This window comes from Apium graveolens, chromosome 4 (genome assembly GCF_009905375.1).
Source record: "Apium graveolens cultivar Ventura chromosome 4, ASM990537v1, whole genome shotgun sequence".
In the NCBI taxonomy this organism is placed as follows: Eukaryota; Viridiplantae; Streptophyta; class Magnoliopsida; order Apiales; family Apiaceae; genus Apium; species Apium graveolens.
The window spans coordinates 314,917,169-314,989,257 of NC_133650.1; the positions used below are offsets into that span (position 1 = coordinate 314,917,169).

Consider the following 72,089-nt stretch of genomic DNA (forward strand, 5'->3'; position numbering starts at 1 on the left):
AATAGTTAAATTTATTTGACTATATGCTAATTATGTGTTTTGAATTTATTCAAAATAATTTCTTATCAGTATTTGTTTTGATGAGTTAGCTAGTGAAATATTTTGCTGATAGGAAGGGTTACTTTGTGTGTAGGGAGTACTTGTTTATTTGCATGAGGAATAGTTAACCTAGAAAGTGAACTAAGATTCTTGAGTACTTGCATGGGGAATAGTAACTAGTCACTTCTAACTGTCTAGATACTCGTAAAGTATGTCTGTGTGATTATTACACTTAACCGGGCAACTCAATAGCCTCTTGGTTTCTTTCTTTTCTCCTTCTATTAATTCAAACCCTTAGTCCTTCATTATTCATCACTACTTTCTTTCTCATCAAATATCCTAACCTCAAAACTCACTTATTGTTCATCTTTCACCAATGGATGCCCCTGTTTTCCACACACTCAACAACGGTGTTTATCTTCCAGCCCATCATTTGGCTCAATAGGGTCTATTATGACCTTTTTGGGCTTCAAGTTCGCATCAAAAGGATTGTATGCAGCCCTTTTAATGTTCCACTCGACGTTTTTGACAAACTCTCGTGGGACGATCAGATAAACTTCCTATTCTTTGAAGGAGAAGTCTCTCTAGAGCAGGAGAGACGTGCCATGGTGGCTGAGCAGCTTCGCCTTGCTGCTCTGGAGTTACAGGAGAGAATCATCTCTCTTGCACACTCCATGTCCAGAGTTTACCAGCGCCGAGCAAGGAGGATGGAGGCCAAAAAGAAGAAAAAGCAGAAACTAGAGTAGTTAGGATTAGGATTGACTTGTTGAAATCTTTATCTTAATATACTTTGTTTCAATTATTAGTGAAAATTCTACTTCTTCCCTATCATTCTTTTGTTTATGTAATGATTGCTATGTGTTTATATCTGAATTGATTATTATCTTTTCTGCAATAATGCTTGCAACTAAATATCTTACAATGCATTTGTCTAATCAAACTCCAAAAAGATACATATGTTCAATGCATTACATGTCCAACACAATCTATTCAGACAACAACAGGAAATTCAGATAATTAATCCACATGTATTAGTGCTAAAACTCCAGCTAAAACATTTCAAAATCAAACTGCAGTTCACCCAGACACAGCAACGCAAACACAAACTCAAACACAATCCCACTCAGGTGACTCTCAAAAGAAACCTGTTTTACAAAAGATCAGAAATTTCAAAATGTTCTTCAGTTGTTTTGTTGTTTGAGAAAAGAACCACCATAAACATGGGGAATCCATCAATTTTCACTAAAGATCCCATGAATATCTCTAATGCACCTTCATGTGCAAAACAGTCTTCACAAACTGAAACGTTTGAGGGTAGTACTCCTGAGGGGGAGTTATCTGAATCCTCTCCAATTCAATTGGAGGTTCCTCAAGAAGGGACAACTCCCCTTACAACTCTAGCAGAAGCTGCCTTAGCAGTCAAAACTAGAAGTACAATGGCCTATGATAATGTCATGAGGAAGGCAAGTATAGCACACTTAAGTGCCAGTGTGTTGCAAGACACACAAGGGTTTGAGGCTGGTGTACATGAAAGTAACCCAGTCAAATCCCCTCCAATTCAATTGGAGGTTCCCACTATAAGTGGAGGACAACACACTGTCAGAACCACAGTGTAATCTGTGAGTTAAACTGTGATCCTAATCACAGGTGTTTCTGATGGACCATCCATCTCACAACCTCAAACTGGTATTCACTCTACTGATGAAATGAGTATGATTAGACCTATATGGTTTACCCCTAATCATATGATCACAGACAACTCTTCTCAGCCACCTCTTATTTCTGTAAGTCTAACAACAAATGAGCTTTTCATGTGAGGATGAGAGAAAAGATTTAGAGAAAAACAGAAAATAAGAGAGGCAGGATCCTTCCTGGCAAAAGGAGAGTTAGATGAGTGTATAGATTTAGTAATCCTTGTGAGGAAACTCTGACTCTTAAAAGTCATGAGACTAGTGCAGTGAGAAGTAGTGAGACTACTTATTCAAAAGAATAGAGAGCTTAGGACTTTTGTTACTGACAGTTTTCTTCTGCAGATCTAAGTAAAAGTCCTATTCTACTTGATGGACTCATCACTAAAGATATCACTGAAGCTTGAAGCTGTAGATATTGTTCTAAATGGACAATGACAAAAGCTTGAACAATGTGCATCTATCTGGATCTTTCTTCCTCGAGATAATGTCAAAAAGGGGGAGAATATATCACTATGCAGAAATAGAGAGACAGTTGGATGGATGTTGAGAGAAGAGTAAGTCTAAATATAACTCACAAAAGAAGACAAGATGGGGAGATTACTTCTGTATTTAGTTAGAGTTTTGACATCATCTATCAAAACTTGTGCATAATTTCATAATGAACAAGCTGGGGAAGATTGTAATATATAAGTGATGATGTCAAAGATCACTGAAGATAACAATATCATTAGTGTCCCTGATCAAAGTATGAAGCAAGATAAATGGACATCTGATCTAAGGAGGAGATTAATGAACTGTTATTTTTGGTAATTAGCTAAGCTTAAGGCCACCCCTAAGTAAGTTGTGTTGTTATCTTAATCTGTATTTTGTAGTTATAACACTTAAAGTCTGTAAAAATGCAAAGGAGCAGACTGGAGTCTTTTTTCCTGAAACAGTATCAAGCCTAAGGATTCTATCTGGAAGAAGATCAAGAAGATCATGCCTCAGAAGAATTTTGAAGAAGCTTGGAGTTGAATAAATCTGTTTGGAGAAAAATACTCTAAGTCAAGATCTCTACAAGTCATATATTTAATGTTATAGAAAAGTCATTCGAGAACTCCAGAATGGCTTATCGAGAAGTCAGGAAAGCTACTAGAGAACTCCGAAAGATATCGACAAGCCAAATTGAAGACATGAAGATTGGAGATATCGACAAGTCATTTCTTCACTAGAGAACTAAGAGTTATCAACAAGTCTACATTCATTATAGAACTCTGAGTTATCGATAAGTCAAGTTCCACTAGAGAACTCAGAGATATTGATAAGTCAAAATTCAATAGAGAATTCAGAGATATCGACAAGTTAAAATTCACTAGAGGACTCGGAGATTTCGACAAGCTAATATGATAAGTCAAAGTGAAATCGACAAGTCAAGAAGCCACTAGAGAACTCAGAGTTATCGATAAGTCAAAGTGAAGATGTGAAGACTAGAGATCTCGAAAAGCCAAAACACTCTTATAGAGAACTGAAACCTCTACAAGCCAAACTAAATATAGAGTACTAGAGATCTCGATAAGCCAATATACTTATCGAGTTGTCAAGTGTTCTATAGACCTAAACTGGAGATCTCGATGTACAATCTCAAAGTACAAGGTTGCAGATCAGTTCAATATCCAAGATAAACAATCAACAAACAATCCAACAGCTGGATTGACAAGTCTACAAAAAGCAGCTTGAAGAATGTGCAAGATCAATGGTAAAGATTAACTAACAAAGGAAGATTAAAGTGAACACGGGATGCTAAAGGTATGTTAAGCCAGAAATGGAAGATTTGCTTTTCTATAAATAGAAATGACAAGTGATAGTTTAGAAAAGCTAATAACATGTCTTGTTACACACTGTGTAAACCAACAGTTAACCGAGTTATAAAGTTAACACTGGTCCTTAGTCAGTTGTAACAATTTAGATCAAAATTCTTGTAACACTCTCAAGGAGAAGCTAAGCTCTTTATCAACAAAGAGCCTAGAAATTTTGTAACAAAATAGTCTTAATTTTATTATAAAATTATGTGAATTTTGAAGATCTGTGTTCTTTATTTTTCTGTAAGTTTAAATTCTGCATGAACACATTTCACTACAAGAATTAATTTACTTTCTTCAACCATAAACATTCAAGAAAAGCTCAAAAACAGTAAAACACATCCACCCCCTGTGTGTTATTCATTTCCTAACACTAGGGGTATGAAGGAAAATAATTTGGCTATTCATCAGAGATTCCTCAAAACATGATTTTTGTTTTTGGGTTTTTGTTAAGTTAATTCGTCCAAAGTCGGTTGAAAATAATAATCAACCAAAACCAGTCGAAATTGATTTTATACCGAAAGCAGTCAAAATTTAATCTAAACCAAAATGGGTCGAATTTGATAAATGAGTAAAGTATTTTGGGCGGGATTTTTGAATGTCTACGAAAATTTTATTTTTTTGGGCCGGATTTTCAAATTTCAAACGAAAATTTGAAATTTTAAGTATAAAAATGGCAAATTTAAATTCAACTACGTCCGGTCGAAATAAGCGTACTAAATTTGACTCGACCGAATACGACGGGCCCAAAAACCGAAAACTTTTGTATTTAACTAAATACTACCGTTTTTGTGCCCATCGTATTTACCCTTTTTTGTAGTGATTAGAATACTTATATATAAGATCCTGGAAATGGTCTCTTGTAACACCTTGTGGTTTCAACACCTCGAGATTTAGAGTGACTGATTCGTGCTTGATGTCTCCTTGTTCATTTATCCGTCCAATGGGCTGGAACCCCAAGCAATCTTCTCCCATACACTCTCCATTCGTCCCATAACATAGTGAGACAATAAAATTTTGGAGACTTTCTCCACCCGATGGCCAGTTTACGCAACTCGTGCCTTTTGTTTTTAAGCATCTAACTTTTTAGTTATTTTGAATGCACATTTATTTTGATCTCTTCTAAAATATTGGCATCCACTAAAGGGTTTTCCAAAAGAAGCCAAAAAATAACCTCTGCAAATCATATACCGTTGAATTCGAATTATTACTTCATAATCAAAATGTTTAGTTTTTGGCTGGTATTATTTTTTGTTGTTTTCTTAAGATTGGTCAGGAGAGATCTGAGGTGGCCAACCGTGCGGGTCGTGCGGTCCGGGCCGGGTTGGAAGCGGGTTGGAACCGGAAAAACTGAATACTGAACCGACATTTGAAGTGAGGGAATCAGGTCGGGCTGTGCTTGAACTTAAATAAAGTAACTCGGATTCGGCACTGAATTCGTGTGCGTGCCAGGCGGTTCATGGGTTGCTGCGGGTTGGCGGGTTACTCGGTTCACGGGCTGAAGGATCACGGGTTCACGGGCTTGCAACTTGAATTGATCAAATAAAATGTATATGTGCTAACAAGTGACATCTGTCCATGTGCATGTATAATCTCATGTTTAGTATTTATTAATTATTACATACCCTTTGTATTATTTGTCATTTTGTGTCATCATCTCCCCCCTGCCCCCATCCATCCTCCCCACTTCCCTAGTAGACGTATACATTTATTGCCAGCTTCAACAATCATTTAATCAAATAATATTGTTGCCTTTATTATGTCACATAATCTTTTTTTTAATTAAATGTGTGAGAAAACTCGAAATTATTTACATAATTTATTGAAAATATTATAATTTATTTTTAAATTCATGTAATGAAGATGTATAATAAATATTATTTACTATTTAAAATTCAAAATTAGTATATCAATATTTATTAAAATATAAGCTCACAATATAATTAATAAAATGTAACACTTAATAATTTTATTATTTTAAGTTTTTGGTTAAAAAGAGGACGGTACCTCTTATAAATTTTATTAATTAAAAAAATTACAAATGATGTGAGAGGACTCCTCTCTAAAAAAACGGAACAAACCGCATCAAACATTAAAAAAATTACAAATCAAATAATATTAAAACATTAAAAAAAATTACATTAAATATTTGTTCTAGAGTTGTTGTTCGCTAGTTGAGGTTCCTGATTCAGATGAAGTATACATTGTCATCCATGGCTCGTCGTCATCGTCGGAGTCTTTTTTTCTTCCTTGTTGTCTTTTAGCGGCTTGATCCCAATCTTTTTTACAAACTAAAATCTTTACAACGTCTGGCGCAAGACTGGATCTCTTCTCGTCTAACACTCTTCTGTTTGCACTAAAAGCGGCCTTGGACGCAATTATAGAAGCCGGGACAACTAAAATATCCTTTGTAATTTTTGCTAAAATCGGAAATTGTAACTCATGATTCTTCCACCATGTTAGTATATCAAAATCATCATTTAACTCATAACTATATGAAAAAAATTCGTGAACAATACAAATGGCAGAAGCCGGTACGGTAGATGACTCGGAAATTCTACATTTTTGTTTTTTGGTTAGTATAGATGAAATGGTACTACTAAACCTACTAGAAGTATTACTACTCTTCGGCGGTATAGTACTTTGAGTTTTTGGAACATACATATCTATAAGACGAAACAACAAATTTAAACAATTATTTACATATAAAACATGATTATATGAAACTCCTAACACTGCATAATAATGTTCTAACATATTTTCTAAACCTTCCTTCCTAACACCGGGATCAAGAAGATATGCAATACCATAAATATAAGAAAATTCGGTAAAGTATTCGATCCATTTAATTTTCATATCCTTAATAATATCACTAAAATTATCATTTTCTTCGTATTCCTTTAAAGTAGTAACAATACTAACATATTCAATGATACAACGGTGTACATTTGGTTCATAAACATAAGAAAAAACTTTAGTACCATGCGCAAAACAATAAAGTATGTCACGTACAGTGGATGCTAATTCCCAATCTTCCTCGATAATAATTCCTTCTTCGTATTGGTGAATTGGATCGTCGTTATATAAGATGGTAATAATGGGTTTATATTTAATTGCTTCAACAAGTAATTTATATGTCAAACTCCATCTTGTAGGACAATCGATACCCCATTTTTTTGGCCTTAGTCCATTTTCTTTACACAATTTCTTGTACCTAGACCTATATTTACCCGCCAAATGTAGATACTTAATTACCTTCCTAATAGGTTCTAATAAATTAGTTATTTGTTGAATTCCTACTTGAGCCGTTAAGTTAACTATGTGAGCACAACATCTAATGTGTAAAAATACTTCATCTAAAACTAAAGGAATTTTAGTCCTAATATAATTAATACATTTGTTGTTATTAGCAGCATTATCTAAGGAAATTGTGAATACCTTGTTATTGTGTGCTGTTTTAGTGTGTTTCTAGGAATTTTTCTAAATGCCGGATTTATCATAGTTTTCATCATATATTCTAAATTATCACTCTCACCGTGAGAAAATGGTAACTCGTCTAGTGTAACAAAAGTAGTAAAACTTTCTATCATTCTATCTCTACTATAGGAAAAAGTCATACCTCCACCTCCCGTTGATGTCATAAAGCCACCGAGTTATGATTGTTGTGGACCTCTTCGTGCTTCTCCGCTTTCATGACTCGCCTTCGTAATAGAGTGAATATTCTCCAAATGCCGGTTTAGTGTTCCCGTTCCGGTCCCTCGAGCGTAACTAAATGGTGGTTGTGGTCTACCATTTTGTACACAAATCAAACAATGTACTTTAAATCTATTCGGATTATTCGGCACAGCTTCTTTCGAAAAATATGTCCACACGTGCGATGATTGTCTCGAACTCGTAGCACCTACAGAAATTTACAAAACGAATAAAATTAGTAAACGAATTTACAATCATTAATTAAAATTTAAAGTCAAATTACAAATCGAATAAAATTTGTAAACTGAAATTTACAAAAATGAATTTACAAAATAAACTGAATTTGTAAACTGAAATTTACAAAAATGAATCAACAATAAAAACAATCAACAATATATTATAATAAACAATATACTATAATAAACTATACCGAATAAACCTAGAAGCCCAGAACAATACACAAATTAAACTAACCCCTTCTTCCCTACTTCCATTTCTCGAAAAACAATCAATCAATTACACGGTTTTTAGAGATGGGGAGGGGTCTGTAACAACTGTTTGCTAACAACAGTTTGTTAACAAACAGTTTATCAGCCGTTGGATGAGGGATAAACGGGTAAGATCATAGCAGGACAGTGGAAATTTTCAGCGGTTGGTCAGGACGGACCGCGGAAAATTTCCGCGGTTGGGTACTGTCTCCTTATCCCCAGCATCCCAACAGCAGGTTATTTCACCACACAAAAATACCAAAATTTCCAAGAAAAAATCTACTCTCTCCAAGTTTACATTTTAGGCAATTTTGGGGCATTTTTATCAAGCAATTCAAGTAGTTTTGTCAATTCAAGGTATATTTCTTGTCTTAAATTTCACATTTTCATGGCAGATAAATTATTTTCTCGTATGTTTCGTCATAAACGTGAAGATGAAAAAAAAGGCTATTGATCATAGTTTACATCTTGATGATTTAAATACTAGTGAAGAACCTAAAACCCCTGTATATGTTGAAGATGATGATTTTGGAGTATCATGCTTCTTGTATCTACACTAAGGAAATGTTTAGAAAATTTCAAGATGAATTGGTTGAGTCTTCAAAATAATTTGTTGAAAAAAACCGATGAGCTACTGAAGAAGGGGAGAAAATGGGGGATGTTTAAACGTATTATAGTTGTTATAGGCCCATGTCCGAGCCTACGAGAAGAAATGTTTATTTTGTGGCATTCGAGAAAGCAAGCTTTTTGGGAATGTGTACATGTAGAATGCTTGAATATTCGGGGCTACCTTGTAGACACCTATTGGCGGTCTTCACTAAGAAACGGGTTTCGGAAATTCCCCCGTATTACATAAACCAGAGGTGGACAATGTATGCCAATAGAGTTGATGGTGTGTTGCCTTACGATTTGGATGTTGGACAAAGTCATGAGATGACCTCAATGGATCGATTTAATAGCATGACAATGTTAACCATAAGTTTTTGTCAAAGTAGCATTACATCCAAGGAACGGTATGATTATGCCGTTGGAGTGATGAATCGAGAAATACCAATTCTTGAAAGAATGAGCGTTGATGGAATTAAATCTTACGAAAGCAATTCTCATGCTCCAAATGCAAGTGCTCATGAAGAACCAATTGTTGACCCTATTATGTCCCAAACTAAAGGGAGGAAGAAGGACGTTCGTTTCAAAAGTCCCATAGAATCGATTGGCAAAAAGGAGAAGCCGCCAAGAAAGTGCACCTATTGTCAAATGGAAGCCATGATAAAAGAAAATGTGCTAGTAGACTAGAAGATCTTAAAAATGCTCAAGAATTGTAATATAATTAGTAGTGTAGCATTTGTAACCGAATGTTGTAAACTTTTAATGTATTTGAATTTTTAGTGTTTAACATTGCTTTCTTTTTTGTTATGTTTTATTGTCATATAATTGCCAATTATTGTCATATAATTGTGTTTTATTGTGATAGGTAACATGACTGGCGAGTATAGTGGTAACAACAACTCTGATCATAGTTGTGATTCGGTTTCCCACGTTAGCAACACATTCTCGGACTCCCTACCAAGCGACTCGTGGTATGAGGATAATGACGAGGAAGATATGGTCTCACCAACCTTTAGTGAGATGAAAGATGCATGTACCGAGTTGATGCCCCTTGTGGACAATGACGAGCCGCCCCATGTGGAGAAAGAGGAAACGGACTTGTACCCACCCGATGAGGAGGCTTATAGGGCCAAAAATTGGATCGAGGCATGCAATTGGATGAAGGGTATTGAATCGTGGAGATTGGTGAACTCTCATCCGGGTCCGTACTTCCTTCCGATCTTGAATTTGGGCAACAACACGCCCGATGGAAAATGGAAAAAATCCGGATGAAATGGCGGTAAGCTTGTTAAATGTGATCAGGTTGCCGATATTGTAAACTTGAGGCCTCGTGAGGGTTGTAATATGGACCAAATGCGCATTGAATATGTGAAGGGTTGGGTTTCACACCTAACGAGAGGGACGGAGAGGGAACGCAGCACATGTTTTGCAAGATTTCGTCTCTACGATGGTTCGAGTACCATTCCCGTTACCATTTGGAACGACTCCAACCCTTACCCGTGAAAACTTACGGAAGGGCATATCCGTGATGGTTGTGTACTTGTTCTCTACCATATTGCATGCTTCGTGGATACTACGCAAGGAGTTGCTCAACACCGGTTATCCGGTGGGCTTTCTAATATACTAGGTATTTTTGGTTAGGATCAATATATTTCGTAAAATTTAGTGGATTGTATTGATTGTGTAAATTTCATTCAAATCTATGTACTCGTATAATTTTCATTGAATTTGAGCGACAATTATGTATTTTATATGAATTCAAGTATGAAATTTGAGATTGAAAGTGTACCTATAAATTTGAGATTGAAAATTAAAATTTACAAGTCGAACTATACATTAGGAATTGTTATGAAATGTATTGAAAAGTTTTTTTTAATATTTGGACAAAATGTTGACTTTTATTGACTTTTTAAGGAATTTTTAATTTAATGTAAAAATTGAAAAAAATTAATTTTTTTTTGAAAATCACTCATTACCATATTTTAAGACTTTTGAGAGTGATTTCGATTTTTGGAAGTTAGTTTAGGACCAACTTCCAAAAATTAAGAAATTTCAACAGAAGGTTAGTGCTTATTGCTCTGCCCCTCCTCTGTTTTGGGCAAAAAACCAAACACACGGACCGCGGAAATTTTTCGCGGTGGGGCTGGAGAGGGACCGCAGAAATTTTTCGCGGTTGGGGCTGGAATTTTTTTTTTTTAGACTACAAACAAATCAGAATCCACTAAAATCAGAATCCAACCTGTATACAACCTAACCAAATCTCCAGTGTGAATCTCCTCCTCCCGACTCCTTAGCAATCCCTGAAAATATATATGAATGCAACAAGTAAAATGAATGCAACAAGTAAAATAAATGCAACAACTAAAATGTATTAGACAACTAAAATGTATTAGCAACGAGTAACGAACAATACCATATAAGTGTATATGATCCTGTCATCAACCCATGTTCCTGGAGCAGACTCTGCATAGCTGATGCATGGACGTGATAGTCCTGAACAGTAAGACCACCGAGAATCCTCGGCGCAATCCCAAAGCCCCATCCCCAATCTGAATATATAGCATTCTTCTTTGTCATGCTGAGACTCTTAGTGATACTCCACTTCTCTTCTTTCACCCTGCGGGATGCAAGCTTCACGAGCCTACTAGATGAGGCAATAGTCTGGGGTGGCTGAGACACATGCTGTGATGGTTGTGTCATGTCAACGACATCCTGGACAGAAATGGCTGGAATGTCAAAGTCGTCAGCCGAAGGTGCAATGAAATCTGGTTTTATGTTCTGAAATGTGGGAGGTCTATAGGCGGGTCCTTTGACATTCTTCATCAACCGAGAGAATTGTGTGAAGAAGGTACAAGAAATCCTCCCAAACTCCTCCACAAACTCTGGAGGAACCCTAGCATCCAGCTGCTTCAACATATTAAGCCCGACAACCATCTACAAACAAAAACAAACAAACATTTTTTCATTAATTCCACAAGGATATCATATGTGCAAGATGAAATACGTGTGAATGCAAATTTGGTAGTGTGTGGTGTAATGTAAAATATGCATATTTGTAAAACACTTACAACTTCATATCCCTCGAGGCTATCATAGAACTCCCTCGTCTTGTACTGCTGCTGAGGCTGTGGATCCGGCTTCCCTATTCGCATACGAGATATATCAGCATACCACACCATGTAATCAGCCTCAGAAGCAATGTCAACCGAGTCATCAACACGTCTATCCAAATTTGAACAAAACCTGGCCCATTTGCCAATATCAATGAACCACCGTACAAGCCAATCCTCCCCTGTAAATGTGGCCTCCTTAGCCCTCCTATAGCCAACCATGTTCACCGGCGCCCGTGGAATCTGGGGACTAGCACCAAACTGTCTGTTCACCCTGTCCGGATGCTGCCACTCGACCACATCATAACATAGGCGAACTCGACCGCACCCAGCTAACTGTGCCTGTATCATCTCACTGTCCATAACATCGTCGAATCTAGCATACGGCCTTCAAACCACCTCATCACCAGCAACACCATCAAACTCACCCTTATAGAACGGTAAGCCGTGGTGAGGACATGTCTTCCTACGCTTCTTTGAAACCCCCACATGAGTATCACTAGGATAGGCCCATCCCTCAGCAACCGGATAATCTTCCTGACCAGGAGACTGTAAAGGCACGCCAATACGAGGAAATCTCTCGTAAGACCAAACCTGTAACACCCAGACACAAAAAACAATGCTCTTACTGCCCTTCTTTGCAGTAATCTCCAAACCCCGGTATATATGAGCTAACATAGCTGCACCCCAAGCATAATAAGGAATCTCCCGCATATTAATCAATGGGTGCATATACTGAACATGAACAAAAGACCGGTTGATGCTAGGGAAGAGGATACAACCCATCAAGAATAGCAAATACGCCTTAGTATGTACAACCGTGGCCCTCATATTATTCTTCTCAGGTTTCTGTGCACCATATCTCTAAAACAACCACCCTAGCTTGATGTTATTCCGATACAAAGCCTCCTTCACCTCGTCCTCGGTCAAAGGCTCAAACCAGTTATTAGCAAAATACGCAGCTTTGTTCTCTATCACCCCACAAGTCAGTGCATCCCCCTGAACTGACAACCCTAGAATAAACCCTACATCCTCCAATGTAGCAGTCATTTCCCCCTGCCTCGTGAAGAAAGTGTTAGTCTCCGGTCTCCAACGCTCTACCAAAGCAGATATCAATCGAGTGTCAGTAGCCAAGACAACAGCAGGGTCTGCAAAAATCCCAAACCCAAGCATGTGTAACAATTCCCGCTGTGGTCTCCTTAACTTCCAATCATGCAGTGACTTGTTCCCAGAATAGCTCTGCAACTCCTCTCTCCCTGCACCGTCCCAAACATCCTCACTAACATGATACCGATTATCCCAAATAACATTATGCGCGTTCGGATCCGGCAACATATTCCCAAAATCACCAAAATTATCCATACCTGAAAATATTATCAACATAATTCATCAATCATCACAATAAAAACACCACCACGTACACAACAAAAACAATTACCACATATATAATCACCAAGTACACAATATATTAACCACTATATTCGCAATTCATAATTATACATCCCAAAAATTAATTACATCCCAAAAATTAAGCACCGGAATTTAACCCCTAAATTAACCCTAATTTCATAAATATAAATTCTTAATATAATTCGAATTTAACACCAATTTTATCATTAAATTCTATTTTTACACTAAATAATTTGAAATTAACACTAATTCATTCGAATTTCACACTAATTTTTTCATTAAATTCGATTTATACACTAAATTAATTCAAAATTATAACTAATTATTTTTGATTTTACCACTAATTTATCCTAAAAATAATTCTAAATTAAAATTTAATTAAACGAATTTTAAATAAATGAAATCTAATGAAACAATTTTTTACACTAATTTTATTCGAATTTTACACTAATTCAATTCGAATTTTTACACTAATTTTATCATTAGATCCTAAAAAATGAATTAAAATATTCGAAAATAACACTAATTAATCCTAAAAAAGGAATTAAATTAATCCTAAAATTGAATATTTTCCAAATTAAATCAATTCCAAATTATGAATCCTAGAAATTTAAAAAAAATCAAATTTAATCATACTACAATTCATATGTTAATTCATTAACAAAAAAACATAAATTTATATCAATACTACAATCATACTAAAATCAGATCTACATCAACAAAAAAGCATAAATTTATATCAGTAAAACTGTAAATAATCAAAAGGAATCGATTATATACCTTAATTACGAAAGAGAAGAATGATTCAAGGTTTAGTGATGGTGGGGGTGATTTTTTTGGCTTCTCCTGTGTTTTTCTCCTCCTCCCTGCGCTGCTGCGGCTGCTGCGTTTGTTTGTGTTTTTGTATTGAGGAGAGTCTATGTTTGCTAGGTATAAGGCAAACAAAAAACGACACCAACCGCGGAAATTTTCCGCGGTCCGTGGGCTAGGGGTATTTTCCTAATTACACTGGGCCATTGAAAATTTTCGCGGTCCGCTTGTGATCTCAGCCCTCCAATCCCAGATCCAACGGCTGCAAATGTGTTTGTTGTATACCGGTCTACAATAAACGTTTGTCGTAGACCGGCCCCCTTTAGAGAATATATACAATCCAAAAACACACAAAATCAACATCCCAAAACCAGAAACCCAGAATTTTCAGTTAAAATAAACAGGAAAATGAAATACCTTCTTCGGTATTAAACGTGGATCCGGGTTGATACGGTAGCATCGAAGTCGCCGGAGTTGAACCTTGAGAAGAAATGCTCCCTCTACCTTGTTCCATTTTTCTGAGTTAGTTGATTTACGAATTGAATTGCTGTTAACCCGCCCAACTTGGAACTTGTTGTGAATCTGTGATAAAAGCCTGTTTTGTTGACTGTTGTGCTGTGTATTCTAAATTCTAATAATAAAAGGGAAAGGAAAATAATGATTCAGGAAAATAAAAGGATTTAAATTATTGTTGAAACTCGGAAGTCGAAGAAGAAATGGAGAAATAAAGATTGGATTGAGAGAGACAGAGATTGAGATGGTGAATTATGATTTTGTTGTATGTACATATTAATAAGCTGAGATTAGGACCGTTGGAGAGTGTAACGTTGGCGGAGGATGTTACCGTTGTGTTAGTGTTACCGTTGGCGTTGTAGTTGATTGTTGAGGCTTGCAGTTGCAGACTGCAACACTGCACAGAACTGCAACACGGAACAGATGACACAGAACAAATGGACCGTTGCAAAGCGCGTGACGCACGCCCACGGGCCTGTACGGGCTGTGCGGTCTGCATAGTGCATGCGGCTTGTGCGGGTTAGTGCCGGTCCCGGTTTTTTATAACTAAATTCATATTCGGTTCGCTTCTTTTGGCGGGTTGTGCGGGTTTGAACCGGCACTATTCGGGCAGAATATTTTACGGTTTCCGTACGAGCCGGTCCCGAATGAGCGGTTCGAACCCGCACGTTTGGCCGGCTCTAATGACAAGGTATGAGGATTTGGATAAAGAGAATCTCATGCATGCACAAATTAATTAAGAGATCTCAGGGTGGAAGCTTATTAAAGGTGATGTGTTCAGAGAGCCAAATCTTTCAAAGTACTTGAGATGGGGTTCAAAGGTTAGCATGGCTGTTGTGACTGTTGTATTTATTAAAGTGAAAAATGATTTTAGAACACATCAAATAGAATGTAATATAGAGACGGAAACTAGTTCTCATTTCCAACTTAACACTGTTCTCCTTTTATGTAAGAAAGAGCAAGTAAAATGCAGTCTAAAAATGGTACAAGCCCAACAACAGAGGGAGAAGTACAAGCCCAACAACTATATTGATAGCCATTTTAGAACTTTGTGATTTGTTTATCTTGTTTAAACAACAGGGCGGCACCTCTCTATAGCAATTGGATTGAATCGATAGCATTTATGTACATTACCTGATTATGAAATCAGTACAGAGCTTGAATGCAGTACTCAGATTCATGAAGTCTCAGGCCCAGCCACGTTCATTTTCTTGGTTTAATCCCTATCGACTTTAATCAACATGAATAAAAACTTTCAGATTTCTAAGAGAGTACCTGACAAAAAAAATCTAGGAGAGTAGCGGATACTGAAATGAAAATGCATTAGAATAAAAAGGAAACTGAACTCGATTACAAACGCGAGGCACTATAGCTGTTGCTACATACCAATTTAATTGAAAGATATGACAAGCTAGTGATTCGTGACTCGAGACACAAATGGTTCACCCTCCAGAATCAGGCAAGGTTGCACTTCTTTTAGCTACCCTGATCTTCAAACCGTATTTCATGTCAAGAACGACAGAATCACTTGGGACTACGGGATGATTTTTCACCACCTCAATGCGGTACGCATGTATAATGGCTGTTGCAAGAATCTTCATCTGAGATAAGGCCATATCCTTGCCTAAACAAAATCTTGGCCCCGCATTAAAAGCAACAAACTTGTAGGAAGGTTGGTGTCTAATCCTTCCTTGTTCAGTTATCCATCTCTCGGGTTTGAATTCCAGGCAATCTTTTCCCCATATGCTCTCCATTCTTCCCATGGCATAATAAGACAACAAGATTTTAGAGTCTTTCTCCACCCGATGGCCACTTGGAAGGATGTCTGATTCTGTTGGAGACTTGTGATTAAAAGGAATCGGAGGGTAGAGTCTTAAAGACTCACACAAAGCTCCATGCAGATAAACAAGCTTCTGCATCTCTTCCTTGTTGTTGAGAAGCATCCAACTCTTGACTTCTTTTGAAGGCAGATTTGTGTTGATCTCTTCTAAAATCTTGGATTCTACCAAGGGATGTCTTGAAAGAAGCCAGAAAAACCAAGAAAGACCTGCACTGGTTGTGTCTCTTCCACCAAGTATTAGACTAAGCATAGTGTCCCTCAAAAATTTATCAGGATTTCCTGGCATTTCCTTTTCCGCAATTTTCATGTAAGCTGCTGAAATGTCTAGTTTACCATCCACTTCTGCCGCAGACATGTGCTCAGTATTTTTCAGTTCCACTTGTTGGCGCTTCCTAGCTATACATCTATATATGAATTCATCAATACACTCCCAGGCTTTGCTTAGCTTCTTTTCTTTGCCAACGCCAATCCAACTTTGCAGCTTCCAAATGCTTTCAGGAAGTACATGTCTATACATGACCGCCTCTTGAGCATCCATGAGACCCTGATGGACAGGATCATATGGTAAATCAAGAGAGAGGCTTTGAGGGTCATAGTCTAAAAGCAAGGAACAAATATTATCAAAATTAATTCTCTGAAATATGTCAAGCAAATCCATCTCAATCCCATGTGTAGATGCATGATCAAAAATTGGAACTAGCCCTTTCTCGACTTTTTCCCTTGTAATCTTTTGTAACGTCTGATAAAACTGTGCATGGTTGAAGAATGACATGGTGGTACTGCGATGAACTTCCCATGTATGACCTTCGGCACTTAAGATCCCCTCTCCAAGTATATCAAAAATCTTGCCAAACTCGGGGCCTTTGGGATAATTTGTGAAATTCTTGCTCAAGATGTAGTTCATGTTAGCAGGATCACAAGTACACAGCAAATTCAAGTTGGCTAGACTAGGCCCGATGAACTGGAAAGTCATGTTGCTTTTTCCGAGAAAGCAAGCACAGAAGTCGTGTATTCTATGAACATTCATAAGCACGGAAGGTGTCATTCCCACCAGAGGCCAGTTGGTTAACAAAGAGGTTTTGAGTCTACACATCATACAAATGCAGAAAAAGATTAAGGAGGAAAGAGCAAGAAGCACAAGCTCAATACCTACATTGACAGCCATTTTAGAATTTGTGTTTTGTTTATCTTGTTTGACAACTTAGTCTACTGCAGCACTTATATAGAGCAAAATGACTCCATTTTTTTTTTTTGCAACTTACATTACAGATAAGAGAGTTATTATCTATCTACCTATACTGTACAATACAGAGCAGAAACCTCTTATGTTCTTGACTTTTTTTATCGTAGATAACCGCAGCCGCTACCCTTTAGGTGCGTACTAGGTAAACTCTACGGACTCTCACAATAGGCTGCAAATCACGTGAACCAAGGTAAACCGCGTTTAATCGACAGACTCTGACTCAGAAGACATAATCACAAATTCTTCTCCCGTGGGAATCGAACATGTGACTAAAATGATAATTATCTCTTCTTTAACCAACTGAGCCAGACCCAACCCTTACGGGCAATTCTTGACTTCTTGCTCACGCCGTGGGGACCTATGTTTCGAAACCGAACCAAGTGTATGCTCAAATATCCGAAGTTCCCGTTTAATTTTGAATTGATATTAAATGTTCTGCACATTATAACGAGATTCAATCAGATTTTTCTTACACATTATTCGTAAGGTATTGTCTGCGCATAGTCTGGGGTCGGCCTAGTAGCATATAGCACATTTAAGGCATTTGAACATGAAGAACTAGTTCCCCACCTAACTCTTGACAAAACCGACTATCCCCATAAAGCATGTATCTACCTCCTGAAAGACCCCCTGTCCTTATTAATGTTGGCATATTTATGCTAAGCCCCATCCTGCACATTCAGTGAATCTAAGAGATATGATAATTGAACTGCATTATATACTTTATATACTTTTTATTAATAACGGAACCGGAACACAAAAAAACTGTTTGGCTAAGAGCATATAAGTTTTATAAGCTTGTAAGTACTCGTGGAGAAATATTTGTGTACCTAAATTATAAGTCGAATTTTCAATTTATAAGCAATGACAAACTTTTTCTCAACGTATTTTCATTTTTTGTCTTTTTAGTATCTTAAGTTTAAAAAATATTTTTTAAATGTTAATCTAATCTAAAATTCATGAAATAATATAATTATATTTAAAATTTATTTATTTTGATTTATTCAGACAAAAAAATATGACTTATAATTGAAATTATCCAAATAACTCATTTATTCATTTTAAATCATATGCTACTTATTTTAAAAAAATTCAAATGGGCACAAATTAATAAACTACCAAATTTTAATTATCACTATGTAAATTAAATAATTATTTTTCAAACTTGACCCCAATCTATTTTGTCCTATCGATTATCGTTCTCGTGTATCCAATCAATTAATCGCACAAATCGTGGAAGTTGCTTAAGCGAAAATAAAAGAGCTGGGAAGGGAAAAGGCGAAAAGAAGCTAAATGGAAGGTTTCGCCTGCTCACTCAATGATCGTTTAGTAGATGGGAAATGGAGTGCATAACCCCATTAGAATTTAGAAATAGGGGCGAGTTCTACACAAGCTCGTAAGTGAAACATTCAGTCCCCGTTTTGAGCAAGATTTTGGGATTCGGATTTTTATACAACATACCGTTAATTAACGAGATGAAATAAGGCGAGTTTATATCAAAATGAGTCCGTATCAAACTAAGTTAGTAGAGTATCTGAGAACAAAATAGGGGTCGCAGACACAACCCGGAGGCTTCATTAACCAATAAACTTATTTAATAATTATAGTATGTATAATTGATTTATTAAAATTAAAGTATGAAAATAATGTGTAGTAAAAAATGGGTAGACTCCCCTACTGCCCAGTTATTGCTGCTGTGTTCACAATTCATATCAGTGCAAATTCTCACCAATGACCAATTTCTATCAACTTTTAGCATGACAGTTCAACGCGACTTAATTCCAGTTTTAGAAACTCAACTACCTAGCAAATAATTGAAACACATATATCTTAAAAAAAATATTGGCATTTTAACATTACTGATTTGCTAATTCACAATAAAAAACCTTCAAAAATTATGATATTAAATTTTCTGTAATTGAAACTTGTAAGATACTGAATTTGTACTTTTTCGTAACTTTTGGTTAATAGACCGTTCTTTCAGAGTTGTTCTAGAGGTATAAGACCCTAGGATAGTAGATCAGCCATGGCTCTGGAGAAAATTTACTAAAACAAGTTTACACCATTTTCAATTATAAGGAGACTACAACAATGAAACAACTAAAGGAGCAAATGAAACAGTTGCTGGTTCTACACCCCAGATGATCAGTCCGGTACCAAATGATAAAATCTATTACATTGGTAACAAGCTAGATGACTACATAATTCTTAAAAGACTAATGGAACCATCAGTTCTTAGATGCATAATTTTCCTGCACTAACTTTTAATGAGAGTTCTTTAAGTTGCAACATGATTTGTGTTTATCCTACCAAGACAACTGTTTCAAGTTTCTGCTTGCATCAAGACTGTGATCTCTCCCGTGCAGGCGGTGACCGGCTGCATTAATTAAGAGCACGGGAAAAGAAAATCAATGTATTTGCAAAACGAAAAATGCTCCGCTCACATTTTAAGAGCAAACTAGACAATATATGCATAAAACCTGGAATTAAAAAGATGCTTACCTGCTATATCGATCATGCATTGGGCTTTCTCCTCCACTGTATCCAGGACTGTCCCCAGTTTCAGGCTTGGCATCTGGACTACCTTCATGATTGTAACCATCAGGGCTAACATTCTCTGTTTGAGGACTTGGACTGTGGCCTTGATCATACTCAGGACTAAGCCTCTCTCTTGGGCTGGACCGACGAACAGGGTCAGGGCTAACCAAATCTCTTTGAGGACTAGTGATGCGCCCATGGCCATAGTTGGAGACTCTCTCCCTCCCATTTGGAGAACTTGGACTCTGAACCACAACGTAGTCAGCTCTCCTTCCCCTTCTGTCAGGACTACCACCACGGCCATAGTCAGGTTTTCTGTCTCCTCCAACAGGACTCCTACTGCCAAGACCAAAATTAGATCTCCTTTCCCTTCCATTAGGACTCCTGCTACCACCACGGCCATAGTCAGGTTTTCTGTCTCCTCCAACAGGACTCCTACTGCCACGACCAAAATCAGATCTCCTTTCCCTTCCAATAGGACTTCTGCTACCACCACGGCCATAGTCAGACTTCCTCTCCCTTCCATTAGGGCTCACACTACCTCCACGACCAGAAGACTTCCTCACCCTACCATTAGGTGTGCCACTACCTCCACGACCATAATCAGGACTTGCACGTTCTTTACGATAGGGACTAGGGCTACGACCACGACCAGGACCATGGCTATAATCAGGACTCCCCCTCTCTCTCTTAGAGGGGCTTGGAGACCGTCCCCTATCATCATTTCTCCTCCGTGGAGACCTATCACGAACTCTATCGTCATCATCTTTTATCGCATATTCCACCGAAATAACCCGGTCCATCAACTTGCTGCACATTAGAAGATGGTGATTAACTATCTACAATTAAAAATATCCAAGTCATTAAAGATGATTATGACTAAAGATAAATCAACCCTGGACAAGTAAGCTCGCCTCATATTAGTTGCTTCTAAAGCTTTGATGGCATCTTCCTGTGCTTCAAACTGGATGAATGCAAAATTCTTTCTGATCCTAATGTTCAATATCTTCCCATATGGATCAAAATGCCTCTCCAAATCCCGTGTCCTTGTATGATATGGATCAAAGTTTATAACAAACAAAGTCTTCGAGGGCCTCATGTTAGCTGAGGGTCTCCTAGAGTTCTCGGGCTTTCGCGTACTACGTTCTTGCTATAGAACAGTAACTGTTTATAAAAGGTGCTAGAAAATTAAACAGGCAGTGCAAAGAGATTATAACAGAGTCATTACCTTTGTCCACTCTACACGAAGCCGACGACCTTTTCTACCAAACTCCAGATTGTCAAGTTTTCTGATTGCGTACTCAGCATCTCCCTCGTCCTCCATGTAAACAAATGCAAACCCTATAAAATAATATGGAGCATCAGAACAAAATCAGATAGAATTTATTCATCAAGTCACGTAAGCAAATGAGAAGAAAGCTAAGAACCTCTTGATGAAATAAATTTTTTCACTGGGAAAGCAGTTTTCACTTGAAATACAAAAGGTGTGAAAAATTTGACCTGCCATAAATATACCACTTTTTCAAATCTAGAGACCATAAAAAATCAGCAACAGACCTTGAGAGATGAACTAAGTGACGTTCATGGGACAAGAATCCAAACGAAGAAGTCTCATGGTAGGACAATGAAAACATAGTGACCTCTCCATGATTCTGTTGCCTCTGCTTTGAGGTTGTATGTCTGAAATGAAGGTTGGGCAAAAGGCACGGAAAGAAAGGATGGCAAGTGTCTGAGAATATTGTGTAATAGTCATGCCATAATGAACCGATGTGGCACTTCTTGAATACAAGAAGCGGAGGCACTTCATGGCAATGAAATGTAGCATGGTGTTAACATCAGCCAGGAATTGTCGGATATATTGAATGTAATCCTGTGCCAAAGAACTAGTTGAGTATGGGGGTTTTACACTTTAAAAACATAATTTTTCTCTTAAACATATCTCAAAACCCCACTGTAACTCAACGAGGAAGCCTGCTAATTCTGCCGCATTGTTGAATGATCTGGATTGTCTAGCGACCATATTATTGGCTGGAAACATTAAGAAGATACCTTGCAAGCTGAATGTTGAATGGCCTTGCTGCTTATGAGTAGTGGCTTTGATTCGTTATATTAAGCCAAGTTGATTTAGCAGTTTTCTGTTTTATTTATTTGCACTCTAGGAAATAAATTTTAGACAGTTAAACAAGTTAGATTTAAGTGTTTAAATGTCTCATCTCTACTAATATAGCTCAGCACAGACCAAGCTAGCACCAACCACGTTGATGACAAATGCCACTATATTTCACAATCTACTCATCCCATATATGATATATTGTACTATGCCTATAAAAGATACTCCTTACCTTCGAAACTAGAAATCCAACAAGATTCAGGACCGCTGCTATAGGCATATAGAACCCAATTCTTGCATATACATGGTAACTCAGCCGCTCAAATTATAATTTTCAACTCAAGCATATGTCAAGGTAATATGTGAATGGTAGATTAATTTGAGTGAACAGTAGATTCGTAAGCACAAGATGCAAGTATACTTTCTTTATCTTGCGAGTAAAAGAGGTTTTCCAGCTTGCAATTGCGGTTACGGTACAAATAGTTATTAAACATAAAAGACAACACAGAGTAGAAGTTAAAAATATGCCTGAGCAAAAGGGATAAGAAAAAACTATAATCAACAAAAGAAGGAACTATAAAGAAGATTCGAAGACTAAAAAAGTTACCAGACTTCATATCAACACGATCAACCTTCCCATATTTTCTGAAAAGCCTCTCCAAATCAGATTGACGTGCATCATATTCAAAATTACCACAAAAAATGGGCTTCATTACACCTAAAACAATTAAGACAAATTTCTATGACATTCACGAAGAAGATATTCAAAAGAACATTAATATGAACCTTTAAAGCATATTTACAATATGCTACAAAGCTTAGATCAACTTGAACATACTAACTACTTAAAAAAGAAATAGTTAAACATACTACTTTAATTCTTTAATACAGGTGACAGGTCTAACAAAGTAAACCAACCCGTAACTATCAACCAAGAACAATTAAAATCTAGGTTTTGCCCCTCAATTCTGCGAAACTTGTCAATCTACCTCAAAACTTGGCTTCAAAATTCTAGATTTTTATCTGTTAATTGATACATACTTGTTCCTACGAGGCTACGAAAACAATACAAGGGTACAAGACACTGAAAACAATCTCCTTAGAGAAGTCCTCAATAATTTAAATTTTCCGGTCAAAAATTAGAAATCCTAGCAACACTAACATTCCAACCAAACAAATAACAACACCTACGCACAAAATATCAAAGTACAAGACAGAAAGAACAACCTACACCTGCTTTGTAAAGTTCACACAAACTACCGATACTGACATTTTAACCAAAATACATAACTACACCACCGATGCCTAAACGTAACAACCACAACTTCTTCACAATTCACCACAGACATAAATTACGCAATTCATGTAACCGGAATGTCACCTAAAGTTCCTAATCACATATACATACATATTCATCAACTATAATTACATAAACACATCTCTAACATCAAATTAAACCCTAAAAATGTAAATTCAACTCAAAAACAAAAGTCACCGTCTCTAACAACAGATCGATACAAACTAGACCTAGATCTAACTAATAATTGAACTATAACTACAAATTCAACATCAAAATTGGATAATTACAGGTGAAATTAAGTGAATTTAAAAAATAATTTAAATAACACTCAATTAAAATAACAAATGTCTGATGTTAATGTACAGATCTGAGATTTAATTGAGAATACATACAAAATATTGTATGTATATGTATAAGATTTTACCTTTTGAATGTAGGAGAGCTAGGACGCGAACAGAGAAGATAGTGATATGTTTAGACGGCAGATGCAATATAATGTCAGTGAGCGGTTGGTCAGCTAACTAACATGTGCAAGTAAATTTTAGATAAAATTATATCATTACTAGTATATTTGCCCGCTACGCTTGGCGTAAATAATTTATAAAAATAATATTTTTATAATTCTTTTTCTAATAAAGAGTTTTTTTAGTGAATATGTTTTCTAGTTAATCTCATATTATATTAGATTAAAAAAATTATCTTTAATATGATAATAAGTTAAATAAAAAAAAATTTAACAACACAATAGGTATTCAAACAACTGGTTTTGGTATTCTAAGAGTAAAAAATTTAATTTGTAATAGTCTAATTTGTAATAAAATCATGACTAATAATTAGTTGCATGTACTGAAAATTTATTTGGATAGAAAGTAGTATTAAATAAATACAAACAAATATTAATTTACGGCCAAATAAGAAATTTTAAACAACATCTAAAAATCAATAAATAATATTATCAAATGCTCTTTTAAAAATAATACAATATATAAATATATATATATATATATTTGTTATTACAATTACATTTTCCATACATTCATAAATTTTTTTTGAGTAAACTATGACTGTATATATACATATATATATAGAATAAACTCTTATTTTTTTAATATTTAAAAATTGCATACATATCTTTTTTGGGTAAAATTAGTTACTTTTACAATTTTAAAACATGTAACCGCTATATTTTTATTTGACTTTACTAAGCAGTAAATAAGAATAAATAAGAGTAGGTGGGGTAGTTTCTGGTTGGTTTTTATTGTCCGAAAATACTTTCAGTTACACAACTTCCTTCGTTTCCATGTATAGAAATTCTCAGAAACTCATCTCCCATTGAAAGTGTTCAAACTCGTAATTTAGTTTGGGGAAAGGATTATATCAAATTAGGTAATACTTCCTTTCTATTAAACTTTAATGAATTACTTTTAACTTCAAATTGTACTGACATTTGCATGTGAATAATTTATCTTTTTTGATGTGTACATTCTTCTTCTATTTTCATACAGACATGGATTGTGAATAGAGTAAGATTAGATTCATATGCCATAATTATGCTTGTTCATACCAATAAGGCCAATTGGTAATATTCTTTCTATTGTCTTGTACTTCAATTCGATTTCTTCAAAAGCCTTTTATAAATTAATTTCGGTGATATGCATTCTTTAATCTACGAATTAAAGTTATTGTCCATCTTTTCATTAATATTCTCGGTGTGTATTGTTCATTGTAGAAATTACCGCTTTTTTCATCTGAGATGTGGATCAAAGTTAACAAAGAAAGTATATCTACATGTGCCATCAAATGCTATATGGTCTGGTCGTATCTCTGAAAACCATGAATATATTGAGGGTTTGGAGGAGATGATGTGCTTTCACAATATTAAACCATATCACGTTGTCATCATGGAGTATAAAAGTGGTGGGAACTTTAATGTAGAAATCTTTAATCCCTACTGTGTTCCAATTAATTATACTTTAGACCACAATGTCCAATTAGGTTAGGCAGAGAAATTGGATGGGATTGCTGAAAAATGTTAAATTTAGTGATTTAGAAGTGGCAAAACTGTTTGAGTGTTACCGCTATAATGCCTACTACAATTTTGTTGGTATGCACACTCTAAGTATCGAGGCAAATCATTTGATAGAAGCATCTGGCCTGAAGGTATATCTTTCTAAAATAAAATTTGGGTAATATCTTTGTGCAATGTTTCAGTTAACATGTTCTTCTTTGAGGTTGAATGAGTTTTTTTTTAATTTTGTAGGTTCTTTCATCACAAGCATGTTCTTCTTTGAGGTTGAATGAGTCTGTGCAGTTTATTGAAATTGGATTTGGTAAATTCTACTGGACCATTTAACTGAAGTGGATGAATGGTAAGGTTTTTTTTGACAAAGGATGGATTCAGTTTGTTCGTAATTGCAATGTTCATGAAGGAGATCAGTTGGTGTTTTCGAAGCAGCTTTCTGGCAATTCATTTAGAGTAGTACTTTTCTCAGAAAATTTATGTGTTGCGCCTTTAAATGATGAAGGTAATGAATGTATCTTTTGTATTTAATTGCCAATTTTCATTCTACTGTTTAATATTTTTTCGTTTATTGTGTACTGTAGATGCTTCATCGAGTATTCGTCCCAAATTTATTAAACTAATGCGTAGGTGTACAATAGAAAATCCTAGCCTGGTATTTGATAGATATTATCGTACTTATATGTTGGATAACCTAAAATCTTTATTGATTTTTCCTAAATAATTTAAAATTTACAGGAAGTGCCTCTTGTTTTTATTCAAAAATTTGGACGTAACCTGAATGGTGGTATTGTAGAGGTTCATCTTGGTGGTGGGAAAGTAATGAACTTCAAATTCTATCCAGCAACACATAATATATTTGGTCTAAAGCGGTTCATGCAGAAATATAGGATTTTATGTAATCACATGTTTGTATTCACTTATATTGGTAGCTGCAAGTTTGAGTTGGAAGTGTATGATTCTCAGTGTGGTACTCATTTCCGTAATGATGATGGTTATTTATGCCTTGATGAATTTGTACCGCCTGAACCTGGATCACAAGTGATTTTCTTATCTAGTGTTAGTGGCACTTTAGTTGAAGGTATTTCTTTTGTTTTCAGTACGAAGCATCATCATTTAGATAATTTTCATACAAATGATGCATTTACCGGTCTTTTCTTTGAAGATGATGATGATGACAAAGAGGAGTTTAATTCTTCACCAGCTAATGTACTCATTGAAGTAGAAGGTACCTTAATTGTAGTTTTCTTCTGTTTAAAGTAGAAACTACACTAAAGTAGAGATATAACATTATATTGGGACTGCTATATTGATTCTTACTGTAAGATAATGCCAATGATGAAACATAGTCTAACTCATTCTCAGGTAATGCAAAATATTAAATTTTAACATTATTACATCATTCTTCTGCAACCACATTATTACATCATTCTTTTTTTTTAATATTTAATGTGAAGTTTATAAACCTTCATTACATTCTTCTTGCAATTTTGTAGAAATTGAGTCGAACATTCGGCTGATTGATATTACCTCTTCTTCAGAGGACACGAATGAAGGTGTGTAACATATCTTCATTACAAAATTAGTATTGTCCACCTCTGTGAAACATACTGAAACTTAGCACATATGCTCTGTAATTTATGTAATACCTGCATCAGAAGCTATAATTTTATGTATTGTTACTACTATTTAAATTATTATATTTCTTTTTTTGGTAGTAGAAAGCACCATCATTCTTACGTATTGACAGAATACTGAATTTGCTACATGTATTCTTCTGAGTAGATGCTGACAATGAGACTCTGGGTTTTCACTCTTCCTCAGATAATGCACAAATTGAAGCAGAAGGTAGCTTATTGTGAGATTTTTTCCAATTTGAAATATACCAAATTTGGACAGCTTACATAATATCTTTAATCATATATCTGTTGTTCTGCTTAGATTATGGCATTAATGAACTGGAGTTGCACTCTTCCTCATGTACTGTATTACATATATTGTTAATTTGCATGAATGAAAACATGTAATAGTAAAGATTGAATTTTTAGCTCTATACATTATTATAACTTTATGTGTTTGTAATATTCCAATTTCTTTTTGGTAATATATTGTAAAGACTTCTCTGTAGAAAGCGACAGTGATATTGAACTGATTGAAAGCAATGAAGGTCTGTAGTAATCTACTTTGTGAAATTAGTGTTTTACACCTCAGTGAAACCTACTGAATAAGAATTAAAATACTCTGTAATTTGTAGATGAAGAACAACAACATATGGTAAATGAAGACATAATTCTTGATGAAGAACTAGCTTCTTTCGTTGTGGTACTGAAAGATTCTCATGTTGCTAATAAATGTCATGGCGCTGTAAGTTTACTAATACTTAAGGAAACAGTATAACAACATTTTCTGTTTTCTATATCTTTTTATAATTATCCAACTCTTGTTATATTGTAGTAGATTGCAACTGCTTTAAGGCCTATATATTCTAACTGGGATAGAAGAACCAACACAACTTTGATATTGGATGGGAGACAATGGGTAGTGCAAGCATTGCAAGTAGCTCGTCAGTGCCATTTTGGAATTGGATGGGATGACTTCATTGGTGATAATGAATTAGCTGCACATACGAAATTGTTATTTGTGTACTTGGGTGAATATTGGTTCGAAGTGTTAGTTATTAATTAGGTAGTTATTTGTGATTTAGTATTGGTATGTAGTAATGAATGGCTAACTTGTGCACTCTTCGATTTGTGATCGTACACATTGTTGGATAAACAAAGATTGTTTTTGCTTCTCTTAAGCAATTGAGTTGTAGACTTTTTTTTTAATATCATGTTCTTTAGTTATAAGGTATTTAATATGAATTAGCTTCTTTTAAACATCAACTCAATTATGAATATGGTGGTAATAATAGTAGTGGCTAATGTCCTGCAATTAGGTAAAATTCGCACAGAGTACTAATGTAAGACAAAAAAAATATTGTCTTAAGCTATTTATATTTGGATAACTTGGTTTCATAAAAATTAATGGTTTTGTTATTTGTATTTTATAAGAATTTAAATAATGTTTTTTTATATAGAATTAATAAGAGAATATTATTAATAGTAACAAAAAATATTTTTAAATTAAAAGTTAAATTAATGAGAAAAGCTAATTTTATTAATATGAAATTAGAAGTACATTGAAGAGTGGCGAATTCATAAGTTGAGATTATTCCAATCGATGAGTTTACTCAATTCCAAGAATTCCTGGATCTATGTACAAAAATAAAAAATGAAGAAGGATTATTTGTATGTTCATTATAGCTATAAAGAATACTCAATTAGATATTAGAGCATTTGTGGGAAGAATATAATATTTCTGATCTGATCCAATTTTAAAATTCTGAAATCTTTATTATATAATTAATAAGAGAACGTAATTAATATAAACAACATTTATTTTTTAACTTAAACTTAAATTAAGGAGCCAAATTCTTTACTAAATTTTAAATAGAATTAAAATGAAGAATCATAAATGCCGAATTCAAAAGCAATTTTATATTTCAAATCAAAGATTTCTTGGACCACTTCAGGAAAAAGTTACCAGGAACATATTGCACTTCAAAATGAATTAATTGACCATTTATGGGAAGAACATACTATTTCGGAAACATTTTATGTTACACAAATCTTTTGATAAACCCTTTTTGATTTTTATCTTTACTCTTAAACATATAAATGCAATTATATTTTTTAGATAAACATATTTGATTTTTATTTGATTTTTAACGTTGCTATGTTATATTTTCCGGACCTTCGATTTTCAATTAAATAACGATTTAAGGCATTATTGGTGTCAAATAACCTTCAACTTACTATTAAAATCTAATAATTTAATATTTATTAGGTTACATATTTAATTTTTTTAGTAAAAAAAGGGACATAAATTTAATTATATCATTTTCAAAAAACTTGTGGTCGTCTCCTCATTACCTATATCTGTTCATTACCTTTAAAAAAAACTATTCATTTTCTATCTCATCATTCACTGAATACATCAAACCTTTGAGGTTCCTTATCTTGGACAACTAAACAGACAATCCAATGCATGTCACACACGTGCCTATTGAGCTTCTCACAAATCTCCTATTAAAGCCAACTTCATCAAACATAATTTTTTACACCAGTTCAGTTAAGCATAGAAATAACAAAACTAAAATTAAAAATTATGAATAAGTAATTCATACCGCTTCTCAGGAAAGGGTATGTTTCTATTACAATCATTACATCGAAACCTTCCATCAACAATATTAACCTTTTTACTGCAACTGATGCATACATTGTCATACCAATTATTCTTTTCTTCAACCTTCTTCACAAAGACTTGACATGAAACATTTTTCTGCAGAGTAATAACTAATAGTGAGTGCATATAACACTTTCAATTAGATGGACAAATATTATAATCTCTAATTCTTTTACATCAATAATGTCTGCTCCCATATTTTTTATTTCCTGCATAGTGTGTAACTTGTTATCAATTTCTTTCACGATATCCATTTCAACCATCCTGCATTAAAACCTATTAATAACAATATAATCTGATATAAATATTAACATAATTTAATTTAATATTGTCAAACCGGTTTTGGAACTCTTTACCACTGAAATGATTAGGTTGCAGATAAAATCTGGTTGTTGGGAAGTTCTTAAGACCTATTTCTCCTGAAATGAAAATTGGTTACATAGTTAATACACAATTCAGTAAGGAGTCAGGGATTGCAATTTAAAGATAAAATAGCAATGAATTACCATCATATTTATTCACTTTAGCATATGCTATAATGACAATTACATGCTCCACTGCAATTTCTTTGAATGCTTTCTCAAAACTTTCAGCAAACTCATTAAAAAAGGTTAGACCAACCACATTATTACAAAATTATCAAATTAGGCAAAAAACTGTCATATATAGGGACATAAATAAAAAGAAAATAAAAAGGTGGAAATGTGCAATTAAGAAGGATATCAATACCTTCCATCTGTTATCTTAAATTTTAAGTGTGACTTTTTCTGATCTTCCTTTGAAAAGACACAACTGGGGTTAGCAGTATCAACTACTCCAATTACATCTACAGAAGCATTTTAAAGACCTTTGAATTAATTGCTCAGAATATATATATAAAAGATACTTATACAGTTGAAATAAATGAAAGATATTTATACCAATCAAATATCGATTATCAGTGACGTATTTGGCCAGATCTTCAAGAGCAAATAAATCAAAGGAGTAGTTAGGTATATTACAGCAGTCTTCCTTCAAATGTTCAAACTTTGTCTCTGAGTCGAAGTATATATGTTTGTCCGTCCTCACTGTTCTGTTAGTTTCATCTCCTTCATACTTCTTAACCTTAAAATTTGAAACAGTATATACATCTCCTTCTTTAAGGTCTTCAGCAAAACCAACAGAAATCTTGTTACTAATAAAAGCATGGATTCTGCAGTTCTATATTCAGAAAAAAAAATAAGTAAATCTATACATTTATTAAACAAATTTTAAATAGAATCATGTGATCAATACCTGATCATCTACAAATATTATGTTGAAACCACGAAATTCATTGTTATTTCGGTTAATGCCTTTCTAAACTACTTGATCCCTAACACATAAGGACCATTCACTCTTTTCAGAGTTCAGATACTGCACACTATCATATTTTTTGAACTTCATCTTAGGTACTTCAGTGAAATTAAAGAAAATATTTTCAACTAACTGAATCTCAAGTTTTTGGCAGAGAAGAAAATTTATAAAACTACCTATAAAATTTTCAGGTTGTAGCTATATATGATAATATTGTATATGCAGTACAATGGTAAATAGTAAAGAAATGAAAGGTCTGTCTTACACAAAAATGGTAAAAGCATTGCCATTTTCCAGCCATCATGACTAAAAAAAAGAAGTAATATAACAAAAAAGGTTAGATCACTGGAGAGATAAGGTTTTACTAAATACATGATAAGAACAAAAAGGGTAAAGGTAAAAATAAGAAAATACATTCAATTTCTCAACACTTCAACATGTGACAACAAAAGTAAGACAATATTACAATATAGCACAAATGGAAGGTTCACAACAGGATCAACATCATAACGAACTATAAACTTAAAATATGTTTAGTAAAAAATTTCTTTTGTAGCAAAAATATTTTCATTCATCCAATTTCAATCCTTTCCAATAACTCACTGGAAAAAACTTATACAATAAAGTATGTAATGGGTAAATAACAAATCAAAAAATGAATTCATCAAATTTATGCATTACAAAAATTAGTTCGTCAACATCCAATAAACGTTTACTAATACTACTCAGATTGCTGGAAGATTATAAAAAACTTCTTTGAAAACAACAATGCACGTTAAATTTGTTGAAGCACCAGTTGGGGAATCGATAAATACTTTCAGTCCGTCTGGAGAGGTAACACGATTGAAGGCAACATAAAGTTGCCCATGCGTAAAAACTAGATTAGGAAGGAAAAGACCAACCCTTTCAAGAGACTGACCTTGTGATTTATTGATGGTCATAGAGTAGCAAATTTGAAGAGGCATTTGCTTCCAAATAAGCTTGAAAGGTAGCTTTGTCTCCGTAGGAATTAACTTCATTCTGGGTATAAAATGTTTCGTGCCAACCGAGGCACCACAAATAACTTCACATTCAACAAATAATTTAAAACACCTAGTAACCATCATTCTAGTACCATTACACAGACCAAGGGTTTGATTCAAATTACGCATTAGCATTACAACAACTCCTTCTTTCAGTTTTAGCTCATTTGGTGGTAGCCCAGGAATATTTATGGAGTTTAAATATTCCGGTGGGAACGCAAAGCTTAAATCAGATACGATACCACCAAAATCTTTAGCCCGATCCACACTAAAATAGGAAATGTATTCCCCAGGAATAGTATCAACAATTGCGGAATTCAAATGAGTGACAACCTGATTTGTAGGAGTTAAAATTGCTCTTTCACTTAGGTAGCGTGGAGACTTGTACATGTTCAAGAAATCAGGATATGTCCATTGGATCATATTGCGCACATCATTTTTCATTTCTGGATCACAGAACTGGGCAGGCACAATAATATCATCTTCTGCAACTTCATAACGACCATTCAAAGGAGGAGAAACTTTACCATTACCAATATCTAGAACCCAATCGACAAAATTCTTAAGGCTCACAACTTCTTCTTCTGATTGACCTTGGTTAAGTCTCATATTCTTCTTTAAAAGGTAAATCTGAGCAATACGCCACAAGTAAGACCTGGTAATACATGCAGAGACAATGTCGCCATGGGACCCTAGGGAAATGACATGAAGAATCTGTCGAAAATCACCACCAAGCAAAACTGTGATACCCCTAAATGGCAGCTCATATTTGCTTGGATGAACCGATCGCATTATGTCTCTTAAAGAACGATCAAGAAATTCAAATGCATAACGGTGCTGCATAGAAGCCTCGTCCCATATAATAAGGCTGGTACATTTTATAAGCCCCGCTATATCCGAATCATGGCCAATGCCACATGATGAATAATCATCAAGAATAATCGAAATTTTGAATCTTGAGTGCGCTGTCTGACCACCAGGCAAAAGTGTCGCAACTATCCCAGAAGAAGCAACAGGGAGTACAATTAGACCCATAGACCTTAGTTTGTAAATAAAAGTTTTCCAAAGAAAAGTTTTACCAAAACCTCCACTACCGTATGCAAAGAATAATCCACCATCATTTTCCTTAACTGATTGAGAAACAACATTGTAAATCTGTAATTGTTCAGGATAACATTTTGGGAATAGCTTATCAAACTCTGCTACCATCTCGGACATGTTGTAACTGGTTTCATCTATAACTAAATTATTCAAACCAGTCTGCAAGTAACTTCGAGGGGGTATCGGTAATTGCTTAAAATATTCTAGAGATTTTACAATACAACGTAGCAATTTATCCATCTCTGCATAAATTTTAAATAAAAAATTAAAACTAAAACATCACAATTGTGTTCAAGCCATACGATGAATTATGTACAATATCATTATAAATACAAATGGATAACAATATAATAGAGCAGAAAATAATACACGAACAAACCTACACGAACAAACCTGCCAAAGCATAAAACTGTGGCTACTTCTCATTTAAAATTGATTACAAACCACCAGATCTGTCTCTACGAACCAGACTAATGTGATCAATCACGTTCTTCCAATGCTCATTCCACAGATGTTGGATATCTGTGACTTGACAATTAACAATAATATGCACAAACAAATGGCGAATCTGAACCGGAAAACCTGATTTAGTAGCATCTGACAAAACCTCATGCCATTCATTATCATCATCCAGCAAGCCATAATGACGACATGCATCTTGAAAGTTCTGTATTGCAAACCATTAACTATCTTTAGATTATCAAATGAAGTAGGACCACGAACTTTTGACAGCAACAGTCGTAAAAACCACAATTCACCGGCACTGTGATGTGTATACAAAAGACGACTAGTCTGTTTCCCCCTTTTATTGTGGTGTCCATATCTGATCCGTATCATTCCAAACATAAAATTGGGGAATTTCATCATAAGTGTATTGACGGGCAAGAGGATCGGTGCGATTCAGTTAAAAAATGCTTCCAGTGACCTGTGGAAGTACTTCTCACGGTTGACTACTTTTTCAAGACACTCTTGCTCCCGAAAGGTACAGCTCCTCTCACCAGGAAAATGGAATGATAAACGATGAACAGATTTGGATCGATGATGTATTGGAAAACTAAAAATCCGATTAGCAGCCTCGGATGCACATATATAACGTCCATCAAAATACTCATTTATCTCATCAACTGCCTCATCAGATTTCTCTGTGTTCCCTCCATTTTGACCTGTTATTTCAACAGTAACACGATCGTGTCCTTTAAGACAATACTTGAATAAGTACTTTAAGCTACGTGCATGGCAACAAATCTCAACATTCATGTGGCACTGGTATTTGACTAACAAATCGCGGCTATATGGAACTACCCATTGATTATCAAGATTACATTTTCCTTTAGAAACAGTAATGCTGGTTTTACGACGTTTGTAAATTGGAAAACTGGATTGGTCAAAAGATGTTTGAGCTTGATACATGTCATAATTATTAAATAGTCAGGACAAATGAAATCATATACATCAACATTAAATATTTTATTCATTTTTCTTACTTACTTCTTCGGGAAATGCTTCGTACATTTAAATTCCTTCATACACACACATTTGAGATTATCAATTCTACAAGGCCCATGAATTATAAAAGATTGCACAACAGCATAACCTACATGGTCTGTTTCAGGATCAGAAAGTTCAGCAGATACATATTTATCAGCATTGTTAGTCAAATTCTTTTTAGACTCAGAATTAAGCCAAATCAACAAATGAACATGAAGAAGTCCATGCTTATGAAATTCAACTACATACATCACTGAAATGGAAAATATATGATAAAAGTCGGAAATTAAATTTAATAAATAACAGTAAACAGGTTACATACACATATATTTAGTTACAAAATTAAGTAATACCTCCAATACATACTCCAAAGTAATGTTTGGTCTTTATGTCATCTAGCAACTGCTCCAGTTTCAAGTGGAACACACGTGATATTATATCTGGAGAATCAGAATCAGAACAACCAGGTAATTTCTTCATCATTTCTTATATTTCATTCCATTGAGAATTACATGTCATCGTTAGAAATATGTCAGGGTGACCAGCAACACGACAAACGGCAAGAGCATCTTTAAAATTCTGCTGCATATATCTTTTAGATCCCATGAAATTTGCTGGAAGAACAAAACCTTTCCCAGTGGTGGTTGAATCCAAGTTTCCATTCCTTACCTTCTTCGCTATATTAATATAAAGATCATTCCTAAGAATGGTCTGATGAGTACGCAACCACCAGAGACGCGATTGCTCAATACATGAAAAATCATCAACTACATACTGCTGGAACAATCTACCGCTCAATCGAACTTGTAATCCTGTTTGTATTAAAAATCTAATATTTGTAAGAATAAAGAACAATAACCTATATTGTAATTTGAAATTGAAAAAATTTAAATAAGAAATTTTATTCCAACAATACCTTCATTCAGGCGTACTTGTAACTTGTAAGCAAAATACTCTTTCATTATTATCCGCTTACGTTTCTTCTTAGACTGGTTCTCAGGATCAACATAAGATATTTCATCATGATATCCATCCTCGCCAGCGGGAAACAGAAGTGGGTACTGTAGTTCCATTAGAGATGGAGGAATAGTTAAGATTCTTTCAAGATCTTTATTTTGTTTCTCTAAAATAATGTCATGTTCACCAATAGTGGTTTTTTCATCTCCAACCATTATAATGGCAACTTCATCAGAAGGACCAATATTATTCTCACGCCCACTCTCTGAACGACTTACTTTAATCTTTATCTTCAGGTCTCTTATAGGCTCCTCTCTGAAATGATCACGGGTGTAACGAAATTTGCGAACCAAATGATTAGTATCATCCAACATTCTAATCAACCCTTCAACAATTCCAGTATCTATTTCGTCACCATCATCAACTTTAACCCACTTCGTTCGGTTATCAACCTCGTGCTCACTATCATATACATAAAGTTGACAAAATTTGGGATCTTCTCCTTCATCCAGTATGAGAGTACCGAAAACATGATGATTTTGACCATTAAGCCGATATATGTAAGGAGTTCTGCCACGATTGATAGAGTTATCCACCTTACCACCCATAGATATAAAAGTAAATATGGCATTATGGAGCCTGATGTTTTCTTGAAATGTATGGACTTAGCCTTATTATTGTACAGCTCAAATAGGTATGAAGAAATTGGAGGAGTTTCGGGCAATTTTATTTGACCTTGTCAAAAGTAAATGCTAAACTTAGGCAAACCACGGGTGACATTCTTATTAACCCTCTCTTCTTTCCACATTATAGCACGACACTTGGGACATTCTACATCAGGAGATCCTAAGGTTACATAACCATCTGCTAATCAAAATAGGCTCATAATATTAGACCTAAACAGTGACAAATAAAAAAAATTGTCAAAATAATGTAACAGAGAAAAAACCAGGAATAGCAGCCTCATTCTGCATTTTGTCATTCTTAAAAACATCACTTTCTTCCGAAAAAGCACCTGCATCTTCATCATGGACATATTCTACATTTTTATGAAATAACAATCAGAATTGTTATTAGGCAAGCAAAATAATAGAACATGGATAAAATCTTCTGACCATCATCCCAAGGTAGATCCTCTTCATCATCACTCAAACCATCAACAACATTTTCACCAACCAAATTTTGCTCTGAAACATAAGGTGTTATTACAAATTTAATGAATGTGGTGTTTAAAGGAACAATAGATGCAAAACAAACAATGTATGAACAACAGACCAGCATTCTCATAGTCAACATCAGGAATGGAAGATTCTTCAAACAATCATGAAGCTGATGATGCCGAAATTTCGGGAGCCACAAATCGACTTTGTTTAGTATTTACAATTTGCTCATTCACATATGAATTCCCAACAAAATTACCTGTTAATCAAATCAATTAAAATCTATATACGGAAATTATAGTCAAGTATGCAAAGAATATTTTGGGTAGAGTTTTTCATTACCAACGTTAGACAATTCACGTCCTTTTTCAAAAGTGCCTGCATGGCGTTCATGAACTCTATGAACACTCAGTTTCTTACTTGCCAAAACATAAATTAAACATTATTTAATTGATATGGTACCTAATCAAATACAGATAAAAGATGTAAACAATTTATCGCATTAAATAATTATAATATAAAAAAAATGCAAATTACATACTTCGATTCAATCTGTCAGAAACATCAGAAAGCGGACTTCTAAAAACACCAGAATCATGGATAATATCTGCAAATACATTAAAACGTGTTTCAGTGCATTAATAATGTAATCTATACACCAAGAACATATAATAATTCTCTATTGGTCTAAATACATTACCTTCAGAGAGATTTGATTTGGGTGTCGCTTTCAAGGTATTTACAGGAACATCTTTATTACCTGTGTTTCTTTGGGCATTTTGCTGAGGATTTTGGGATGAGGACTCTGTTGTTGAACAAAAAACACAAATATCATTTCTTCAATCAAAATATCAGATTTAGTCAAACCAACAAAAAGGTTAAACCAAAATATCCAATCATGATAACATGGCAATTGATAATGTCCAACTATAAAATCTGAAGATGTAGTACCAGATTTAGTCATAGAAACATGAATAATGGAAAAATGGAGAGTGATATGTGCATTTAAAACATCCAATCATGATAACATGGCCATTGATAATGTCCAACTATAAAATCTGAAGATGTAGTACCAGATTTAGTTATAAATAACTACATATCTTTCATCATAAATATATAAATTCTTAAAACTGACATTATCAAAACAGTTTATAATAAATGTTCATACAAAAGTAATGAATGAGGATACAGTATTTACACACCAACATTCTCCTTGTTAGCATCATTAGGCTTCATTCGTTTCTTCACAGTGGATCCTAGAAAAAAACACCAGTTTTAGGTATAGAAATTGCAGAGGCTTAACAGAAAAACATCAATTATTCAGCCAAATTCTAGAAATTAAATGAATATCATTTCTTAAAATACCCAAATCAGAGCGAAAAAATTGAAATTATCAAGCTTAAGATGATTGTAAGATGCCTGCAAAACAACACAAAAGTTGTTAGATTTTTAAATTCAGATCTAATGACAACAAACTCAACAAAACATAAACCTCTTTTATTTCCCTTTGTATTTGAAAAATCAATCCCAATAATTATGAAGGTGATGAAAGAAGCACACAATAAACAACAAAACATATAAAAAAAGGAATTCAAAACTTCAAACACAGAAGGTAGCTGGGCATGGTCTAAAGTTTCAAAAAAAATGAATTTAAAACTTCAAAATGAACGAACAGATATAGTAATGGGCACTACCAGGAGACAAAATGGAAGTACTATGCAAAGTCTTCTAACATTGAAAAGGAAAGGAGACAAAAGAAATGAAGTTGTACCCGTGCTTGTTGCTCCCAATTTGCTTGACTGTGTTGGACCACAAAGAGGAGTTGTGCACCTAATAACAAAAAATAGTGGTCCTCATATATGGACAGGTGGCAGAATGTCATAATGTATGCATATATGGATGTAGGAAAGGTAGAAGAGTTGGGATGGCAAAATTGGTAATTATAGGTGAAGTCTTGGGGTAGGGGGTGTAAATGTATACATGCAACATGATTTATATTATAGATAGATTATATAAATCCTTATTATATAATATCGTTCGAGGGGATCTTACCCAGATATCAAAACAATCTCAACCGTTAGATTATAAAAGATAATAAATTACACTTTAGATTATAAAATTAGATATAATAATAAAAGTGTATATACATTGTGACTCATAATTCTTCACAAAACCTTCTATAGCCAACAGTTTTCTAAATTGAATAGAATATATGATTTAAATAAAAAAAGGAGTAGCATCCTAAATTGAATAGAATAATAATGCAAAATTCGTAATTTTTTTTTAATTTCTGGATATTATTTGTTGGACAAAATTTTTAAACCATCACTAAATTAAACATAACTTCGTGGGCTGTAAAATCGTCAAATTCTGATTTTAAAATTAAACGAAACTCGATAATTTTTTTATTTGTTTGACTTTAATTTGATGTTTTTTAGCTATTTCAAATTAATAAACATTTGTTAGATAAAAATAGAAAATTCGTGCATTGCACGTCAAAATATTAAAATGCGTGCATTGCACGTTGAAATATTAAATTTTATATCTGTCTAAAAATAATTTAATTTTAATTTTAATTACTAATATACATTGTACATCTTATATGTATATATGCAACTAATTAAAATTATAAAAAAAGATTACGGAGAAAGATAATGACACACATGTTGTTATCAAGAGCTAAAAGACCTAATACAGAACATGTAGTATAAGAATCCAATGAATGTTAATCAATTACTTAATTTTCCGGCCAAGCAAGAGATTTTCTACACTCCAACGGAATAAGATATTGTTGAGACATTGCTAAGTCAATCAAATAAAAAATTAATTGGAGGCGGATGAAGAAAAGATGATAGTCACAAGATACCTAAAATTCCTACATCTAGCGTTATTCAAATATTACAATCAATAGAGATATTCTTATTGCAACAAGAGGGCGACCATAAAAATGAGGCGAAGACAATTCGGGAGATATTAGATAATGTAAAAGTTATTGGACAATCAAACCTAAAGCAAGTTAGTATCATGAAATATTTTTCTGATTCATAGGGGACATGAAATATATGTATTTAATTGAAATTATCACTTTATGTGAAAATTGGGACCGATGTTTAACACTAAAATTTTCTAAAAAATACTAATTATCACGATAGAGGGGTTATTAATTTTTAATACTGTTCGAGATATTTTATTAATTTAGAGATGTTATCACTTTAGAGAGTATTAATTTATAGAGAAGTCCAAAGAGATATAGACAAGTCAAAATCTACTTGTATATAAAAATTTTGTACTTAGTTTGCAATAAAAAATGACTAAATATGTAAAAAAAAGCAATGTTTTCTAAAAGATAATTGAAATAATTTTTACTTGCATTCAAGGTTGCTTTTCGTTATATTCGAGATTGTGCAATTGCATCTGATTATATTGAGTTGTAAAAGTTTATTATTGAAAATAAATTAAAAAAATATATTGTTACGAATAAAAAAATTTAAAATGTATTTTTTTTCAAAAATAGTTTGAAAATCATATTAAAAAATGTGTTATGTGTGCGCATCATCTCGAAACTATTATTATCCTCATCTATCTTTCATTTCAACACTCTTGTTTCTCCCGTTTATCTCCCAATTTCTTTTTCTGTCAATAAACAAATACAACTACAACTAAACAAATTTATGATACATCATATATGCACAATTATACAACCACATCTTAATCGTCATGCTATCGATCCATCTCGCCATCCTCACCGAATAACAAAAAAACAAAATCCTAAGTCTAGTTACAACTAACCTCAAGTATGCTTTCAATGCTACGATGCTTGAATTGATGATTTTTAAAACTTTCTTTTAAGACATAGATATTATATGTATATGAATATTAATATTAATGTGTGTGTGTATTATTTTGCAAATAAATAATGTTTTACAATGAAAAACTCGTGCATCGTTATATAACCTAATATTATTAAAAGAAAAGTAAAAAAAAATCATAGGCTTATTTATTTTATATTTATTTTAACATACCTAATTAATTTTAAAAACCATTTTAATTTAAAACCATTTTAATTAATATAATTAAAATAATGTATTTAGGACCTACTTATTTGGAAAACACATATGAACGCAATTAATTTTTAAAAGTTCTATTTTAACTAGCCTGTATATTAAAAAATATATATTATAATTAAAATGCATCTGAGCATTCCAATTTCAAAATCATCTGAGTTTTAACAGACAATTAAGAAAGTTTTACAACCTTCTCGGAAAAATCCATCAACATATTGTACATGACGGTGTTATCATCTCTCCTATCTCGTGGTTTAGAAAGACTAACTTACATCCTGTAGCTAGCAAGATGATAAAAATATATAGCTAATACAAGTATGTCTGGAGGAATCGATATATTGATTAACTCACCAAAGCTTTTGGTATTACAACTTAAATAGAAAACTGATTACACATAATGCTCCTAAAAACAAGGAATTAAAATCAAACTGCATCCTACCATATCTTCATAACTTCCTAATTTGTCTTTACTAATTGAGACTTATTCAAACCAATATTACTTCCTAATTTATTTAATTTCAACACAAGTTTAGATTAAATTAATTCCAACAATCTCTCCCTTCATCTAAACTTATTTGACTAAACTCTTCACTCCGAGTAGCATCCTCATCTCTTCAAATTTAGCTGTTGTTAACGGCTTGGTTAAGACATCTGCCCTCTGCTCCTGTGTATTCACATACTTCACTTCGATCTCTCCCCGTTCCACGTAATCTCTAATAAAATGGAACCTCATATCTATATGTTTGCTCCTTCCATTAACAATCGGATTCTTAGTTAAGTTTATCACGGATTTGTTATCCACATATATCACGCATATCTGCAATCTGCTTCATCAGGTTTTGTAACCATATTCCTTGAGTGGCTGCTGCAATGACAACCATAAACTCCGCTTCGCATGATGACAAGGCCACGCACCTCTGCTTCTGAGACACCCATGTTATCAGATTCTCGTTCAAATAAAACGCTATACCAGTCGTACTTTTTCTGTCATCTAAACTTCCAGCATGATCACTATCCGAGTACCCACTTAGAATATAATTCCCAGTTCCTCGATGATACACAAGACCATAATTAAGTGTCCCTTTCACATATCTCAGCACTCTCTTCATAGCAGTAAAATGTAGCACAGTTGGTTTATCCATGTACTTGCTTAATACACCCACAGAATATGAAATATCGGACGAGTATGCACAAGGTACCTTAATTCACCAATAACGCTCTTGTATAATGTTGAGTCCACCAATTGTCCACCTTCATCTTTATCGATCTGCACCTTCGATTCCATGGGAAATTTTACTCGCTTACACATTGACATGTTCATCTTCTCTAAAATTCTTTTACCATATGTTGTCTGCTTTACTTCAATAAACTCCTTCTCTTGCTTCACTTCTAAACCCAGGTAGTAGGCCAGCTTCCCAATATCGCTCATATCAAATTCGCTTTTCATCTGCATCTTGAACTTCAAAATATTTTCAGTACTTGACCCTGTCACCAACAAGTCATCAACGTACACGCCCACAATCAAACATTCATTTCCTTCTCGCCTTGTATACACATCATGATTATAAGGGCATCTCGAAAAACATAAGCTTCTCAAAAATTTGTTTAAACGTGAATACCATACTCTTGGTGACTGTTTCAAACCGTAGAGTGCCTTCAACAAACGATAGACATTATGCTCTTCACCTCTTTTCTCAAAACCAGTAGGCTGCATTACATATACTTCCTCCATCAAATCCCCATTCAAGAAAGCAAATTTCGCGTCTAGATGATGCACTTGCCATCCTTGTTTTGCAGCCATAGCTAATAACAGCCTCACCATCGAAAACCTTGTCGTAATCCACTCCTTTTTTGTGCACATAAACTCTCGCCACGAGCCTGGCCTTACTTCACTATATCTCCATTTGTATCCTTCTTAACTTTGTAAACCCACTTCAAACTTATGGGTTTTCGACCTTCTAACAAATCAGTTAAGACCCACCTTTTGTTTCTCTCAATCGCCTCTATCTCGACACTCATAGCCTGCCTCCATTCTTCATTTTCTTTAGCTTCCTCAAATGTTTTCGGCTCCTCAACACCCAGTAATAAAAGCTCATCTGAAATCTCTATCGCTTCTGTATCGTCATATATCTCACTTAGTAACCGAAATCGCTGAGGTTCACTTGAGTCTCTTGATACTTCAGACCCATAAACAACACTATTTTGTTCATTCATGAAACTCCCAGTAGTACATGGTGTACGAGGACTTTGAGGCGTCTCCGTATTCATACCAGCCTGTTCGCCAACATTATTATTAACAATGACAAAATTTCCAGATGTGTTATTACCTTGTATTTTATTAGGCTGCCAATTTCATCCTTTATCTTCCTCGAACACCACATCACGGCTGACATGTAGTCTCCCAGTATTCGGATTGAACAGCCTGTGCGCCTTGGTTCCAGGCTCCTTGCCAATATAACCATTTTAACACTTCTGTCATCGAGTTTTCCTAGTGCAACATTTTGTGTCTTGACATGCACCAAACATCCAAATACCCGTAAGTGATCCACTTTTTGTTTAACTCCAGTCCAGGCTTCCTAGGGGGTTTCACCATTCAACGCCTAAGTTGGCACTCGGTTTAAGATATAAATTGAATGCCGTGCAGCCTCTCCCCACATCACGTCCAGCATATTTTTCTCCTTCAATAAGCTTCTCGTCATAGCTATCACCGTCCTGTTTCGCCTCTCGACTACCCCATTTTGTTGGGGGGTGTAGGGAGCAGTCAGGTGTCTTTTGATGCCAGCATTTGCACAAAATTCATCAAATTCTTTCGATGTAAACTCTCCACCTCTATCCATCCGTAGTACTTTAATCGTATCCTTTTCCTCTTTTCCAGCCAATGCCTTAAACTTTTTAAATGCTTCAAATGCCTGATCTTTTATTTTCAACATAAAAACCCACATTGCATGACTATAATCATCTACTAACAAAAACATATACCTGTTCCCAGCCGGTGTTGGAGGGGATATCGGTCCACATAAATCTGCATGCACTAAATCCAGTTTGTGCTTCGCCATAAACTCAGTTTTCTGCGAGAAGGATTTCTTTGATAGTTTTGCCAGCAAACAACCATTACACACGGCTTTTGGTTTTGTTAGTTTCGGGAGTCCACGTGCCATTTCTCTGTCTGACATGATCTGCAGCGAATGAAAATTTACGTGGCCCGGTCTTGCGTGCCACAACCATGCTTGTTCTTCATTCTTCGATAGCATACACATAATGTTCTTCTCTTCAATGACTATCTTGTATAGTCGATTGGCTGATCTTTGAACTTTCATCAATAGTTTCCCACCCACAGATGGTGACCACTCATCACTACTTTGTTCCCATCTTCTGATAATTGTCCCAACGAAATGATGTTGTTGCACAATGTCGGAATGAAATACACTTCTTTAAGCACATGTTCCTTCCCATTTTTACAATTAAAAATTATTGTTCCCTTTCCTTTTATTTTCCCCGTTGACCCATCTCCGAAACGCACATGGCCTGTCACATTTTCATTCAGTTCGCTAAATTTTTCACGATATCCCGTCATATGATTACTGGCACCATTGTCTAAGTACCACAGGCTTCCGTTCCCCATTGTTCCTTCCTTCTGATAGAAACTAGGCAACACCTTCTCCTCATTTAATAATACAACCTCCCCTTCAGTTAAAAGGAGTGTGGGTTCATCATCCTCTAAATTTGTAAGGTTCGACTCCTGACTCTGCTCCTTAACCTTTTCTTTTTCTTTCTTTGGTTTTCTGTATTCGTGTGCATAGTGTCCATAGACCTGGCAATTAAAACACTTCACCGTGCCTCTATCTCGAGTGTTATTGTAGCCTCTGTTTGTCCCTTCATTTTTATTTTGGTATTGCTGAAAATTTCCTTTGCCCCCACCATGGTATCGTGGACCATGTCTACCTCAGCCACGACCTCCAAATCCACCTCTTTGTCTTTGAATATGAGTTGTTGATGGCCCATTTTTGTTTGACCTCTTCGCCCACTCTTCCTGAATTAGTAGCAACTGTCCAATTGTACTTTCAGACTTTCCTTTCATTCTCTCCTCGTGGGCCTTTAGACGGCCCACTACCTCCGCAACTATCAAAGTTTTTATATCTGCGAACTGTTCTATATTCGAGGCGATTTGTAGAAACTTGTCGGGAACAACTCTTAGTATTTTTCTCACCACGCTCGATTCCTCTATCGTTTCACCAAGAACTCATATATTTGTGACAATACCACGTAGCTTCATACAGAAATCATCCACCTGATCTGTTTCCTTCATCACCAGGGACTCAAACTCACTTCTTAAGGTCTGCACTTTTGCCTCCTTAACTCGCGTCGCACCCATACACAATATTTTGATCCCGTCCCAAGCTTCCTTAGCGGTCTTCTTCTCAGCGATGGTCAACAATATATCGTCTGGCACACCTTGATATATTGCAGCAAGGGCTATCTGTACCATTTTCTCATCTATGGTTTCTTTGGGATCCTTCATTTCAATGGCATCCCAAACTCCTTGCGCCTTCATAAACACTTTCATCTTTAATGACCAAGCTGTATAGTTGCTTCTGGTAAGCATTGGGTAGCTTAAGCCAATAGATCCCTCCTTCGCCTTGGACGGTTCCATCTCAATGTTTGTGTGTTTGGGTTGTATTTTAGGCATACAATTGCCTTAACAGGCTCTGATACCAGAATGTAGCTAGCAAGATGATAAAAATATATAGCTAATACAAGTATGTCTGGAGGAATCAATATATTGATTAACTCACCAAAGCTTTTGATATTACAACTTAAATAGAAAACTGATTACACAAAATGCTCCTAAAAACAAGGAATTAAAATCAAACTGCATCATACCATATCTTCATAACTTCCTAAATTGTCTCTACTAATTGAGACTTATTCAAACCAATATTACTTCCTAATATATTTAATTTCAACACAAGTTTAGATTAAATTAATTCCAACACATCCTAATAAAATTTATATAAATATTTTATACTTGTAAAAATTGTATATATATATATATATGTATGTATGTATATATATATATATAAGATTATCAATTTATTAATAAATGAGATATATTATTTATAGATAAGAATATAAAATCTTTTTATATTTTTTATTGGCGGAATTCGAACTTTGGGCTTCTGGTAAATTAGTTAGATAGTGAATATTATGTAACAAAAGATCCAACAACTGTTATTTATTTAATAATGATCTAACGGTCACTATTCTTTCGATGGTAAACATGACTATCAACAATTATACCATGTTTTTCTTATTATAATTTAATATAGATATTAACCTATAACCCGTGCGATGCACGGTTGTTTTAAATAATTATAATTTTAATATTTTTTATTTAAACAAAATATGGCTTAAGTATACCCGAATATATTTTTATTAAAATAGCTATCTATGATTAGTTGACATGTGAATATATGTAAATAATTTGTTAAAACAATTAGAATTATTAAATTAGGTTTTAAAATACTTAGGTTCGGAACTTGGCCCAACTAAATAGTTTCGAAATTATTAACCACGTCCAATTCAATATGTCATGTGTTTTAATTAGAATACTTAACTGAGAATTAATTAGTTTGTGGGTTTCTAATTTTAATAAAAAAATTATGGATATTAAAGGCATAGGAAAACCATGTTATATCAACCAACTCCAAGTTAATATATTTAGTTTATTTTAAATTTAAATATAGCTCGGGTGGAACATTATTTTATTTTAGCTCAGATGAGTTGTATATATTATTTTGTGTTAGTTCAATGTGATTATATTGAGTAACAAATTATTTTTCATATTATAACTTTGTTTTAACCTGATTCAATAGTTTTTTTTTAAAACCGCGTTAGTGTTATATATTATTTTATGTGAAAGAATGCCCAAAATACACTATTTTTCAATTTCAACTGCCCAAAATGTCCATTGGCAGTACGCCTAATGTTGGAAATTGTCTATGTCAGAAATCAGGATCTACTATGGAGTCAGAATTTATTAAGAGGAGGCGTCAGAATATGAAGCCAGTCAGGATCTGTCTGACAGTCAGGATTTGTCAAGTGTCAGGATCTGATGCAGTCAGGATATGCATCAGGATATGAGGACCGTTACGATATGACTGGATAAGTCGCGACTACAGGATAAATCAGAATCTACTGATTTATAGGATCGTGGTTGTTAATTTAGTTATGTATAGAAACTTGATAATTTATACTGTAACATAACTTGTAATTGATAGGAATTGATTGTGTAGCTGTGTGATATATAAATGCAGAATAGGTTATCACTTTGTGGTGTGCTTAACTCGAGTATTATTATAACCTAGCAGCACTTAAGAATATTGTTCTTGAGAGAGTTTTGTAACAGTTTATTAAAGATCAATATAAATTGTTATTTGATTCAACCATTTTTTATTGTTATTACTTTACTTCTATGATAAATCGATTTATTAGTTAATTGTATCCAACCCCCTTAAACAATTAACCTTGCTGGGTAATAAGTGGTATCAGAGCGGTCAAATTAACTGTTAATTTGAAAAGATCAAAAATATCTGGAAAAATATATAAAAGCATGAAAATTTCTATCCTGAAGAAAGTTGATTGCTCTACATGGAGAGTAAATATGTTGATGTTCCTAGAAGCCATTGATGATTCATATATTGATATAATTCACAATAAACATTCTTACCCTCAAAAGGTTGTCCAAATGAGTGCAACAGTTCTTGAGCACTACATCAGGAAAGAGAAATCAGAATGGTCAGATGCTGAAAAGGCTGCAATGCTTAAAGATGCATAAATCAGAAATATTTTGCACAACTGTTTGGATAATGTGATGTCCAGCAGAGTGATTGCCTACAAGACTGCCAAAGCTATATGGGATGCTTTGGAAACTTAGTGTCAAGGGACCATGGAAATAAAGAAGAACAGAAGGGCAGTTCTTGTGCAAGAGTATGAACAATTTGATGCTAAACCTAATGAGAGCATAACTGACAACTAGGATAGATTTCTTACACTATTGAATGATCTGTCACTGGTTGGAAAAGAGTATGATAAGGAGGACTGAAACACCAAGTTTCTAAGAGCTCTTCTTGAAGAATGGGATACACAGGAAACTATAATCAGGCATTCATATAAGATCTTGATTTATTGCCACTTGATGAAGTTTATATGATGCTGAAACCCCATGATCTTGAGATTCAACAAAGAAGGAGCACGAAATGACAGAAAATGAAGGCTGTTGCTCTAAATGTTGAAACTCACAAAGGAAAGGAAAGAGTTAAAGAGAGCTCAAAAAGGAGGCAGGTAATTGAGGAGTCAGATCCTGACACTGAGTCATCAGATCCTGACATAGATACTAATGAAGATTCTAATATTGAACTAGATGATCTTCAAGTTGTTCAGATGGCTGCCATGTTGGTGAAAGGCTTTAGAAGAATGAGGTTTGGAAAGCCACAGAGAAAATGTGGTTTTAACAAGAAGTACTTTGGTGATGGCAAAAGCAAGTTCAAGAAGAATGATGGTCAATATTCTAAGGGAAGGATGTTTGAAAAGACTAAGGTGACTTGTTACAACTGCAATGAAAGAGGACATTTGGCTACTGAATGTCCTAAGTCAATTGAAAAGGCATTGTTCACTTCAAGCTTCAACAAAGACTGGATGGACTCATCAGGAACATAAAATGATGATGAATGTTATGCTTTGATGGCTACTAATGGAGAGGAAGTGTCTTCCACTGATAAGGTACAAATGACTGTTTTTCCAAGAGATACTGATAGCCTGTCTGAATTGAAATCATTCGTGTATTCTCTGCATGCTGGTTTTAAGAGTAAGTCAATTGAAAATGGCAGTTTATTTGATGAGAATAAAGAACTTAGAAAGAGAAGTGATCATTTAGAAGTTGAGCTTGTATGTAAGCATAAAATTGAAAAAGCATGTAAAAAGGCTACATAATGAAGCTCAGATGCACATTAAATATGCCATGCTAGAAGAAGTGTTTGAGAAGGAAAGAGAAGTATTTAAAATATGGATGACGTCAGGCAAAAAGGTTCACAACTTCATAAATGACAAAAACTAGAAATAGTGTTTGGAATATAATAAATATACTGATAAAAACATTAATAAGACTATAACCAACACTACACCTGTTAAATTCGTCAGTATTGATGTAAATGGGGTCAAGTCAATATATGAAGTAGGTTCTACCTCTAGAGTTCTTTATAAGAAGAAAGTTTATTTTGGAATCAAGGAAAAAAGGATAAAAATATAGGTTTTCTCTCTAAAAATCAACTTGATAAGAAAAATTGTGAAGTGACTGTTAGGACTCACAAACCTAGTGCAAAAGGAGGTAAAAATGGAAAACAAGGAATAAATAAGGCAAGTAATTATAAGTACATTGATACTCCTAGAAAACTTGTTTTAACTGTGGAAATACTAATCATATTTCTATTGATTATAGGAAGATTTAAAAGAAAGCCACTAAAATTCCTGAGTCTGATATTAGTGGTAGATCAGTATTTTACAAACCAAAGAACCCTTGTTTTCACTTTGGTACCGTTTGGCATTCTATTTACACATATAAAGATTATCATAGCTTGTATCACAACAATTATAATCCTTTACCAAAATTTAATAAAATTTCTATTTCACATAGAAATGCTAAATTAAATGTGCATGCATCTTGTAAAGTTAAAAATGTCATGACAAATCCTGATAGATCAAATCCCGATGGAGCAATTCCTGATGGGTCAAATCCTGATGGGTCAGTTCCTGACAGGAAGTCTTCTACTGCAAAAATACATAAGATGTCAAAATGGACCCAACAAGTATGAGTTCTTAAAAATGCTAACTAATTTTCATACTTCTGATTACAGGGAAATAAGAAGAATATGCTAGTACTGAATAGTGGTTATTCTGCCCATATGAATGGAAATAAATCCCTATTGTCAGAATATGAGGAGAAGGCTAGCCCAATGGTTTCCTATGGTGATGGAAATGTAGGAAAAATATCGGGATATGGCAATATAATCATTGGAAATGTCATCATCTCTAATGTAGCTCTGGTAGAAGGATTGAAACATAATTCGTTAAGCATCAGTCAAATTACTGACAGAGGATACTATGTTGTTTTTTTATGATACTCATTGTGAAGTAGTTCATAAGTCACAAAGAAAGTTGTTTTCAATGGATACAAATATGAAAACTTCTGTGAAGCCAAACTTCATGCAAATACTGATGGACCTGAAACCTGTTTGATAAGCAAAGCATCAGTAGATAAAAGTTAGAACTGGCACAAGAATTTTTCTCACCTTAACTTCAACAATCTTAATCAATTGGTGAAAAGAAATTTGGTAAGAGGTCTACCAAACATGTTTTGCTCCCCCGATGGTTTGTGTGATGCATGTCAAGAAGCTAAATAAAGAGGGACCTCATTCAAAAGCAAGTCAAAATCATCCATCAAAAAGCCATATCAATTGCTACATTTGGATCTCTTCGGCCCTGTGAAAGTCGTCAATTAACAAGAAAAGGTACACTCTAGTTGTTGTTGATGAATATACTAGATTTACATGGGTATTTTTCTTGCATGGTAAGGATGAAACAATAAATGTTCTTTTGGATCATTTGAGACAGATTGAAAATGGCACAAGTACAAAGTGCAAATTCTGAGAAGTGACAATGGGCCTGAATTCTTCTGTTCATTCTTTGGAGGAAGCAAATATTGATCTGAAAAAAGATGTTGCAGATCTATCAGTACCTATTAAAGGCACTAATAAAAGCAATGGACTAGTCAAAAGAATGTTGAGCATGGAGTCTAAGTAAAAGCTTATGAATGAAAAATTGGTTGTCATTAAGGAACAACAACAAGCAACAAATCTCAAATTGGAGGTTATTTTCTCTCTTCTACAAAGTCTAGATGCCAAAAAAGGGGAGACAATAGTTCCAAACATAAAATGTGCACCTGAATCATATTTAAGGAAAAATATCAATCCTGATAATGATGGTGATAAAAAACAAAGAAGGCCTCTGATGCTATAGTAGTTCAGTCTAAAGATGATATTCAGACACAAGCTCAAACTACTCAGTCAACTCATGTCTCCAAGGATGGTGCTAAGTTAGTGGAGACCAAGACAATTACTCATTCTCAAATCTTGATGGAAAAGCAACATTCATGATCTGTAATTCCTGACAGAGATGAGGTGATAATTGATCACCGTGAAGATGCACAAAAAATCTATAAAACGTTCAGGAAAAAAAAGCTGGTGTTAGCATCACTCTTTATCACAAAGATAGAAGAGATGTTTGGAAAAAGAGCACTCACCCATCTAGCTGATGAATTTCCAGATATGTTACAGAATGAGATGCCTAGACAACAAGAAGAAATTTTGAATCAACTTCAAGCATATAATCAAGGATCTTCTAAAGGAAAAAGAAAGACAAAAGGTGGAAAGAGGTGTGGTTGAAAGATTACTAAGAAAGATGTTCAAGCCATCGTTCCCTCTCAAAGAAGGACAAGGTCTAGTGGAGTCAGTATTGAGGAGATTCCTAATACTCAGGTTCCTAAAGTTCTAATTGATCCTTCATATCTCAATCCTGAACCTAGAAGAAATGCTATTAAATTGATTAATAAAGATGCTGATGCTGAAAGTGAAGAGGCTGGTATATATTCTTGTGTTAAGAAGATCAAGGCAATTACAAACTAAAGCTGCTCATGACAACGAAACTTTAAATCCTGACAGCAGATTATCAATTCCCGACATAATTCCTGATACTGCAATTCCTGATTATGACAGGGTGTCTATATCAGAGTTGTTTGAGAATGAAGATGAAGAAGCTCTATTTCGATTGAATCTTGAAATGCTGTCTACTTATGTTGAAGCATTCAATTCTGAAGTTGGAGAAGATGAAAGGAGTGTTATTTTTTATAAAGAGGAAAGGAGACCATAAGGAAAGATCAGGATAACTGTTGACAGAGCTAATTAAGAATTTAAAAACATGCTTCGGAGATCTAGCAGAAGCAGATGGAGGAATACTGGCAGGAGGGAGTTGAGAGAAAGAGAAGAAATGAGAGCTCAAACTTTTCCCAAGATCAAGAACAAGTACAAGTGGAAGAAAATTGATGATCTTAATTGTAATGATGAGATGAATTTTGTTACTGGAGGTATAAGGGAGGAAGGTTTACCTGAATCTAAAATTTTGGGAGAGAAGAAATCCTGGATGGTACAAACCAATGCTCCAAACTGTCTGCACCTTATACAAGAGCTAGGATTGAGCATCATGAAGCTGATTTAGTAAATCTAATATTGATTAATTTCACTCTAGCTGATAGTCCTAGTCAAGAAGTTACAGTTAATCATCTAGATAGGCTTGAAGCAGTAAAGATCATACTTGATAGACATGATGGTTCGGAACCCAAGCAAAATATTATACTCTTATTGCAAGGTGATCAAGTTCAAGTTTTATCTCTTGATGAATTACTGATCATGACAACCAAGGAGCTCAAATATATCCAATACTTGCTAAGAGTTGAAGATGAAGCTTCTAGACAATGGTCAAACATGATTCTTGCTACTATCAGGAAAATGGTACTTGATAATGGTTCTCATTATTTTGGATCTTATATTCTCACTTACATGAATTTTAGAATATAAGAAGTCAATATGAAGAAAGGAGCAACTATAATTGAGAATGTCCTCACTCAGAGATATATAACCATGAATCCCGATGGCCCAAAAGCTTGTTATATATCACTGGATGAGTTGATGATTGAAAGAACTCCAGTCAGAAACTTAAAAGATGCAATATACCAGTTATCTGAAGAAACTGAGTATGAGAATAACCTAAAGATCAGGCTAGAGCAAATAATATCGAAGAAGATTGATGACATAATGAAAGATTTTGTTCAGAGATACTACAGTCTACCAGGAAATATGAAGACCAAATTCTGAAACAGAGTATGCTTTACTACTCTTACACTTAGCATTTTATCCTTCTGAATTGAGTTGAAGGGTTATTAAAAGTCATTTAAAATAAATAATTGTTAAAAAATGTATTTATGATAAGAAAATATCGTGCAAATATACGAGTCCAAAAATAAAGTAACGTTACGAGTCATTACAAAACAATTTAGGGATATTGAAATAATCCCAATAAAAATTTTGAGAACAATTTTGAATTTTTGAATTTTTTGAGATATTTTAAGATTTGTAACTACTTTAATAAAGGAATTAAACAACATATTGATACATTTATTTATTGCATTTATATGTTCCAAAAATTTTTAAGAGAGAAAAGAATGGTTGTAGAAGAGCTCTTCGTTCGGATTTCTTTTTAGTTTCCTAATGGACGTAATGGTTAGTGACTTGAATGAAAATTTCTTTAGTTTGATGACCAAACTGCAAGTTTCGAGGAAATCGTGTGACCTAAACACCGCTTCATCTGACTGTACATGCCACAATAGATTTATTTAAGCCAAGTCACCAAGCTAAGTCAGCATTCCGTTAAGTTTTTAATGGAAAGTAACGACTAGTGAACTGGATGAAAATTTTTAGGAGTAAAATGATATGATTGAAAGCTTTTTGAGTTAGATGACCCAACTGTAAGTTTCCGGTCAGTTGAGTGACCCAAATATCATTTAACCCAATAAAATATATCAAATAATGATGTCTCGTACTCAATCAAAACCAAATAATATGGTTAATCGAGAAGAACATAAGCTGAAGGATAAAGGGAAGGAGTATGCATATAAGATGACAAGAAAAAAGATTAAGGAAGAGGAAAATAAGAGCCCAGTTAGGTATACCGAAGTTACCGAATGTTTTGGACAAACACCATCACCAATATGCTCACTTTCACCATTTGTATAGTACATATCATGAGCAAGTAATGCAATCTATGGTTCAGTTCATGTAATTATTTCTTCTCCATTTCTAGAACAAGATCATACATCTAGCTCTTCCATATGGGATAACAAGCCATTACTTGTATGTCTTTTTTTAATCTTAATCTATTTCATGGTGTAACAGGAAAAACCATAAAATCTGATACAGACGGGATTGTCAAATTCTAATTTCAATCATATATACATATCTTTTTTTCTACAATTATACAATTATTTATGTTAAATCATTGTTAATGTTCTTCTTGCGATAAGTATAGAAATCGGAAATGAGTCTATCAGTAAAACTCCAAAATAAGGAAGTTTTTATCTTGGTTTCGAGTCAGAAGTTGGTTCGATTCTGTAACATCATGAGATTTTAGTGTAACTGGTTCCTTTACAGGATATCAGAGACCACTATTTGACCCATAATGGGCTATCGAACTGGTTCCTTGTCACATATTTTGTAATTAAAGAAATGGTTAACTTTAATTTAACTATTATATTATAAGTGAACTATTTTTATTGATTTCATCGATAATTTAAAGAGATAATTAACGGAACTATATTGTAATATTGTAATATGGGATTTGTTCGTGGAGGCTATTAGAGCTCCTTTTTCTAGCTTCATGATATCTTGAACTACAACTTTCAATCACAATTTCGACACGAAAGGAAGAATCTGGTCTACTATGATATGATTTTCATGTTTTGAACGAACTCTACTCCTTAGTGCATATTGAGAATGACTATACTATTATTGATCTTGAAAAAATTAATTGGGAAGATCATATTCGTGGTGTGTTCGTATGCAGAAATTGAAAAGAAAAAATATTTTAAGATGCTAGGATTTGGAAATTCAACGTATTAAAGTTTGAATTCCAATGTGGGATCGACTATATTAACATAGTTTTTCCCAATTTATTGTTGCAGTACTCCTCATAAGTGTATAGAAAAATATATGGTCGGTCCGACCGAGAAAGACATGGGAGTTGTTGGATCAATTTAGCGAATGAAGTTTTAACTTTTATGTTCAACAAAGTAACAGACAAACCTAATTTCGATTTACATTGGTAATGCAAGGACAACTCACATTTTATGTATTGATGGGATCGTGGCTTAATTGATGTATTGTTACTTATGTTGACAAGATTTATTTTCAGTGTTAATTTAAATTTCGGCATTGTTCTTTAATGTGCTCATTTCAATCATCTATGATGTACCACAAAAATCTGGCTTTGTTTTGAGGTGCATTATCAACCAAATTTCTCGTTATTTCACTAATTATAACTAAGCTAAACGTTATGTGTATCCGACACTCTTTTAAATATATTTTTAATTAGATTATTAACACCGAAAAAATAAAATATTTTTATTAAATATACTATTAAGATTGAATTTTTTGACAACTAGTTCCATTAAAATATGAGTTTCAAATATTTAAGCCTTCGATATATTTGTGAATCAGAATAGTTAAATGTGTTTTAACTAATATAGTTTTTTTAAATTATTAAGTTCGTTAAAATAAATTAAAAATAAATAGGCTCGTAAAGTTGTCCAAGCCAAAATTTTAAATAATTTTCTTTTAATAATTTTATTTTATATCATATGTGATGTACAAGTTTTTTTTATAATACAGGTTTATATATTAATAGTTTGTAAAAATATTATACTTTTACTCTTATTTTGCCTCTGGAACCTTCTCCTTCCATTTACATCGGTTTCTCTAGAAACTTCTTGTTACATCGGTTTGGTCTAGAAACTTCTCGTTTTATCTACATTTGTTTGTTCACCTCTGCTCTCCCTATAAAACATTCGGCATCCTAAATTATATATCGTCAACCATTATGTATCATTATATATCCCCTCTAATTCACCCTATGTCGCCGCTCTCTTTTCGTATCCTCTAATCTCCCCTTCCATAATATTTTATGATCTTTCTTTTTATTCATATTTAATCAAATTACTTCTTTAGCAATAATATTTTGCAATAATCTTTACTCCAAAGTCTTTTGATTATATGCGTAATAACACTATAACCATCAAAAACCAATTGAAAAAGACTAACACCCTCTCAAATCAGAAATCCGTGATTGCGACTTTCGGTATGATTTGGGGATTCTCGCCTGATTTCCATGATGGTCATGATGTTAAGTTTGTTGGTACGAAATCTCTTCAAAATTTTAGAATACACATATTTTTTGAATTCTTTTTCCTAAAATTTCTATATTTGTTGCAGTAAACAATGAAGAAATTGCTCCATGATGACATTTGTTGGTAATATTTTATTTTTCTATCTTCTTCATACGTTTAATATCTACCAATTTCATGATATTACTGAAAATGTTATCAGATGGGTCCACAAATAATATTTTTAAATTAATAATATTATTAACACTAATATATATAATATTATCATCATTTCAAATATTGAGTTACATTGATAAGACAATTCAGGCAAGTTTAGTATTTGAATTTTAACTTGGTTGATCTTTTTCCATATTTATAATGAATTATGTATATGCAGCTACTATGTACCTGAAGGCAATGGGCCCAGGGAAGGAGAAGGATAAGGAATCACAAACAGGGGGTGGAGGGCCTTTTAGAAGACTCTCTCGAATCAGATGAAAACCATAATTTAGTCCCGAAAGACAAACCATATTATCCGCTCAGTAATCTTTGTTTCCAATTATTATCAATGTACTTGGTACTATGATTTCACATAACTTTTTTTATGGAAATAATATTTTTATATTCGTGATTTTGTTTACTTTAATATCACATGGAATTAGATTTTTAAAAACTCTAATATTTATTCTGGGTAAGATGTAGACCAAATATGAGACATAGTAACACACTCATTCAAAATACAAATTCTTATTATTTCTCCATGTAATAAATATTTATTGATTTCTACAAAGAGAATAGTACTATGAACCTACAAGACATTTGCAGGATATATTTATTTTTATTTATTTAAGTGTATTCGTTATATGTGTAGATTTAACTAATTTTAAAATATGATTGAAGACACTACAAACACTACAGGAAAACAGGACAAAACCGGCCACACATAACCAAGCGACTTCGATTTGGCCCCAATATAACCGACCACCTATTGCGGATGTCATCACGACAATTTATAACTTTTTTTAAGATTTATATTCATCCGTGGTTACAAAAAACGATTTGGAAATAATGGAAAATCGGTTGTCAAAGCGTTGTGTTTGTTGGAAACGATTTTTCCTCAAAGTTGGTTTGATTCGATGGAACACTTGGTTGTACATTTAGCTGAAGAAATTAGACTTGTTGGACCTGCTTATTAGCATTGGATGTATCCGATTGAGCATTTGTTGGGGAAATTAAAATAAAAAGTCGGTAATAAAGCAAGAGTTGAGGGTTCAATTGCCGAACGATATATGGAGGAGGAGATTCTAAATATTTGTTCCTTTTATTTTTCCTCTAACACGATTCATAATAAAGTACGTCGTAACGAGGTTTTGTTTGATGTTCAAAATTCTAAGAATTTAGAAGTTTTCAAATATTTAATTTAATCTCTTGGAAAAGAAAGAACTCAATTCATGAATGATGATGAACGAGAGTTAACAGAAGAATATGTTCTTTTAAACTCTCCCGAAGTTCAACCTTATCTAAGGTACCAAAATCTTACTTTAAACAATATGCGTAATAATTTTGATAATGACACACATGTATGATTTTATATTTTAGAAAGGACCAAGATCGTGTTATGAGATAACATATTGATACATTTATTCATTGCATTTATATGTTCCAAAAAATTTTAAGTGAGAAAAGAATGGTTGTAGGAGAGCTCTTCGTTCATATTTCTTTTCAGTTTTTTAATGGACGTAATGGTTAGTGACTTGAATGGAAATTTCTTTAGTTTGATAACCAAACTGTAAGTTTCAAGGCAATTGAGTGACCAAAACATCGCTTCATTTGACTTTTCATGCCACAATAGATTTATTTCAGCCAAGTCACCAAGCTTAGTCAGCATTCCGTTACGTTTTTAATGGAAAGTAACAGCTAGTGACCTGGATGAAAAGTTTTAAGAGTAAAATGATATGATTGAAAGCTTTTTGAGTTAGATGACCCAACTGCAAGTTTCCGGTCAGTTGAGTGACCCAAATGTCATTTAACCCAATAAAATATTAAATAATGATGTCCTGTACTCAATCAAAACAAAATAATATAGTTAATCAAGAAGAACACAAGCTGGAGGATAAAGAGAAGGGGTATGCACAAAAGATGACAATCAAAAAGATTATGGAAGAGAAAAACAAGAGCCCTGTTAGATATAGCAAAGTTACCGAATGTTTTGGACAAACACCATCACCAATATGCTCACTTTCACCATTTGTATAGTACATGTCATGAGCACGTAATGCAATCTATGGTTCAATTGATGAGATTATTTCTTCTCCATTTCTAGAACAAGATCATACATCTAGCTCTTCCATACGGGATAACAAGCCATTACTTGTATGTCTTTTTTTAATCTTAATCTATTACATGGTGTACTTGGAATATAGTTATGGTCAATTAATAGATATTATTCGTTAGTGTAACAAGAGATGTAAATCATTTACGACTTGAAAGGTCATGTGAAGAAAACTCAACAAGAGTTTAAGATATCAACCAAATCCTCAAGTACCTGCGTGAATATGCCTTAATTAGTAATAGTACAAACATGCAACAGGCAAAACCATAAAATCTGATGCAGGCGGGATTGTCAGATTCTAATTTCAATCATATGTACATATTTGTTTTTTCTATAATTATACAATTATTTATATAAAATCATTGCTAATGTTCTTCTTGCGATAAGTATAGAAATAGGAAATGAGTCTATTAGTAAAACTCCAAGATAAGGAAGTTGTTATCTTGGTTTCGAGTCAGAAGTTGATTCGATTCTGTACATTTATTTTTAACGTAGTTTACGCTTAAAGAATAAAAAATATTTGGAAGAAAAAACAATTAGGAAATCAAAGAATTTATGTTCAGGGTCAGTGAATATTTTTAATTTGTAAGCGAGAACACGCTTACTTACCCAAAGATTCAAATCAAGACAATTTTATGTCTTATATTGTTAGAATATTAATATAAGATTTTTGAAATAACCTATCTTTAACACCATGAGATTTTAGTGTAACTGGTTCCTTTACATGATATCAGATACCACTCTTTGACCCATAATGGCCTATCAAACTGGTTCCTTGTCACATATTTTGTAATCAAAGAAATGGTTAACTTTAATTTACCATTTATATTATAAGTGAACAATTCTCATTGATTTCAGCGATAATTTAAAGACATAATTAACTAAACTATATTGTAATAAGGGATTTGTTCGTGGAGGCTAGTAGAGCTCATTTCTCTAGCTTCATGTTATTTTTAACTACAACTTTCAATCACAATTTCGACATGGAAGGAAGAATCTGGTCTACTATGACATGATTTTCATGTTTTGAATGAACTCTACGCCTTGGTGCATATTGAGAACGACTATACTATTATTGATCTTGAAAAAGTAAATTGGGAAGATCATATTCGTGGTGTGTTCGTATGTCGAAATTGAAAAAAATATATATTTTAAGATGCTATGATTTGGCAATTCAACGTATTAAAGTTTGAATTCCAAGGTGGGATCGACTATATTAACACATTTTTTCCCAATTTATTGTTGCAGTACTCCTCATAAGTGTATAGTGAAATTTATGGTCGGTCCGACCGAGAAAGACATGGGAGTTGTTGGATCAATTTGGCAAATAAAGTTTTGACTTTTATGTTCAACAAAGTAACAGATAAACCTAATTTTGATTTCCATTGGTAATTCAAGGACAACTCACATTTTATGTGTTGATGGGATCATGGCTTAATTGATGTATTGTTAGTTATGTTGACAAGATTTATTTTCAGTGTTAATTTAAAAATTCGGCATTGTTCTTTAATGTGCTCATTTCAATCATCTGTGATGTATCACAAAAATCTGGGTTTATTTTGAGGTGCATTATCAACCAAATTTCTCGTTCTTTCACTAATTATAACTAAGCTAAACGTTATGTGTATCCGACACTCTTTTAAATATATTTTTAATTAGATTATTAAAACTAAAAAAATAATATACTTTTATTAAATAGACTAGTTAGATTGAATTTTTTAACAACTAGTTCCATTAAAATATGAGTTTCAAATATTTAAGCCTTTGATATATTTGTCAGTCAGGATAGTTAAATGTATTTTAACTAATATAGTTTTGTAAAATTATTAAGTTCGTTAAAATAAATTAAAAATAAATAGGCTCGTAAAGTTGTCCAAGCCAAAATTTTAAATTATTTTCTTGAAGGACCGGTATTAAAAGTCATGACTTTTGAGAATTGTCAAGTTAATGGATATAAATTTTCAACAAAATCTGCATCCGGTTCTGGTATTGCTGTTAAAGGAAATTTGCACGGAAATAATCTTGATTATTATGGTCAACTACAAGAAATTATTAGACTTATTTATCAAGGATGCAATAATGTATATATGTTCCTAGTGTATTGAATCCAAAAGCGAAAATATATACAGTGGTCAAATCTAAAAGTCGCCCAATTGATGAATCTATCATTGCACAACATGATATAGAGGACGCTTTTCAGGAAGATAAATCTAATGCATCTGTAACGCCCCCAAATCCGGGTCAGAGGATTTGGTCGTCACTATAAAACTTCAATCCAAATTAACCTGTTTAATTAATAAACAAATGCCAGCAGAAGATATTTATCATAAATGACCCCAAACTAATCCAAGATCTTTTAAGGTTACAGTTCTAGAAACAAGATATCCAAATTCCATCAATAAATTTTTTCACTTTCTTTTAAAACTTTTTTTAACAAAATCCAATTCAAAACTAAACCCACTAGTATAACTTTGAAATGAAGTATACTAGGCCCAAATAAAATACACAACTATAATATAATATAATATAAACAACTTTATACAATAAAATTTACACTAGTTCGCAAACCCTGGACCAACCACCTTCCAAGAGCTTCTTCTTTGCTTCCTTGAATTACGCAGCTAAACAGCGCAAGCTAATCCTCACTGGAGGTTAAATTTGAAAACAGGCAAGTATGAGCGAAAGAAATGCTCAGCAAGATCATTATGACATATATGGGGTCTTTTGATATAAAACTGACATCTGCAATAGAGCAGAACCTTTAAAATCATAATGGTTGAATCATAAAATTTTAGTTGAGGAATCCCATAATTGATTCCTTAATTGTATTCAAAACCATTTTGATATTTTTTTAGCGAAATGCTTCATCAATACTTTGAATCTTGACGAGAATAAAACTCGTAAAATAGTGTTTACGGAAATATCGTAAACCACAATAACATGAAACAATGGTTATGGATTGAATCATAAAACTTTACTCAAAACCGAACTCTCGAAATTAATACTTATTTTGTTATCATATCAAATTAGATATCAATACGAACTTTGATGCTCACAACATTCCATACTGAAGTCAACATCAATCATCTATACTAATACCACCTTTGATATTTAACAACAACGTAAGTATCAGCATAAATCAGAATCTGAATCAAAACTACATTTTACCATTATTCCAAAACAGAAATAGTTGATAAATCATTTATTCTATGAATATCAAAAATGATATGATAATTTAGATTGGGATCATTCTCCGACGGATGTACTATCACATGCTGATCAGCCTGTGTGATAGCACAAGGTCATGATTCGTAGAAACGTGACCCCAAAAATACGAGTACTCAAACAAAAGGCAATATACCTTCCTGTGGCAAAAATTGTGTCATAATATTCCATATGGCACTTAGAAATAGCCCTCAGCTGGACCGTCCGTCCTGGTCACTTACACAATTATGATCCAATCTTAAAACCTTTTATTGAAATGGGGTCATAATAATCGACACCCGAAATAATTTTATTCCCCTAATTCTTGGGTAGGAATATTCGTAACCAAATCACTTTTCTCAAAATCCAAAACCTTTATAAATCCGATAATTGGATAAGTAAAAATACTTGACTATTCTGAACATAGAATAGCATATGAGTATTTGCATAAACAGAAATATTTAATTCAGCGATATGTAAAACATTTATCTATTCTGAACAGAGAATAGGGAAAGCAATACTTGCATAATAAGCTTCAAAATAAATATCACTTGAACAATGAGTGATGATAGGGATACTTTCCTTTGGGTTTTAGTAATTAGTCACACTCGCAAAGACGCATCTATTTTGACATTCGGTCTCAAAGCATCACCGTCCTGCTTTTCAACACTTTACTGATATGCTACTCCTGCGATTGCTAGAAGCCAGATATCCAGTACCATTCCATCTCATTCTTTATCCAACGTCTTGTCCCGACCAGCTCGAGAGATCCGTATCTATAATTAAAATATATAGCTTTAATAGTCTAAACGATAATCACTCGACAAACTGCGCGTCAAAATCCTATCGTCTACCCATACGATAGCCTACACATAAATAAAATAGACAAACATAAGACTCTTGATCCACATACACACGTAATTCACATAACACGTAAACACATAACTCACGTATCTCATAATTCATATCACATATGACTCGGTTCACTAAAAGGTTTTACTCGGTACAATTAAAACTAAAATCGGGTCAAAAATATAATTTATTGATCAAAAATCGACTCAGAATGATTCGTAAAATAAGCGACCTTTCAAAACAAAAGGATTTGGATCTCGAAAGTATTTTTATTGAAAGCGGACTATTTTTCTGAGTCTAGAGGCGTTCGTTTCGTATTAAACGGACGAACGGTTGATTTAATACGAATTTTTGAACATTTTTTAGAATTAAAACGGTTTCCGAATCATTTAATAATTAAATAATAGGGCTCGAACACCCGAAAATAATTTTATAAGAATTATCGAGTCTGGAAAATAATTTAAAATAATATTTTAAAGTTCAAAACTATTTTTCAGAATTTTTAAATGAAAAATAAATAATTAAATCTAATTAAATAATCAATTAAAATTAATTAATAACTAATTAAATTAATTAATCAGTTAATATTTAAATTAATTGACTAATTAAATAATTAATTATCAACTAAAATTAATTAACTAAATAATTTGGATTTATTTTTGAATTTAAAATAAATTTTCAGAATAAACATAATAATTTTTAGTATTAAAAATGAATTTTCAGAAATTAAAACAGAATTTTGAATTTTTTTTAAAATAGAAAATCCCCATAAACATAATTTTAGAAATCATATTGGGTCAAGGGGGATTAAAACCGGGTTGTTTTCCGGGTTGGAATTCGGGTGAACCGGGTCGGCAAGAACTGCCAAAATCCGGCCGGAACTTCCCAAACTCCGGCCACCGGAACTCCATCTCCGGCGACAACCACAGCCCCCAAATCGGGGTTAAAACATTGCAACCCGTCTGGATTTAAACTCCAGATTGATCCACCAACTTAACACCAGTCACAGTTAGAACCAACGATGATTAAATCGGCGAATCTGGCCGGAACCTCCATTGATTCCGGCGAGAAGCTCAAACAACCCGGCAAAACGCTACTCGATTCATTTCTACACCGAATTTGATAAGTTATATACGAAAATAAAGCCTATAACTTGTACAATTTAAACTCAGTAACAATAACACCAAACCATCACCACACAAATCAGAAAAACCGAAATTAAAATCTTAAAAAAACAAGAGTTCAACATGAACTTTATAGCAACAGAACGATCCATATTTTTGCATCAAACGATTGTAGAAATCAAGGCAAAACTATTGACGCACCCAGAAACAATCAAAAACCCCTAAAAATAAAAGCCCCAATTTTTAAATATAAACCCTAAAAATCTATTTTAAAATTTTCCAACTATTGAAACGATTTGATGACAGATATAAATAAAGAAGATTGAGGGCTTCAAAACGGCTACAAATACTTGTGATTTGGTGTTCAATAAAACCTTCAAAATTGACTTTGATTTTCAGAATTCTTCAAGAACACCAAGAACACATATGTAAATAATTTTCAGAAAATCAAACCTTAATTCCTAGATGATACTGAACTCTATTTTTGAAGTATAATATATGAAATTGACCAGAAAAACATGTTCTACAACATGAAATCATCAAAACACTCTGATAATTACGTCTGCAAAAAATTCGTCTTTTATTCACTAAATAATTTGAATTAAAATAATTAAATAAGAAAATAAGCTTGATTTCGGGGCAAAAACTGATGATTGATTCAGGAAGAGGATTTCGAGAGCTTCGTTTTGATATGCTGCACGCCCGAATCGGAGTTCGATAAAGCCTTCGTTCGTGTGTTTGATTCTCAGGAACGTATCGGTTTTCTAGGGTTTTCTCTGTATTTACGGTATTTTTACTGGTTGCAAATGAATAAACGAAATAAAGGAAATAAGAAATAGGCTATTTATATTTACGGAATATTGGTTCATTCTGGATCATTTTGGATCGTTAAATTAGTTGCTTAGCCGCTAAGTAACTACAAAATGATCCAAAAATAGATTACTTAGCCGCTAAGTAACTATAAAAACAATACAATTCAATACAATAATTGGATAATCATAAAAACCGGGCTTTTTATAAAACACCATATACGAAAATAATGTAAAAAATATCCCGTCTCTCGAGAATACGGGTTTTGTTGATTTATCGAAATGGTTATCGTATCGAAAATATTGCGTTGAGCCGCGCACGGGTCAAACCGTAATCCGGATCGAAAAAGTCAAAACACGGAAAATGTTAGGAATTTCCAGATTAGGTTAGGAAAGAGTTTTCAAAGAGTGACGGGTTGTAAAAACATAAAAACGGTTGAGGTTGGACGATACCCGGCTTTATAAAATAATTTTTGTAATTATTTAGAAAATAATTAATAATTCATAAATTATTATAAAATCATGTAACACTCCAAAAATTACCAGAAAAATATCACAATTATCTAAATTTTATTCTGGACATATAATAATTCAAATACTCAAATAATATCACATATAAACACCCAAACATCAATTCCAATTATCAGATAATTCATCAAAATTCACATAAAAATCACATAAACAATTCCAAATAATTATAATAATAATATTTGAAAATATGGGATATTACAATCTACCCCCTTATAAGGTTTCCGTCCTCGGAATCAGCAGAAGAGAGCACTAGGGATCTTCTAGCCAACTTTTCATTTCCAAACAAACTCAATTTTTCTAAAACCTCGAATAAATCTTGTATCCCTTGTATAATAAAACTTTTACAGGAGCTTCGTTGTGCACCACTGTTCCATCCACCTCCTTTGACCAACTCTTCAATAGAATTTCTTTTACCCATTGCGAGAAAGAAGAGGAGAGAGAAAGATAGAGAGAAGAAAAGAAAGAGAGATAAAGAGAGAAATAAAGAAACAGATTGACTTCGCTATATGCCACTAGTATTTTAATCGCATTGCATTCCACTGTCGTCCTTGGTATTTCCATCACATTGCCTTACTTTGACTTGACCAAGATAACTCAGCTTAAGTTGATTGGCATACCTTCGAATATTTGAGATGATGAAACATGGAATTTCAAAGAGAAAAGAATTTGATACCATAACGGAACCAAAATCTGAATTTGAGAAAAAGTATTGTTGAAATAAAAGAATAACTGAGAGATCAATATGATCAAATGAACTTGGTATTGCGTGTCCAAATTAAGACACTACTAAAGGTTGTTAACCTTCATATATTCACAACACACACAAGTGATGGTGTCCCATCCAAATCCTATCACACAGACAGGTATACCTTGTGTCCCCTATAGTTTGGGTTGTTCATCTCAGTCAGCATAAAAGAATATCAAAGGAATTCAAAATCAAATGAATAAAACTGGAAAGATTTCAAAGATGATATTTCTGAAGGAATTGAAGTCCAGAGAATAAGATTCTGGCATAAAATGAATAAATTGGTGTTAGGGATTATGTCTTCTAACTGATATTTTTTTTTGAGAGAAGTCAAAAGAATTTATAGAAAGAGAAAGTATTGCCAAAGTCTTAATATTTATCTTCAATTTGAACTCTTCTGTTGACTCGCCATCTGATTCTAGACACTTCTTCACGTTCACAAGATATCGATAATCTCCATCGTCGTCAGATCGTAGTCTCGGAAGATTCCACAATAGAAGTTTGCAGCTTCCCGGAGTTCCTTCCAGCTCAGCACAACCATCTCAACGAATGCGCCTATCTTAACTTATTCGTTTGTACTATATCCAATAGTCCAACAGGAACTCGATATGAGCTCAAATGTCCTCACATAGCTATACACACTCTTACACACTCTCGTTTCTAGTTTACTATAACCTCAGCTCTGATACCAACCTGTAACGCCCCCAAATCCGGGGTCAGAGGATTTGGTCGTCACTATAAAACTTCAATCCAAGTTAACCTGTTTAATTAATAAACAAATGCCAGCGGAAGATATTTATCATAAATGACCCCAAACTAATCCAAGATCTTTTAAGGTTATAGTTCTAGAAACAAGATATCCAAATTCCATCAATAAATTTTTTCACTTTCTTTTAAAACTCTTTTAAACAAAATCCAATTCAAAATTAAACCCACTAATATAACTTCGAAATGAAGTATACTAGGCCCAAATAAAATACACAACTATAATATAATATAATATAAACAACTTTATACAATAAAACTTACACTAGTTCGCAAACCCTGGACCAACCACCTTCCAAGAGCTTTTTCTTTGCTTCCTTGAATTGCGCAGCTAAACAGCGCAAGCTAATCCTCACTGGAGGTTAAATTTGAAAACAGGCAAGTATGAGCGAAAGAAATGCTCAGCAAGATCATTATGACATATAAAGGGTCTTTTGATATAAAACCGACATCTGCAATAGAGCAGAACCTTTAAAATCACAATTGTTGAATCATAAAATTTTAGTTGAGGAACCCCAGAATTGATTCCTTAATTGTATTCAAAACCATTTTGATATTTTTTAGTGAAATGCTTCAGCAATACTTTGAATCTTGACGAGAATAAAACTCATAAAATAGTGTTTACGGAAATATCGTAAACCACAATTACATGAAACAATGGTTATGGATTGAATCATAAAACTTTACTCAAAACCGAACTCTTGAAATTAATAATTATTTTGTTGTCATATCAAATTAGATATCAATACAAACTTTGATGCTCACAACATTCCATACTGAAGTCAACATCAATCATCTATACTAATACCACCTTTGATATTTAACAACAATGTAAGTATCAACATAAATCTGAATCTGAATCAAAACTGCATTTTAGCATTATTCCAAAACAGAAACAATTGATAAATCATTTATTCTATGAATATCAAAAATGATATGATAATTTAGATTGGGATCATTCTCCGACGGACCTACTATCACATGCTGATCAGCCCGTGTGATAGCACAAGGTCATGATTCATAGAAACGTGACCCCAAAAATACGAGTACTCAAATAAAAGGCAATATACCTGCCTGTGGCAAAAATTGTGTCATAATATTCCATATGACACTTAGAAATAGCCCTCCGCTGGACCGTCCGTCCTGGTCACTTACACAATTATGATCCAATCTTAAAACCCTTTATTGAAATGGGGTCATAATAATCAACACCCGAAATAATTTTATTCCCCCAATTCTTGGGTAGGAATATTCGTAACCAAATCACTTTTCTCAAAATCCAAAACATTTATAAATCCCATAATTGGATAAGTAAAAACACTTGACTATTCTGAACATAGAATAGCATATGAGTATTTGCATAAACAGAATTATTTAATTCAGCGATATGTAAAACATTTATCTATTTTGAACAGAGAATAGGGAAAGCAATACTTGCATAATAAGCTTCAAAATAAAATTTCACTTGAACAATAAGTGATGATAGGGATACTTTCCTTTGGGTTTTAGTAGTTAGTCACACTCGCAAAGACGCATCTATTTTGACATTCTGTCTCAAAGCATCACCGTCCTGCTTTTCAACACTTTACTGATATGCTACTCCTGCGATTGCTAGAAGCCAGATATTCAGTACCATTCCATCTCATTCTTTATCCAACGTCTTGTCCCGACCAGCTTGAGAGATCCATATATATAATTAAAAGATATAGCTTTAATTGTCTAAACGATAATCACTCGACAAACTGCGCGTCAAAATCCTATCGTCTACCCATACGATAGCCCACACATAAATAAAACAGAAAAACACAGGACTCTTGATCCACATACACACGTAATTCACATAACACGTAAACACATAACTCACGTTTCACATAATTCATATCACATATGACTTGGTTCACTAAAAGGTTTGACTCGGTACATTTAAAACTGAAATCGGGTCAAAAATATATTTATCGATCAAAAATCGACTCAGAATGATTCGTAAAATAAGAGACCTTTCAAAACAAAAGGATTTGGGTCTCGAAAGTATTTTTTGTTGAAAGCAAAATATTTTTCTGAGTCTAGAGGCGTTCTTTTCGTATTAAACGGACGAACGGTTGATTTAATATGAATTTTTGAACATTTTTCAGAATTAAAACAGTTTCCAAATCATTTAATAATTAAATAATAGGGCTCGAACACCCAGAAATAATTTTATAAGAATTATCGAGCCTGGAAAATAATTTAAAATATTATTTTAAAGTTCAAAACTATTTTTCAGAATTTTTAAATCAAAAATAAATAATTAAATCTAATTAAATAATCAATTAAAATTTATTAATAACTAATTAAATCAATTAATCAATTAATATTTAAATTAATTGACTAATTAAATAATTAATTATCAACTAAAATTAATTAACTAAATAATTTGGATTTTTTTTTGAATTAAAAATAAATTTTCAGAATAAACATAATAATTTTTAGAATTAAAAACGAATTTTCAGAAATTAAAACAGAATTTTGAATTATTTTTAAAATAGAAAATCCCTAGAAACAGAATTTTAGAAATTAGATTGGGTCCAGGGGGGTTAAAACAGGGTCGTTTTCCGGGTTGGAATTCGGGTGAAACGGGTCGGGAAGAACTGCCAGAATCCGGCTGGAACTTCCCAGACTCCGGCCACCGGCACTCCATCTCCGGCGACAACCACAGCCCCCAAATCGGGGTTAAAACATTGCAACCAGTCTGGATTTAAACTCCAGATCGATCCAGCAACTTAACACCAGTCACAGTTAGAACCAACGATGATTAAATCGTCGAATTCGGCCGAAACCTCCATTGATTCCGGCGAGAAGCTCAAACAACCCGGCAAAATGCTACTATATTCATTTCTACACCGAATTTGATAAGTTATATACAAAAATAAAGCCTATAACTTGTACAATTCAAACTCAGTAACAATAACACCAAACCATCACTACACAAATCAAAAAACCAAAATTAAAATCTTAAAAAAACAAGAGTTCAACATGAACATTATAGCAACAGAATGATCCATAATTTAGCATCAAACGATTGTAGAAATCAAGGCAAAACTATTGACGCACCCAGAAACAATCAAAAACCCCTAAAAATAAAAGCCCCAATTCTTGAATATAAACCCTAAAAATCGATTTTAAAATATACCAAGTGTTGAAACGATTTGATGACAGATATAGACAGAGAAGATTGAGGGCTTCAAAAAGGCTACAAATACTTGTGATTTAATGTTCAATAACACCTTCAAAATTGACTTTGATTTTCAGAATTCTTCAAGAACACTAAGAACACATATGCAAATAATTTTCAGAGAATCAAACCTTAATTCCTAGATGATACTGAACTCTATTTTTGAAGTATAATATATGAAATTGACCAGAAAAACATGCTCTACAACATGAAATCATCAAAATACTCCGATAATCACGTCTGCAAAAAATTCATATTTTATTCACTAAATAATTTGAATTAAAATAATTAAATAAGAAAATAACCTTGATTTATAACCTTGATTTCTAGGCAAAAACAGATGATTGATTCAGGAAGAGGATTTCGAGAGCTTCGTTTTGATATGCTGCACGCCCGAATCGGAGTTCGATAACGTCTTCGTTCGTGTGTTTGATTCTCAGGAACGTATCCGTTTTCTAGGGTTTTCTCTGTATTTACGGTATTTTTACTGGTTGCAAATGAATAAACGAAATAAAGGAAATAAGAAATAGGCTATTTATATTTACGGAATATTGGTTCATTCTGGATCGTTTTGGATCGTTAAATTAGTTGCTTAGCCGCTAAGTAACTACAAAATGATCCAAAAATAGATTACTTAGCCGCTAAGTAACTATAAAAACGATACAATTCAATACCAGAATTGGATAATCATCAAAACCGGGCTTTTCACCAAACACCATATACGAAAATAATGTAAAAAATATCCCGTATCTCGAGAATACGGGTTTTGTTGATTTATCGAAATGGTTATCGTGTCGAAAATATTGTGTCGGGCCGCGCACGGGTCAAACCGTAATCCAGATCGACAAAGTCAAAACGCGGAAATTTTTCGGAATTACCAGATGAGGTTAGGAAGGAGTTTTCAGAAGAGTTTTGGGTTGTAAAAACAAAAAAACGGTTGAGGTTGGACGATTCCCGGCTTTATAAAATAATTTTTGTAATTATTAAGAAAATAATTAATAATTCATAAATTATTATAAAATCATGTAACACACCAAAAATTACCAGAAAAATATCACAGTTATCTAAATTTTATTCTGGACATATAATAATTCAAATACTCAAATAATATCACATATAAACACCCAAACATCAATTCCAATTATCAGATAATTCACCAAAATTCACATAAAAATCACATAAACAATTCCAAATAATAATAATAATATTTGAACATATGGGATATTACAGTATCGACCTCATTTTCGTTCTTTGTCGATTTTGCACAATATGGACAAATACCATTTTTTCGGCGTGAAGAAGAAGAAGAAAATAAAGACGACAAAGATGAAAATGAGGGAGGAGAAGAAGTAAATCGAGGAGACAATGAAAATGATGATGATGACGAAGATGATGATGGTTTTGACGATATTGAATAACGTTGTCTGTAAATTTGATGATGATTTTTAGTAGTTTTTGTAATGATAATAGTGAATTTTTATTGATTTTTATTGTGTTTTATGAAATTTATGTCGTAATGATAAATTTTTAATGGTTTTTAAGTCCGGCTTAAGGACAATATTCGACCAATTTTTACCATAATATTTCCCAGAAAACCGACCGCCAAAACACATAACCTACCACATTCTTCATAAAACTGACCGTCTTCTTAAACAAATGGTTGGTTATAAATGATCGGTTATAAAGAATTTATGTGCCTTCTGACTAAAAACCGACCAAAGTGCATGTTTGACTACGGTCGGTTTTAACCGTGTCGGTCAACAGTCAATTTTAAAATAAATTTTAAACGATGAAACCGTACGGATGTTAACTTCATGTCAAAATATGCTTAGACACAAAAATTATATTATTTTAACGAGTACAAATATGTTTTTATAAGTAAGTTAACAAATTTACTTAAAAATGTGAAATAAATAAATAAATGTAAATTTAAAATTATAAATTACACAAGATCGAACTGTACGGATGGACAGACGCAATGAAAACGAAAAAATGTACCAAAAATTAGGCTATTTAAATAATATTATAAGTAAAATAGCGTGAAACATTATCACTTCAATTAGTATGCCGCCATTCTGTAGACAGAATAAGTTGAACTTATCATTCGATGTACATAGCATAATTTTAAACGATCGAACCGTACGGATGTTAACTTCATGTCAAAATATGCTTAGACACAAAAAGTTATATTATTGTAAAGAGTATAAATACGTTTTTATAATTAAATTAGCAAATTTACTTAAAAATGTGAAATAAATAAATATAAATATAAAATTATAAATTACACAAGATTGAACCATACGGATGGACATAAATAATGAAAATGAACAAATGTACCAAATATTAGGCTATTTAAATAATATTATAATTAAATCGCGTGAAACATAATCACTTCAATTAGTATGCCGCAATTCTATAGACAAAATAAGTTGAACTTAACTTTTGATGTACACAACATAATTATAAAATAAATTTTAAATGATCAAATCATACGGATGTTAACTTCATGTCAAAATATGCTTAGACATAAAAAATCAGATTATTTTAACGAGTACAAATACATTTTTATTGTTGCAGTACTCCTCATAAGTGTATAGCGAAATTTATGGTCGGTCCGACCGAGAAAGACATGGGAGTTGTTGGATCAATTTAGCAAATGAAGTTTTGAATTTTATGTTCAACGAAGTAACAGACAAACCTAATTTCGATTTCCATTGGTAATACAAGGACAACTCACATTTTATGTGTTGATGGGATTGTGGCTTAATTGATGTATTGTTAGTTATGTTGACAAGATTTATTTTCAGTGTTAA

General features: G+C 33.5%; 7 protein-coding genes across 11 annotated transcripts; 1 reads left to right on the plus strand and 6 right to left on the minus strand.

The window, feature by feature from the left end:
• The first annotated feature begins 8,439 nt into the window (after window positions 1–8,439).
• LOC141720248 (protein FAR1-RELATED SEQUENCE 3-like) lies at window positions 8,440–9,042 on the plus strand. The gene has a single exon (XM_074522596.1). It carries the CDS (start codon window positions 8,440–8,442, stop codon window positions 9,040–9,042), a length of 603 nt encoding a protein of 200 aa, XP_074378697.1.
• Window positions 9,043–10,448: 1,406 nt separating this feature from the next.
• LOC141721845 (uncharacterized) lies at window positions 10,449–13,980 on the minus strand. Its single transcript, XM_074524974.1, has 4 exons — window positions 13,656–13,980; window positions 11,424–12,829; window positions 10,769–11,289; window positions 10,449–10,655 (listed from the first exon to the last, which is right to left on the minus strand). Exons 2-4 carry the CDS (start codon window positions 11,826–11,828, stop codon window positions 10,646–10,648), a joined length of 936 nt encoding a protein of 311 aa, XP_074381075.1. The 5' UTR covers window positions 11,829–12,829; window positions 13,656–13,980; the 3' UTR covers window positions 10,449–10,645.
• A 1,523-nt stretch (window positions 13,981–15,503) lies between these two features.
• On the minus strand, window positions 15,504–17,280 carry LOC141721844 (alkane hydroxylase MAH1-like). The gene has a single exon (XM_074524973.1). It carries the CDS (start codon window positions 17,201–17,203, stop codon window positions 15,641–15,643), a length of 1,563 nt encoding a protein of 520 aa, XP_074381074.1. The 5' UTR covers window positions 17,204–17,280; the 3' UTR covers window positions 15,504–15,640.
• Window positions 17,281–19,301: 2,021 nt separating this feature from the next.
• LOC141721847 (uncharacterized) lies at window positions 19,302–23,774 on the minus strand. 3 transcript variants are annotated; one of them, XM_074524975.1, is made up of 7 exons: window positions 23,654–23,670; window positions 22,537–22,647; window positions 21,247–21,689; window positions 21,048–21,160; window positions 20,734–20,969; window positions 19,784–20,629; window positions 19,302–19,658 (listed from the first exon to the last, which is right to left on the minus strand). In XM_074524975.1, exons 3-7 carry the CDS (start codon window positions 21,356–21,358, stop codon window positions 19,622–19,624), a joined length of 1,344 nt encoding a protein of 447 aa, XP_074381076.1. In that variant the 5' UTR covers window positions 21,359–21,689; window positions 22,537–22,647; window positions 23,654–23,670; the 3' UTR covers window positions 19,302–19,621. The 3 variants fall into 3 exon arrangements, with proteins under 3 accessions (XP_074381076.1, XP_074381077.1, XP_074381078.1); XM_074524976.1 differs by lacking the exon at window positions 21,247–21,689 and having other exon boundaries at window positions 23,654–23,774; XM_074524977.1 differs by having other exon boundaries at window positions 21,377–22,647; window positions 23,654–23,701.
• A 7,822-nt stretch (window positions 23,775–31,596) lies between these two features.
• On the minus strand, window positions 31,597–34,965 carry LOC141720249 (uncharacterized). Its single transcript, XM_074522598.1, has 6 exons — window positions 34,836–34,965; window positions 34,483–34,735; window positions 33,920–34,369; window positions 33,718–33,817; window positions 33,439–33,661; window positions 31,597–33,236 (listed from the first exon to the last, which is right to left on the minus strand). Exons 1-6 carry the CDS (start codon window positions 34,963–34,965, stop codon window positions 31,597–31,599), a joined length of 2,796 nt encoding a protein of 931 aa, XP_074378699.1.
• Window positions 34,749–38,424, minus strand: LOC141717374 (uncharacterized). 3 transcript variants are annotated; one of them, XM_074519439.1, is made up of 9 exons: window positions 38,371–38,424; window positions 37,965–38,018; window positions 37,802–37,855; window positions 37,300–37,404; window positions 37,141–37,206; window positions 36,942–37,014; window positions 36,715–36,858; window positions 35,399–36,626; window positions 34,749–35,294 (listed from the first exon to the last, which is right to left on the minus strand). In XM_074519439.1, the coding sequence occupies exons 8-9, from the start codon at window positions 36,045–36,047 to the stop codon at window positions 34,969–34,971; spliced, it is 975 nt and encodes a 324-aa protein (XP_074375540.1). In that variant the 5' UTR covers window positions 36,048–36,626; window positions 36,715–36,858; window positions 36,942–37,014; window positions 37,141–37,206; window positions 37,300–37,404; window positions 37,802–37,855; window positions 37,965–38,018; window positions 38,371–38,424; the 3' UTR covers window positions 34,749–34,968. The 3 variants fall into 3 exon arrangements, with proteins under 3 accessions (XP_074375540.1, XP_074375539.1, XP_074375541.1); XM_074519438.1 differs by having other exon boundaries at window positions 36,942–37,061; XM_074519440.1 differs by having other exon boundaries at window positions 36,942–37,061; window positions 38,294–38,384.
• Window positions 38,425–43,979: 5,555 nt separating this feature from the next.
• On the minus strand, window positions 43,980–45,314 carry LOC141720250 (uncharacterized). The gene is made up of 3 exons (XM_074522599.1): window positions 44,924–45,314; window positions 44,618–44,782; window positions 43,980–44,536 (listed from the first exon to the last, which is right to left on the minus strand). Exons 1-3 carry the CDS (start codon window positions 45,312–45,314, stop codon window positions 43,980–43,982), a joined length of 1,113 nt encoding a protein of 370 aa, XP_074378700.1.
• Between the last annotated feature and the right edge of the window lie 26,775 nt (window positions 45,315–72,089).

What these genes read in the sequence shown, in the direction of transcription:
- LOC141720248 (XM_074522596.1), top strand. Translation starts at nt 8,440, where the DNA reads ATGTCCGAGCCTACGAGAAGAAATGTTTATTTTGTGGCATTCGAGAAA.
- LOC141721845 (XM_074524974.1), bottom strand. Translation starts at nt 11,828, where the DNA reads ATGGACAGTGAGATGATACAGGCACAGTTAGCTGGGTGCGGTCGAGTT. An exon ending in GCCTCGAGGGATATGAAGTT is followed by an intron (nt 11,290 to 11,423) that starts GTAAGTGTTTTA and finishes TTTTGTTTGTAG; the next exon opens with ATGGTTGTCGGGCTTAATAT.
- LOC141721844 (XM_074524973.1), bottom strand. Translation starts at nt 17,203, where the DNA reads ATGGCTGTCAATGTAGGTATTGAGCTTGTGCTTCTTGCTCTTTCCTCC.
- LOC141721847 (XM_074524975.1), bottom strand. Translation starts at nt 21,358, where the DNA reads ATGGTCTCTAGATTTGAAAAAGTGGTATATTTATGGCAGGTCAAATTT. An exon ending in AAAATTTATTTCATCAAGAG is followed by an intron (nt 21,161 to 21,246) that starts GTTCTTAGCTTT and finishes ATTATTTTATAG; the next exon opens with GGTTTGCATTTGTTTACATG. An exon ending in ATGCATGATCGATATAGCAG is followed by an intron (nt 19,659 to 19,783) that starts GTAAGCATCTTT and finishes TAATTAATGCAG; the next exon opens with CCGGTCACCGCCTGCACGGG.
- LOC141720249 (XM_074522598.1), bottom strand. Translation starts at nt 34,965, where the DNA reads ATGATGAAGAAATTACCTGGTTGTTCTGATTCTGATTCTCCAGATATA. An exon ending in CGTGAGAAGTACTTCCACAG is followed by an intron (nt 33,818 to 33,919) that starts GTCACTGGAAGC and finishes GATACGGATCAG; the next exon opens with ATATGGACACCACAATAAAA. An exon ending in TACGACTGTTGCTGTCAAAA is followed by an intron (nt 33,662 to 33,717) that starts GTTCGTGGTCCT and finishes TTTGCAATACAG; the next exon opens with AACTTTCAAGATGCATGTCG.
- LOC141717374 (XM_074519439.1), bottom strand. Translation starts at nt 36,047, where the DNA reads ATGGGTGGTAAGGTGGATAACTCTATCAATCGTGGCAGAACTCCTTAC. An exon ending in ACAAGTACGCCTGAATGAAG is followed by an intron (nt 35,295 to 35,398) that starts GTATTGTTGGAA and finishes TAATACAAACAG; the next exon opens with GATTACAAGTTCGATTGAGC.
- LOC141720250 (XM_074522599.1), bottom strand. Translation starts at nt 45,314, where the DNA reads ATGGAACCGTCCAAGGCGAAGGAGGGATCTATTGGCTTAAGCTACCCA. An exon ending in TTTCTGTATGAAGCTACGTG is followed by an intron (nt 44,783 to 44,923) that starts GTATTGTCACAA and finishes AAACTTTGATAG; the next exon opens with TTGCGGAGGTAGTGGGCCGT. An exon ending in ACAAAGAGGTGGATTTGGAG is followed by an intron (nt 44,537 to 44,617) that starts GTCGTGGCTGAG and finishes ATAAAAATGAAG; the next exon opens with GGACAAACAGAGGCTACAAT.